The sequence below is a fragment of the Nelumbo nucifera genome, chromosome 6, assembly GCF_055504915.1.
Source record: "Nelumbo nucifera cultivar China Antique chromosome 6, China Antique-T2T, whole genome shotgun sequence".
NCBI lineage: Eukaryota > Viridiplantae > Streptophyta > Magnoliopsida > Proteales > Nelumbonaceae > Nelumbo > Nelumbo nucifera.
In genome coordinates this window covers 62,544,878-62,616,577 of record NC_142654.1, presented here as the reverse complement: position 1 = coordinate 62,616,577, position 71,700 = coordinate 62,544,878, and the positions used below count along the sequence as shown (strand labels likewise).

General features: G+C 41.1%; 3 protein-coding genes and 1 non-coding gene across 7 annotated transcripts; 1 reads left to right on the top strand and 3 right to left on the bottom strand.

Moving 5' to 3' along the window:
* Positions 1–22,858: 22,858 nt before the first annotated feature.
* On the bottom strand, positions 22,859–44,116 carry LTO1 (NAD(P)H dehydrogenase (quinone)s). Of its 3 annotated transcripts, none has more exons than XM_010268629.3 (7): positions 43,952–44,116; positions 43,589–43,850; positions 30,351–30,607; positions 30,144–30,256; positions 27,607–27,754; positions 25,439–25,576; positions 22,859–23,223 (listed from the first exon to the last, which is right to left on the bottom strand). In XM_010268629.3, exons 1-7 carry the CDS (start codon positions 44,099–44,101, stop codon positions 23,143–23,145), a joined length of 1,149 nt encoding a protein of 382 aa, XP_010266931.1. In that variant the 5' UTR covers positions 44,102–44,116; the 3' UTR covers positions 22,859–23,142. The 3 variants fall into 3 exon arrangements, with proteins under 3 accessions (XP_010266931.1, XP_010266932.1, XP_088746399.1); XM_010268630.2 differs by having other exon boundaries at positions 43,589–43,835; positions 43,952–44,112; XM_088890273.1 differs by lacking the exons at positions 22,859–23,223; positions 25,439–25,576 and adding an exon at positions 25,961–26,094 and having other exon boundaries at positions 43,952–44,111.
* On the bottom strand, positions 28,134–28,241 carry LOC148791113 (U6 spliceosomal RNA). Its single transcript, XR_016078008.1, has one exon. It is a non-coding gene; the product is annotated as a U6 spliceosomal RNA (small nuclear RNA).
* LOC148791112 (uncharacterized) lies at positions 39,435–41,223 on the bottom strand. The gene is made up of 2 exons (XM_088890274.1): positions 39,892–41,223; positions 39,435–39,566 (listed from the first exon to the last, which is right to left on the bottom strand). The coding sequence occupies exon 1, from the start codon at positions 41,087–41,089 to the stop codon at positions 39,941–39,943; it is 1,149 nt and encodes a 382-aa protein (XP_088746400.1). The 5' UTR covers positions 41,090–41,223; the 3' UTR covers positions 39,435–39,566; positions 39,892–39,940.
* Positions 44,117–47,302: 3,186 nt separating the features above from the next.
* On the top strand, positions 47,303–52,733 carry LOC104604329 (high mobility group B protein 9-like). Of its 2 annotated transcripts, none has more exons than XM_010268626.3 (6): positions 47,303–48,110; positions 48,274–48,352; positions 48,439–48,604; positions 48,797–48,949; positions 51,872–52,227; positions 52,353–52,733. In XM_010268626.3, exons 1-6 carry the CDS (start codon positions 47,962–47,964, stop codon positions 52,464–52,466), a joined length of 1,017 nt encoding a protein of 338 aa, XP_010266928.1. In that variant the 5' UTR covers positions 47,303–47,961; the 3' UTR covers positions 52,467–52,733. The 2 variants fall into 2 exon arrangements, with proteins under 2 accessions (XP_010266928.1, XP_010266930.1); XM_010268628.3 differs by having other exon boundaries at positions 47,304–48,110; positions 48,800–48,949.
* The last annotated feature ends 18,967 nt before the right edge of the window (positions 52,734–71,700 follow it).

Below are 71,700 nucleotides of genomic sequence, written 5' to 3'. Positions count from 1 at the left end.
TGCCTCAATACATATTATCATATGTTCTTTCCCCCCCTTCCCTTTCCAAAGTAGCCTGTTGTAGCAATTCTAAGAAATGGGAGGCTGTTGCCGAGCCTTAATGATGCCAGAGGATGCTTCATCAGTCATTAATGAATGATTCTTCACCAATCCAAAGCGACGTCAGCAAGCTGGTTTTGTGTATCCAAATGGTGGTGACTAAGCCCAAAACCCCCTTTCAGTTTGAAAATGCTTATCTTCTCTCTCTCTCTCTCTCTCTCTCTCTCTCTGGTTGAATGAAGTTACAGACACCATTTGTCATGTGAGAACAAAACAAACAATTTCAGCCATTTCATCCTTTCCGTTTCTTTCTCACAATCCATCCCGACTAATGACATCGCTTTGCTTCTTTTGATCACTCGTTCAACCCTTCTCTCTCTACGGTGGCAGAGGCCCAATGTTGAGCAAATGCAGTAATATATATTTTGAGTTTCCTGTGATGTGTTTATTATAGCCATGGACCCCTTAACAGTGATTAGACTCTTCTTACGATTGACAACATACGTATGAGGCTGAGCAACCGGAAAACGAAAACAGAAAAGTTAAAAGCTAACTTGTTTGAGGGTCAAAGAGAAAATTATGAAACAACATTCAATTTTTATTTCATGGAGAAATTAGACTGCATTTGCGTGTACTCTTTGAAGACTGACATTGAAAACAACACCCAAGATAATATGTTTAGTTATAGCTGAGTTTTCCAACTCTTCTGGTTTTCAAGTAAAGCTCATGTCACAACAATCCAGAATTAATATTTTAATTATCAAAAATAAGAAACTGAGTTCAAATTCATCTTGATTATATACTTGTAGTTAGGTATTTAAGAAAAAGAGAGAAAAACAGCGGGAATGCCCATGGTGTTGTAGGAATGGATATACTGTGACTATGTAGTTTGTACTGAAGTGATTGTGGGGGTTTTCTGTTAAATATAAAACACGTAATACAACAATAGGATCTACGATTTTATAACCTGGGAGAACAGGGTCAGTTGCTGGTCATTTTCCCACTAGGCTAGCTGTTAGGGAATAGAGATATGGAAAAAAGACTAGAAAAACCAAGATTTTTTTCCTCTGCAGTTTTCCTTTTCATTTTTTATTTGGTTCTTTTTCATTCAATCACAGGGAAAAGATGTTTTTTTTTTCCTTCCCCACTATAGAAGATTGCAATGAGTGGAGACTCTGTTGTGTTAGAGAGAGAGACCCAAACCAATAGGTCTTCGTCGTGTGAATGGAGAGAACTAAAAGACTGAAAGTGCAAATGCATGGGGCACATGTATCGAAAGGGTGTTTGTTAGTTAAAATAGGGTTACTTTAGTAATTTTGTACGTAAAATCATTAATAAAAGGGTAGAATGGGTATTTAGAAAAACTAGTGTATTAATCTAACGTTTTCTGTCCGGAAAGGTGAGGAAAGGAAGGTATTTGTCAATTTTCTAAAAAATTCAGGGGAGGTGCTTGTTGAAATGAAACTATAGGGGAGGTTTTTATGATTGTCAGAAATTTTAAGGGAAGTTTTTATATTACCCTAAAAAATAAATAAATTTATAATATGTTTTTTACAATATTTTGCAACATTTATTTATTTCTAATTTCTAATATAAGTTAATATATTTTTTATTTATATTATTTAAATACTTTTATTTAAAATTTTTAATAACAATTTATTTATAATTGGCCCAAGATAGTCAAATTTGAGCTGAGTTTGGGTTGAGCTCAAGCTCGAATCACCTACACTTCTATCCATAATCGTAGATAGTTGTTGGACGGGTAGTAATCATTATGCTCCTAATGTGCTATTTCCCCATGAATGATAAGAGATGCTCTTAATGTGCTGGTTAGTTGTTGGACAAGTACATTATGCTCCTAATGTACTTGTGATCAATAGATACATGCGCAACTTCCATCTTAAAAAATTTTGCATCTTGTGCGATTCAAACCCAAGCCCATTCGCAACTTAAGATGCTTAGCAATTTAAGCCATTAAACGATCTTTTAATTTATGATAATAAATGAAATACAATTATTGTTATTATCTTTATTGTAAACATATAATCTGAATAAATGTCATATCTTTATATTAAACAATTCCAACATAAAATTAAATAGAATAATATTAAAATTTAATATTTATAAATATAAATAAAACAAATAATCTACCAATTTTATATTTATATCTGATGATGCACAATCTGGCCGGTCTTAGTTGTCAATGATCTTGCCTCTGAACTGAGTAACAGGGACCTGAAACGGAAGGAGAAGAGAAGCTCCGAGGAGAACCCGGCGTAAGGGCTCCGAAGCTCAAGTTAGAATCCTTCAAAGGCAAGATAAACCAGATAGCGCAAAGTTAGCATACCTCGTTCCCAGGGGGTAGGAGCCTTTTATAACCACCTCGCACACTCACTTCCAGGCTTCCGTCAGATCGGGCATGATTACTTCTGAACTCCTGCCAGTTCAGATGTCATTTCCTCTGGCCGGACAGAACCGCCACTGTTCCTTTTGTCGGAGCCGTCTCTGCGGCTAGTGACGACGGTTGCAGGTGGCGGTAGCAGGAAGCCGTTTGAAGTGCGGCTGTCAGGCGTCAGATCCCAAATCAGTCAGGTGCGTCGCCCTTGGATACGGACGTCCTTGGTGTCGGGTACGTTTGGTCAGCCTGGTGTTTCGGAAGCGAAGTGTTGGAGTGGCGAGCGAGGTGTCTTGAGTTCGGTCTGGAGTGTTCCGAGCTGCCATGGGCCAGCTCGGGTCAGCTTTGTGAGGCTTGGGGCCCAGTATAGTTCGTGCTCCTTGCAGGGAGCTCGCTCTTAACAGGGAGCTCGGGCTCCTAGTAGGGAGCTCAGACTCTTGGTAGGGAGCTCGGACTCAATAGAGCGGTCTGGAGTGAGCTTGGACTTGCTTCCGATGTTCGCTTCGGGCACTCTACTGTCCCGAGTTGCTTGCCTTTGCCACGTGTCGGGCGATTGCGAGGTCGGGCCAAATTTCCCTTCATCAATTGCCCCCCACTCCTTGCGACAACGGTCGTCTTGGCGCGGGGAGTTCGTAAGGTAGCAGGAGGGTTTTGGTCCGTGCTGAGGGCACTCGATTTAATTTGACTTTCAAAAAAGGGCACGCGTTTGGGAAACGTGACGGCAGTCGTTCGAGAGTTGGGTTGCAGACGCTTTTATTGCGAGGAGACGTGCGCTGACACCCCGTCAGTTTCGAGAAGGTGCGTGCTGACACCCGTCCTCTGACAGGACGTGCGCGATGTTCCGTCAGTTTCGGAAATACGTGCGGTTTAGCGCGGCTGTGGGCCGTTGGATTGGCTTCGATCTGGGCCGTCGCTTTCCGGCCGCTGTGGATATAAATAGCGCGCGAGGGGGGGGCGTCCTTGCTACTGTTGTACATCTTGAGCTCGCGCCTAAGTTTCAGCTCGCGTCCCAGGTTCCTTGCTTGTTCGAGCTTTCGTGGTCTGCTTCAGTCTTCTTCCCGGGTGAGTGCTTTTGGAATCCCGTTCCGTTTCCCGATGTCTAGTTTGGAGGGTTCAGACTGTTCAACCGGGTCTGATGTAGGTTCTACGAACCAGTTTGCGTCCCCCGGTAGTTCAAGTGAGCCCGATGTATGTCCTGAGGAAGGGGTCGGGCCTACAGCCCAAGGCGCTTCGGGTAGGTCGGCGTCCACCTCCTGTCGTGGCCGGGTTGTAGATCAGTTCGGCCCTTCGACTATGATGCCTGAGGAGCTTCAATCCCTCGTAGACTACTACGACTTGCCCGGGGAGCACGGTTACTTCATCCCTACGGGCAGCTTCCCTTGGGAACATGGTCCTAATGAGATCGTGATTTTCCGGGAACAGCTTGCTGCGGGGCTGCGACTGCCCTTTCATCCTCTTCTCGTCGAGGTTCTAAACCACTTCGATGTGACGGTCGGCTAGCTTCACCCGAACTCAATTAGAAATTTAGTGGGGACGATCTCCTTATTTTGTGACGAGAACTTTCCTTTGGATCTGGAGATTTTCTCCTCTATTTTAATGCTGAAAAAACAAGCGGGTCCCCTTCCTGGGCGTAGGCGGGCATACTACCTGTCTCCTCGCCCGGGCTTCAAGCTCTTACACGGACTCCCCAATAAGGTCCCGGCGTGGAAGCGGGACTATTTCGGGGTGCGAAGTGCGCTGGGGTGGCCGTTTCAGACCGGCTGGGGGATGGCCGCTCCCGATTCCGGCGTCACACTTGATAAGGAGACGGCGAAGGGCCTCTGGCAATGGGCGCGGCTTGAGCTGGATTGTCAATGGTATCTGACGGAGCCCAAGCTTATTCCTGCGGGCCTGAGTTCGGGTAGGTTCTTTCCCTAGTGATCCTGTCTTGCTCTTCTTTTACGTCTTACTGATGCCGAACTCCTTTTCGCAGGTACGATGGACTCTCGAGGGACCCGAGGTGGGCACTTGTTCCAGGGCATGAAGAGGAGAAAATGGGTGGCTAAACGAGCTCGCACCGAGCCATCCCAGGGTGCGGAGCCCGAGGTGCCGGACTATCCGGTAGAGGATCCCGAGATGGTTCCTCCTATGCAGGAGCCGGCGGGGGCTCCTTATGCCGAAACCACACACACGGGGGCTCCCGCCTACTCCGAGTCTGCCCATACGCGAGCTGGGCCGTCGGGCTCGAAGGCCCTGGGGGACTTTAGGAGCGTGCTGTCGCCTGTTCATGCTCTTCAACGGAGTAAGGAGGCGATGTTTCCCGAGGAAGTTGCGGCGTGGACCGAGCTCCCTCTGCACCAAGTGGCCTGTCGTGCTGTTACTCATGCCATGGTGGTAAGTGCTCCCTTCTTTAGAGTTCGGCTTTTATTCCTCTATTCGTTCCTTTGATCCCGTTTCCCTTTGATAGGTGAACTCTTCCATTCACGCCTTGGCAAACCAGGTGGAGAGATGCTCGAGGCAGCGCGAGCTGCCGAGGAGGCTGCTCGTACTGCCGAGGAGAATGCTCGCGCTGCTGAGGCTGCTGTTTGCCGCGCGCGGTCTAGGCAGGTGAGGTCTCAGAGAGATGCCGAGGCCATGGGAGTGGTGGTGAAGTATATGGCGGAATTAAAGCTGGACCTGGAGCACCAGGTCGAGTATCTTCAGGAGGATATCAGGGAGAGGACTCAGATCTTCTCTCAAGGCATCGAGGACGCGAAGAAGAAAGCTGTCAGTGATTACATTGCTTCGCCGGATTTCGATGATCTGATGGTGGACTCCTGCAGGAGGGGTTTCAAGCTAAGCCGGTGGATGATCCGGAATACGTACCCCGACCTCGATACCAGCGCCATATCCACTTCGCACATTACTCAAGAGATGGCTAATGCTACAGATGCCGAACCGGACTCTGAGGGGGAGGCAGGTCCTTCGGGCATTGTTGAAGTGGCTTCTGATAATGATGAAGTGGCCCCTGGCTTGTAATGGCTTCTTTTTTTTTTTTGAATGTACACATCTATCTGAAATGAAATGGCTTTTGTTCAAGTCTGGTTGTCTTCGAGCTGCATTTTTTGCCGAACTGACCATTTCGGTCCTTCAGTTCGTTTTTTGACATGGCTGTTTTTCTGGTCGTCGTCGAGCTGCGTTTTTTGCTGAACTGACCATTTCGGTCCTTCAGTTCGTTTTCTGACATGGTTTTTTTTCTGGTCGTCGTTGAGCTGCGTTTATTGCCGAACTGACCATTTCGGTCCTTCAGTCCGTTTTCTACCTAGGCTTCGGGGTGCTTGCCTTGGTGGTTTATAGGTAGTACCTTCTTAAGTTGACGACGTTCCATGCTCAGGGTACTTGTTTTCCTTCTAGGGTTCTGAGCTCGTATGCTCCCCCATCGAGTGCTTTCATTACTCTGTAGGGTCCTTCCCAGTTTGGTCCAAGTTTCCCTACGTCGGGTTCGGGCACCATGACCTTACGGAGAACAAGGTCGCCGACGCGGAAGTTCCTCTTCTTTACTCGCGCGTTGTAGTACCGAGCTACCTTTTGTTGGTAGGCCGCAGTTCGGATGGGCGCGAGGTCTCTCACTTCGTCCAGTAGGTCGAGGTTGGTGCGTAACTCGCCCTCGTTTGTCTGTTTGTCGTACGCTTCTAGTCGCAACGTAGGCACTTCGATTTCTACCGGGATCACCGCCTCGGTGCCGTAGGTGAGGTTAAAGGGGGTCTCTCCTGTGGCGGTTTTTTCCGTGGTTCGGTGAGCCCATAGAACACTTGGTAGTTCGTCTGCCCACAAACCTTTGGCTCGGTCTAATCGTGTTTTCAGTCCGCGGAGGATGGCTCTGTTCATTACTTCTGTTTGGCCATTTGCCTGCGGGTGTGCGACCGACGTGAAGTTCTGACTAATTCCCATACTTTGGCACCATTCTTGGAACTTGATATCTTCGAACTGTTTGCCATTGTCAGAGATCAGTACCCGAGGTAGCCCGAAGTGACATACAATGTTCTTCCAAAAGAAGTTCTGTATGTTTCGGGCTGTAACTATTGCCAGGGGTTCAGCTTCTATCCACTTTGTGAAGTAATCTACTGCCACCACTAAGAATTTTCTCTCGCCTGTCGCTGGTGGGAATGGTCCCAGGAGGTCGATGCCCCATTGGGCGAAGGGCCATGGGCTGGTGAGGTATTTGAGGTCGGTAGCGGGCTGATGGTGGATGCTGGCATGCTTCTGACACTTGTCGCATTTTCTGACGAGCTCAATTGCCTCTGTCTTCATTGTCGGCCAATAGTATCCTTGTCAAAGTGCCTTTTGGGCGAGGGCTCTGCCCCCCAGGTGTCCACCGCACAAGCCTTCAAGGATGTCGCGGAATACCAGCTCGGCTTCGGCTGGGCGCAAGCATCGCAGGTAGGGGAGCGTGTAGGATCGTCGGTACAACCGTTCGTTTATCATGACGTATTTGGCTACATGGCGCTGCACCCTCTTGGCTGCGTTGCGGTCCGCAGGGAGGGTTCCGTCTAACAGGAAGCTCGCGAGTGGGTCGATCCAGCTCGGCTCTGCTTCGGTGACGGGAGCGACCTCTTCTGCCCCACCGAGAATGCTGGGCCGAGGTAAGTCCTCTACGTACACGGTTCTCCTGGCGTTGTGGCTCGTGCTAGCCAGTCGGGACAGGGCGTCGGCCTCAGCGTTCTCTGACCTCGGGATTTGCTTGATGAAGTGTGACTGGAAGTTGAGCAGAGCCTCCTTTACCTTTGCCAAATATGCAATCATTGTGAGCTCGCGCGATTCGTATTCGCCTGTAACTTGGTTGACCACGAGCTGGGAATCACTGCAGATAACCATGTGCTTTGCTCCGACCTTGTGCGCTAGGTTTAGCCCGGCTATCAGTGCCTCGTATTCCGCCTCGTTGTTGGACGCCGCGAACTCAAAGCGTAGTGCGTATTCCAGTTTTGTTCCGCTCGGGCCGTGTAGCACTATTCCAGCCTCGCTGCCTTGTTGATTCGAGGAGCCATCTACGTGAAGGATCCAGGGCTCCTCATCCCAGTTCGCGCTTGGTCTAACCAGGAGGGGTGCCACATTGGCTGCTACTTCACGGGGTTCGGACTCGTTTAGCTTGGGAGCTCCGAGTTCGCCCGAACTGGGGATCTCGGGCTCGACCGGTTCGGGGGCTTCGAGGCTAAACGTGCATTCTGCGATAAAATCTGCCAAGGCTTGGGCCTTAATGGCAGTTCTTGGCTTGTACTGGAGATCGTACTCGCTGAGTTCGATGGCCCACTTCGTCAGCTGGCCAGAAACCTTGGGTTTGAGTAAAACTTGTCTCAGAGGTTTGTCGGTCAGGACGATGACGGTGTGAGCCTGGAAGTATGGGCGGAGTTTCCGTGCTGCTACCACCAGTGCATACGCTAGCTTTTCTATCTGTGGGTACCTTGTCTCTGCTCCCTACAAGATTTTACTAACATAATATATGGGTCGTTGGACCCGGTCTGCTTCCTTTACTAGTACCGAACTGACCACCTCGTTGCTAGCCGAGAGGTACAATTCTAAGACTTCGCCTTCCTCGGGCCAAGCTAAGGTTGGCACACTGGCGAGGTAGCCTTTTAGCTCGTCAAACGCGAGCTAACAGTCTTCGGTCCATTCGAACCCTTTGCCTTTGATTGCTTTAAGGGTAGGCAGCGATCTGCCGACTTGGACATGAAGCGGCTTAGAGCGGCTATGCGGCCGTTTAGCCTCTGAACTTCCTTTATTTTCCGAGGTGGTCTCATATCTAGGATGGCTTTTATTTTGTCCGGGTTGGCCTCGATACCGCGTCGATTGACAACGTAGCCCAGGAATTTGCCCGAGGTGACGCCAAAGACACATTTGTTGGGGTTCAACTTCATGTTATACTGACACAGGATTTGGAAGACAGAATCTAAGTCTTGTATTAATTCTTGTGAAAACTGTGTTTTGACGACCATGTCGTCTACATAGCACTCTACCTTTTTGCCGATTAGGGGCCGAAACAGCCTATTACAAGTCTTTGAAAGGTCGCCCCGGCGTTTTTTAACCCGAAGGGCATGACCTTGTAACAGTATAGACCGAACTCGGTTATGAAGCTGGTTTTTTCCTCGTCGGATTGGTCCATCCGGATTTGGTTGTAGCCTGAGTAGGCATCCAGGAAGCTTAGCAATTAATGTCCCGAGGTCGCGTCCACTAGGCGGTCGATCCTAGGAAGGGGGGAAATAGTCTTTCGGGCAAGCTCGGTTCAGGTCGGTGTAGTCGACGCACATGCGCCACTTGCCGTTCGCCTTTTTCACCAGCACAGGGTTGGCCACCTAGCTCGGGTAATGGACTTCCCTTATGAAGTCTGCCGCGAGGAGCTTCTCAACTTCCTCGTCGACCGCTTTCCAGCGCTCTGGGGCTAAGTTCCGTTTCTTCTGTCTAACGGGTCTGACTAAAGGGTCAGTGTTAAGTTTGTGAGTTATAAGACCAGGGTCAATACCGGGCATATTGGCAGCGGACCATGCAAAAATATCTAAATTTTGAAGTAAAAAACTTACCAGTTCGGTCCGTAGGGGTTCTTTGACAGAAGCACCAATCTGGACTGCGCGAGCTGGGTCCGTAGGCGAGGTCGGGATCACGACTGTTTCTTCTGTGGGCGAGGCTCGTTCTTCACCTTGCTCCGTGGGCCGCTCCAGATCGAGGTCGCCAGCCGGCTTGGACTTACCCTTTAGGGCGGCAACGTAGCACTTGCGGGACTCGAGCTGGTCGCCCCGCACTACCCCCACACCGAAGTCCGTAGGGAACTTCATGGCCAAATAGTAGGTAGAGACCACCGCCCGCAGGATATGCGTGATTGGCCGCCCTATTATGGCATTGTATGGGGAGGGGGTCGCGACCACCAGGAAGTCGTGGTTGAGTCTGACCGCACAAGGCCACGTGCCGACTTCCACGGGCACTGTTATTTTTCCAAGGGGCCTGACTTCCTCCCCGCTGAAGCCCACCAGGGGAGTGCTTGCAGGTTTTAGTTCGCTCCTTGGCAGCTGTAGCCGATCAAACGCCGATTTGAAGAGGATGTCTGCCGAGCTGCCTGAATGTACGAGCACGCGCCTAACCTCGAAGTCGTTGATCCTTAGTTTAATGACAAGCGCGTCATCGTGAGGGTAGCGAACTCCTCGCGTGTCGTCTTCTGTGAAGAGAATTGGCTCTTCGGTCTTTGGTCTTTTCGGCAGGTTCCGCTCCTCGAGGACTGCTTCGCGAACTGAAGTCCGGGCCACCGCCGATGTGCACCCCGCTACTACCGAACCTCCCACAATTACATGGATGGTTCCCCGAATTGGCCTCTCTGCTGGAGGTTGTCGCTGCACCGGTTCGGCAGGCCTGCTGCTAGTCTCGGGGGCGTCTTTTTCGTGCTCGCCTAACCGATCCGCCTTATTGCTATTATTGTTGTGCTGTACAAAGTTCCTTAAGTATCCGTGACGGATGAGCCCCTCTATTTCATCGCGGAGGTTATTGCACTGCTCGGTACTGTGACCATGGTCCCTATGGAAACTACAATACAAATTCTTGTTTCTTTCATTCGGATTTCCCTTTAGGCGAGGTGGCCATTTCACGTACAGGGCGTCCTTAATCGTCATTAAGATCTCGGTCCGCCTCGTGTTCAGTGGCATGTAATCCGTCCGAACTGGCAGGGGAGCTTGGAATGACTGGTTCAGTTTCGGGTCCCGGGCCGGGTTTTTTCGGTCGGTTGAGTTAGAGGGCTCGCCATCCCTCTTTCTTTTCTCGTTCCCGCCCTCGGTTCGCTGGTTGATTTCCTCCTCCGTTCTCATGAACTTGTCTGCGAGCTTGAGGAACTCGGCCACGGTCGCGGGCTGGTTGGCTACCATGTGCCATTTGAACTCCTTGTGTGTCACCCCTCTTTTTGCTGCGGCGAGCTGCACCGCGGGGTCTAACCGCGGTATCTGTAAGCATGCTTCATTGAATCATTTGATGTAGCCCCGTATGGGTTCTCCTTCCCTTTGGACTACCCCGAAGATGCTTTCCTCTGCTCTGGGGCACCGTTTGCTGGTGACAAAGTGTGCAGTGAAGACCTACACGAACTAAGCCCAACACTTTATCGATCCGGGGGCCAGGTTCCTGTACCAAGTGCGGGCTACCCCCTTGAGAGTGGTGGTGAAAGCCACGCACATGCATGATTCACTAGCTCTGGCGAGGTGCATTTGGGACTGGAAAGCGTCAACGTGGTCGTTGGGGTCGAAGGACCCGTCATACTTGTCTAGAGGCGGGAGCTTGAAATCTCTGGGCAGGGGGACTGCTAGGAGTTCTGACGCGAGGGGGGAAGGAACTGAGAGAATCGGGGCAACTCCTACCTCATCCGAGCTCGTCTCGCCTTTGCCTCTGAGATCTGACAGGACGCGGGTGTTGGTTCGTCGACCTCGACGACGCCTTCGCTGCTGAGTGGGCCGTGTACTGGCGCTGCTGGCCTCTGTGTTGCCGAGCTCAATGGGCCCGGAGTGCTGGTAGTCCGCTGCTGCCAGCGCGCCGAATCGGTTTTCCGCGAGTGGGAACTCCGGTTTGGAGCCCCGAGGTGCTGATCTCGCGGGCGAGGTTCCTGACTCGCCTGCGAGCTGCGAGGTGGGGATGACTTTTCTCTCTCTCCGGCCTGGGGACGAGGCCTGGCTGTTTGGGGGGATCTGGGGCCTGGAGGCCTTTCCTTGGTGGAAGCGTCCATCCTGCGAAGAGGCCTTGATCGGCTTCGGAGCAGGGTGGCGAGGTGGAAGTAATGGTTGGTTCGGTGGCAGTTGGGGGAACTGTTGTTGATAGTGATATTGGGAGAGGTTGTGCAACACTTGGTGCTGGTGAAGCTGGTGTTGCTGGAATTGTTGCATCTGGGCTTGCATTGCCCGCATGCACTGCATTAGGTCGTCCAACCGATTTTGGCTAGCTGCCAGGGGGATGGCGGTTGGTTCAGTGGGGGTAGTTTCGATGGGGAGAGGGAAGGGGATGTTTGTGGCAGGTAGGTTTGTAGGTGCCACTGCTTGTGGCGTATTCAAATTGGGAATTCCGTCCACCGAGAGGGGGATGGTGAACTATCCAACACACACCACGGGAACTTGAGGTTGTTCCCCGGTGGTGTTTGTCTCTGTGCCGCGTCCGGTGTTGCTGGAGGAGGCCATGAGTATTGAGCTTTTCAAAGGAGAAGAAAGGGGTATGAAAGTTTTGGAGGGAGGCCTTTTGAAGCATTCCCATAGACGGCGCCAATTGATGATGCACAATCTGGCCGGTCTTAACTGTCAATGATCTTGCCTCTGAACTGAGTAACAGGGACCTGAAACGGAAGGAGAAGAGAAGCTCCAGGGAGAACCCGACGTAAGGGCTCCGAAGCTCAAGTTAGAATCCTTCAAAGGCAAGATAAACCAAATAGCGCAAAGTTAGCATACCTCGTTCCTTAGGGGTAGGAGCCTTTTATAACCACCTCGCGCACTCACTTCCAGGCTTCCGTCAGATCGGGCATGATTACTTCTGAACTCCTGCTAGTTCGGATGTCATTTCCTCTGGCCGGACAGAACCGCCACTGTTCCTTTTGTCGGAGCCGTCTCTGCGACTAGTGACGACGGTTCCAGGTGGCGGTAGTAGGAAGCCGTTTGAAGTGCGGCTGTCAGGCGTCAGATCCCAAATCAGTCAGGTGCGTCGCCCTTGGATACGGACGTCCTTGGTGTCGGGTACGTTTGGTCAGCCTAGTGTTTCGGAAGCGAAGTGTTGGAGTGGCGAGCGAGGTGTCTTGAGTTCGGTCTGGAGTGTTCCGAGCTGCCATGGGCCAGCTCGGGTCAGCTTTGTGAGGCTTGGGGCCCAGTATAGTTCGTGCTCCTTGCAGGGAGCTCGGGTTCTCAGTAGGGAGCTCGCTCTTAACAGGGAGCTCGGGTTCTCAGTAGGGAGCTCGCTCTTAACAGGGAGCTCGGGTTCTCAGTAGGGAGCTCGCTCTTAACAGGGAGATCGGGCTCCTAGTAGGGAGCTCGGACTCTTGGTAGGGAGCTCAGACTCAGTAGAGCGGTCTGGAGTGAGCTTGGACTTGCTTCCGATGTTCGCTTCAGGCACTCTACTGTCCCGAGTTGCTTGCCTTTGCCACGTGTCGGGCGATTGCGAGGTCAGGCCAAATTTCCCTTCATCAATATCAAAAATTGATTTTTACTCAATAAATTTATACAAATAAAAAGATCAATGATAGAATAATTATTTTAGTACTTAAAATTCATATATTATACAATTTTAATATATTTTTATAAATTATTAATTGATATTTTAATTTACACTAAATAATAGCATATTTACTATTTATAAAAATAAAAAATTTTGTTTAAAAAATATTCAAGCATATAATATTTTATTGAGTCTATTAAATACACTAATTTAAATTTATATAAAAATTATTTATTATTTTAGAAAAATTATTGAAATAAAAGTGTTAAAAATGGAATAATCATTTTAGTAATTAAAAATTATGAATCTGCAATATTATATGCTTTTAAAAATTTTAATATATACATATGAAATATTTTGAGTTAACATTATATATTTTATAAATTATCAATTGATATTTTGATTTACATTTTATAATAGCACATTTATTATTTACAAAAATAAATATATTTTTTATCAAACATTTGAAAATTTAATATTTGGTTGACTTTTTTCTATTACTTGAAAAGTAAAAATATTAAAATGGAAAATAATTAATATAGTAATTAAAATATAATAGCATTTGTTTGTATCTTGGAATTAAATAGAATATAATATAATAATGGTTTTATGCATAGGGTTAATTTATAAAGATCTATATAATATAAGTCTTAGACTCTTGATTGATGGATTATTAACAAAGTTGTATGATATCTATGCATCCTATAATATTAATTGTAATATATTCTTGTATATATACATTTCTTATTTTTTATATCTTATTTGTAGCTATTTTGACCTTAAAGTTAGTGTAGTTGATGTATTTACGAAATTTGTATCTATTTTCTTAGTGTATCCTTGTATTTTCATATCTTTTCCAAAGCGTATCTGTATTTGTATCCGTATCCAAGTTGTCCGATACGATATCCGATACCAATACTTTGATTCTTGTGAATAAGGGCCACATCACTCTCCCACGGTTACCGGGAATCTACACTCCAAAAAAATTAAAAAGGGTAAAATACAAAAACCTCCCCTAAAATTTCTGACAATCATAAAAACCTCCACTATTGTTTCACTTTAGCAAAAACCTCCCCTGAATTTTTAAAGAATTTGACAAAAACCTCCCTTCCATCAATGATCTAGACAAAAAACGTCAACATTTACAAAATTATCCTTAAAGTGTCATTCAATGAATTTGTAAAGTACCATATCTACCCTCAATCGAGCATCTTATTCACATTTACTATTTTTTTATGAGAACAAAAAGAAAGAGAAATCATTAGAAAGAACAATCAACCCTCGTACAGGTTAAAATGGGTGAAGGAACAAGAGAAACGCCTCCCTTCCCCCCAACCCCCCTTCCCAAAAAGAAAAACAAATCAACAAATCAATAGAAATAACAACCTTAAAATAAAGATTTTAGCCTTTTAGAATGACTGAAACTGATGGCGATGGGAATGATGACCAATACGATGAGAACCAAGAGTATAATCAACCCCACACACATCCACTTCCTGCTGCTCTTCTGATAGTTCTTGGCAGTCCTGAGATTACGCATTTCGTCCTTCACACACTCAACAACATTCATGACATCGTGTTGGATGTCGTCCAACTGCTCCCCCTGAGCTTCCACCATCATCGCCATGTTCAAGAACACCTGGTGCAGCTCAAGCCGGCTCTTCTCAATATCACGATATTGGCGTTGATCCGACTACATAGGTATTTTGGGGCCTTCGGCTTGTGGAGGCACTTGCTCTCTTCGTTGGTTTGCTGCAGCCGGCCTAGGATGTCTCTCATGAAACCGGTCTCGTTCAGAACCATCTCGGCCTCCTCCAAGAACTGGGCGAGGTTATGGTCAATTTGATTTTGCGTTGCCGTCGCTGCCATCTCCAAGTTGACATTGCCAGCTTATAGATCTTTCGTGGCTTCTTTCTTCAGATCCACATAGCTGATAAAGGATTTGGTCATCAAACCGTTCATCTTGCTTTATTTTCTCTATCTCAGTTGAAACTTGGAATCAACAGAACTTTGCAAGAAAGACATAACTGAACAAACAAGAGAAACATAACTAAACAAAAAATTATAGATTCATGGGAGATTGAAAGAGGAGGAAGAGATAGACGAGGAAAGAACAGGGAGAAAAGGAAAGAGTTGTGTTCCGTTTGGGGTTGGATAGCTGCCGCCTTCCTCATCTTCAAACGGTGGAGTTCAGGGATAGGAAAGAGGATAAAAGCGGCTGACAAGAGAGGTAAAGATTAAAGAGGATAACAGGTCGATAGGGGTATTTCTGTAAAAATGTATGCAAACTAATTTGCAAAAAGGTAAAATGGGTATTTGAACAAAATTAATGCATGGGCCTAACGTTTTCCGTCTGAGTCATTGACGGTATGGAGGTTTTTGTCAAATTCTTTAAAAATCTAGGGAGGTTTTTGCTAAAGTGAAATTATAGGGGAGGTTTTATGATTGTCAAAAACTTAGGGGAGAATTTTATATTTTACCCAAATTAAAAATTCTTTTAATCCTGCCTTGCCTCCCCGCTTTTATGTCTCTCCCACTTCGTTCTTCTTCAACCCAATATCTCTGTCTATCTCACGTTACCAATGGGCTCAACCCCTTCCTAAAATTTCTCTTAAACAATCTCTCACGTCTAAAATTCCTCCTAAAAAACCTCTTAATCTATATTATAAACCATCTAGAAACCAAAAAAGTGGGTAAGTTAATTAATTTGTGAAATATTTTTTATATTTTCAATAATTACTGATATTATTGAATATAATTTAGTACACATCAACACCTAAACTATAATTTTTTGTAATTTTGGTAAATTGAAAATTTTAACTAATAAGAATTACTTGCTAAAAATTACTGATTTTGGTAATTTCATTTCATATTTAAAAATAATAATTATTGAAATCACTAATTACTAAAAAATTAATAATTATTTAAAATATTAATAAATACAAATTTAATAACTAAAAATTATCAGTGATTTTTATCAATAAGTAGTTGTTGATATTTTCAGTAATTTTTTAGTGGAAAATTAATTTCAATAAATAAATTTATCATTTATATTTTCAGTAATTTTGATATTTACTATAAGTTTGAGCAATAATTAGTGATTTTGTTAATTTAGTAAAACTTAAATTATAAAACTTCCATTTTTTCAAAAAAAATAATTGGAAAATTTTAATAATTTTCATAAGTATTGGACACTACATTTATAATTACCATAAATAATAGAACTATATTTATGGGTTTGCAGGGTGTTATAGGTTTAGGGGATGACCTCCATGGTAGGAATGGCAATGGGCGAGTTTAGGGCGGGGATCATACTTAGAGGTGTAAAACAGGTCGTGTTGTGCAGGCCCGTGGGCCTTCCTAGGCCATGTTGCCCTCCCCAGGAATAATTTGGGGGGTTGGCCCAGCACAGCCCATGGCCCATGGCCCAAGCCCATTACCGTGCCATGCCACAATCCTAGGCTGGGTGGGCTACAGGCCGGGCCTTGGGCGTGGGCTGAACTGGGCTAGACTTTTTTTGACATTTTTTATGTCTTTGCTAAGTAAAACTAAAATGTTTAACTTTTCTTTAGAAACTATTTGAAAAAATAAGAAATCTAACAAAGACTCAAAGTGAATAACAAATTGGAAGAAAAATAAGAATTTTATTTAATTTAAATTTGAATGATATAAAGCATATAATGGTTGGATGAATGAAATATGAAAATTGGAAAATGGAATAAATTAATAAAATATAAAAATACAATATACTTACAAATTGAAAATAAAAAATTATATTATTAAAAAATATCAAATAAATTAAATAAAATTAAAACAAATTTTACAATAATTTGAAAAAATGCTATACAGCTATTGAGTGTACAAAAAATATTGACTTCATCATTTTTTCCTATTGTTATTGACTTTAATCATTGTAGGAATTGAAAATGGTGGAGGATATGGCTATTTATAGGAATTGAAAATAATTTCATTGTCCAAAATACCCTAAAAACTAGTCATTTTTTAGTTGTTGGGAGGGGTATTTTGGTCATTGTAAAGTTATTTATCACTTTACCCAAAATGCTCCCCCAAACTAGCTGTTATATAGCTATTGGGGGCATTTGTGTCATTCTTTTTCCCCTTCAAAACCAAAATACATAAATACCCCTCTATATAGTTGTTGGGGGCATTTATGTAAAAAATCCCCAAAAAGCTAAAACTAGTTGTTGGGGACCCCCCCCAACGACTAGTTCATCGAGTGGGCCGAGTGCAGCCCATAGCTAGTCGTGCCTACTCGTGGACTTGGAACCCTAGGCCCAACACGGTCCGAACCATCGTGCCGAGCCAGTCCAAATTCAGGTCGGGCACACCCAATTTACACCTCTAATCATACTCCCCATCCTGACCTCAAGTTTTAAATTAATCCCTGTCAAAAATTTTAGCCTACATCCCCAATCTTCGATAGAGAGGGCTTCCCCACCAAGGGACCTGAATTCCTAAATTTTTTAATTAAAAGTTTGTTTTTAGAAAAGTATTTATTTAAAATAAAGGAAAATTTAAAATGCAAATGATATTTTAAATATATTTTGATATATACACATATAATAAAAAAATATTATAAATAACATAAGTAATATTATATTTAATATAATATATATAATCAGGATTGGGGTGGGGTGTGGATTTCACTCCCCATCCCCAATCAGGTATTCCTATTAATTTCATCCCCACCATATCCCCGCTAAGGCAATCTCCATCCCATCCCCGCCTAATTGGGGAGGCCAGGTACTTGGTGGGGATGGAGAAAATTGTCATCCCTGCCCCCGGGTTGTGTAGCTCTATAGAACAATAAGTTTTAAGTCCAATTCTGTGCATCACACGGGAGCAAGGTTGTCCACCTCACCATACATCTCCTTGCTCCAATGCTCCTTTCCTAATTTCCTTTTTTTATTTTTTATTTTTTCAATTCCATGTAATTGCCCATTAAACCAATAAGGAAACAACATCGGCTAAATTATCTCTAACAACCAAAAAATAAAGAAAGAGATATTTGCTTTTCTAATGTCAAGCCAAGTGGCACCACTATCCCCCACTTTCTCCTAAATTCTCTCTAATTCCTATTTATCTCCAAAATTATCTCTAATTTAGTAGAGAGCTTCTCTCCTAAATTATATCAATTTTCTATATATCATCTCCCCTACTTTTTACCTATATCTTATTTGAATTAAAATAATTAAGAATTATATAAATATTATAACATAATTATATACAAACAAAAATGTTTATGAAAAAACACAAAAAATAATTACAATAGACTCAATAATATTTTACACTATTAATAATTTTATATTTTTAAAAAATTCATCACAAAATTATTAGCAATACAAATTATAATTTTATAGATTATTCAATTTAAATGTTAATCAAATAATAAAAATTTAACATTAAAAAATAAAATATTATTTAAATATTTCAATAACAAAATATTAAAATATCTAAATAATTATATAACAAAATATTTAATATTACATAATAAATTTAAAATAAATAAAATTAAAAATAACAAAAAATGAATATTTTACATATTATTTATATATTTAAATAACTAAATATTTTAAATAATGAGATATTTAACATAACTAAATTTTAAATATTTAAAATAAATAAATTATGTAATAATAGTATAAATTATAAATTTATTGATTACTAAATTCAATAAATAATTAATATTTTAAAAATAGAAATAATGATATTATTTAAATAACTAAATAATATTGTAAATAACTAATCTCACTTATATCAATTAATAATTCTAGAAAATAACTTTAAAAAAATTAATATTTATCAATAATATTTTACAATCTTAATCTATACTTATTATATATTTATATATTCTAAAATTTATATTTATTGTATTTTGTGATAAATATATTTTCAATAATTATGTATAAATCTATTTTTTTTTGTTATTTAACAGAAAATTTTCAATCATTAGTAAATATTAAACTACTACTATTTAACTTTTTAAATTTAATTTATTGTACTTATAAATTTATGTTTTAGTAATTATTTTTTTATAATTTATTGATTAATATTTATTAGAGATTAAACTATTATTTGATATTACAATATTTATTGGTTTATTTACATATTTTCAATAGTTATTGTATTTATTGCATTCCTATATATTTTCAATGATTATTGGAGATTAAACTATTGCTGTTTATTAGAGACTAGACTATTAATTTAACTGAAATTAGGAGTATTGATGAATATTATTGTTATTTTTGTATTGTAAAAAATTATTATAACTAATATATAAAATATAAATAATTACTAATTATTTAAAAAGATAAAATATAAAACAATTGTTTAATCTTATCTATATATATACTAAAGTAGAGCTTGCCACGTCAGCAGAGCAGCCCTCTCTTTGCACCGATACCCAAACCAAGATTCTAGAGGGGGTGCAAGATTCTCTCTAGAAGCCCATGGACTTGCCACCTAGCATGGCAATCTCCCCTTTTTTCCCCATTAAAATAGGAAGAAAACCCACTAACTTTATTTTGGGAAGAAAACCCCATTAACTTAGGAAATCTTTTCCTATAATCTCTCTCTCTAATTTTTTCCTATAATCTCTCCCGATCCACACAAATGGAAACTTGCCTAAAGCCCATCCATATAGGAACATGGCAGCCTTCTCTTCTTCATTAGAGTCCCATTCCAACTCTCTCTCTCTCTCTCTCTCTCTCTCTCTCTCTCTCTCTTCACTACTTAGATCGGGTGGTTTGATTTTCATTAATCCAACCCAGTTATGCCCATTTACTTTGAATGGTATATTAAAAATTGTTTATAATTAATAATTTCATTTCATTTTATTTTATTAAAACTCATGCCAAAATTAATTAATTATTTTAGGGGTTAATTAAAAATTCCCAAACAATATTACTATTTATAATAATTAATCATTTTTATTTCATTAATATTTTTAGGATTAATTACTAATATTTTCGAAAATTTAATAATAGTTTACCAACATTAATTAATTATTTTCAGGATTAATTACAAAACACCAAAGTTGACTTAAAATATAGTATTTATATGCATGTTTTATTAAGAATTACCAAAATATATTACTCTTTAGTAATTAATATTAGTGCTATATTACCAAAATTAATTAAATATCAATAAAAATTAATTATTCTATTAATATTAAAATTTAAAAATTAATAATAGCTTTCATGAATAATTAAATTAATTGTTTATTACTATTTTAATATTGGGATTAATTAGAAACTCCCAAGATTCAATTAAAAATCTATTATTTATATATTCATCATTAATTCAGAATTACCAACTTTTAATACCAAAATATGTTACTATTTTTAATAATTAATGTTAGTGACATATTACCAACAAATTAATAACCAATAATAAATAACTATTTTATTAAGATTAAAATTTAAAATTTAATAATTATTTACATGAATAATTATATTAATTATTTTATTACTTTTTAAATAATTCATAATATCAATTTTATTAATTAATAATATTACTGAATATTACTATTAACAACATTAATAATTTTTATAAAATAAGAATTATAAGATTGTTAATGCATAATTAAGAATTATTAACAATAACTATATATGTATTCATAATTTTTTAAAATATTAATTATAAATTTTTAAAATCATTATTAACTATTTTCGTGAATAAAAATACCTTAAAATATTATTGTTTTTAGTAATTAATAATATTGTTAATAACTATAAATTAAAATTGGTGCTATTAATTACCAGAGGGGACCCATGAGAAGTATGAGTTTTGTTACAAGAATTTGAAGCAAAAAGAGCTAGGGTTGTAGCTTGAGTTGGGTGGGCCTAACCTGAGCCTGACCCAGCTCAACCAAAGTTTTTCCACAAGTCCGGCTCGAGTTTTTGAACTTTAAGCTGGGTTTAAGCCAAAAAAATTCAAGGCTAAGCTAAACTCAGGATGGGCTTGGGTTGAGCCCTCGAGTAGTTCGAGCTCAATCCAACCCATTTGAGCTCATGCCAACATTTTGTGATAGACTGGGCTACATAGCTCAATACACCCAAGCCCAAGTCTAGCTCAAGATATTAGGTTAAGCTCAAGTTGGTCCTAAATTGGTAAACATGGGCTTAACCTTGGGTTGTTAAACTCAGGCTTGGGTTAGTAAATTACCAGTAATTATTGCCATTCTACTTTTGTCAGTAATTATTGAAAATTACCAATAATTTTTCTCTTACCAACCTAGCCTTAACCTAAGCTTTAACCAACATCTTGGGTTGGCCTTAAGATTGAATGTGTTGAGATTTGTTGCCCAATTTCTGGGTAGAATATATTAATAATATGTAGATATGTATATCACAAAATGTTGCACAGGCTCAAATTGATCGAATTGGACTAAGGCTACCCATGCCCTCAACCTGAATTTAAGTTAGACTTCAGTTTGTTAGCCCAAGTCCACCTTGAAGTTTGAAAACTCAAGCTCAACCTTTGCAAAATCTTTGATTGAATTGGATCGAACCCGAGTTAGGCTTACGCAATCTGCACCTTAACTCCTTTTTGCCTCAAGTTATTTTAACAAAGCCCGTACGTCACACAAACCCCGACTAGGGGTGTTCACGGGTCGGGTTGGGTCGGTTTATTGGGGTTTTCCCAACCGACCCGACCCGGTCGGGTTACCTGAGGTGGAAACCGAAATCGATCCACTGATAAGCCAAACCGACCTAGTCGGTTTGAGTCGGTTTCGGTTTTGCTCCTGTACAAAAGGACACCTAATTGAATTCTAATTGTAATTGCCTAATGGGTTGCCTATTTGGTGTAAAAGATTATAGAAAGTTAGAAATTATGATAGATTGCCTATTCTAATTGTAATTGCCTAATGGGCCTTCTAATTCTGGTAGAAGACTAGTTATAGTTAAGTAGGAAACTATTCAAACTAGGTACTACCGAACTAGTCTTTTACTAGTTCAGTTCGGGTCGGATTAGTTTCGGTTTTCACACAAGAAAACCAAAACCGACCCGATATATCGATTTATATATTTGCCCAACCCAAAACCAACCGGTACTGATGAAAACCCGACCGACTCAGGTTAGATCGGTCCGGGTTGATCGGTTTGGTCGGATTGGACATTATTATGAACAGCCCTAACCCCCAATAATATGTTTATATTATTTAGCTTTCCCTTAACAAATGCACGGGCCACTGCTAATGTTGCACATACAATCAACTCTAGACAGGAGCCTTTTGCTGCTCCTACCCTGTGAATCGTGCGCTACATAACCTACAATATAATCAAATTCATACTCTGGCGTACGAAACACTAACTAGTGTGTTCACTCGTCAATTGGTTAGTTATCCCGCAAATACTGAGTGGCATTTCCGAATAATCTATCCAAGACGTGTGTGGCCTGAACTCATGGGAATGAAATTGGAGGACACCGAGTCTATGTTTTATTGTTTAGTTTGATAAAAAAGACAGCGTTAAGTTCTGACAAATTTTTGTAAAATTCCTCAAAAACTTCCACTCAAACTTTCCATTTCTCACTTATTTCTGACAAACCAAGCACAGCCTAAATCCTCTGCGTTTCAGACATCACAATCTGATCGTGTATGTATAGTGCTGTGAGAATGTTTGATGGTTTTATTTTATTATTTGATTATTTTATCCATTTAAGTTCAAGAGCGCAAATACAAATGGAGCCTGTGCATGAATCATGCATATTTGTAGTTGCACTCTTCCCAAATGGAACCTTAAATAAGTAAGCCATCCAGTTCAGCGCTTCAGCGGTTTTCAAATAGCCCCTTGCATGAGTCTAGTCTGGATGTGCTATACACAGCTTCCAAGTTCCAACATGATCTATAGCTTCACACGGCACATCCAAAGTAATAACCCCATCAATAACATCATAAAGTGCGAAACATATTTGACCATAGATCATGTTGGAAGCTGAATGGGTAGCAGATCCGGTCGGCGGTCGCCCCTTGCACATCCTGTTTGTAGCGGATCCAGACTGAATTTAATATGATATTTAAATGCAACCGATATTTAAACCATACCACTTTGATTATGTTCAAGGAACATGCTTATAACCTTGTTTCCTTGAGAACATATTGAATGAGAAAACATTTGGAAAATGGATTTATAGAAAGGAGCTATTCTTCACTTTACTTTCATTTTTTCTTTTTATTCCGTATAAATTGAGGGAGGGGGTGTGCTACTGCTTTAAAAAACGGAACCAAATGAGTTGGAGACCAAATCATGCACAGTGAACATGAGTGTCCAGTACAGATGGGCCCACATGAGACCCACACCTTACGAGTATGGAACACCGGTGTGTTCAGTCGTGATAGGTAGCCCAGCCCAGTGTACATAACTCTCTCTCCAACCAATCTGGTCTCCAAAAAACCATCCCAAATTTTTTGACCTACTTAAAAACAGAGAACAAATACAACACAATGCCTTAATAAGCTGCACTAGCTGTAGCTGTACGCCTGTACATTCAGTTTAATACAACAGCAATGCGGGATCTTACGTGGCAGGATCAAAATCTTCAGGAATAAATCCAGAGGCTCGTGCAAGCTCTTGAAAATCTTGCTCTCCACTCAAAACCTGCAATAAATACACGGTCAATGCTTGAAACTGAAGCACCATTTAATAATGAACTCAACTACTTTTCTGATTTAGTGCATAAATTTTGTGTATTCTAGGCTCTAAACACCCAAACAAGGTAGATGATTGTAGAGAGTGCTACGTGAAGAATGAGCAATTAATTATCCCATTTTATACTTTACGAGTTAATGCCATTCTTATATGCCTCAACCAACAGGCATATAGAGGACTGAGGACCAATGAAAAAACACTTGGAGACAAGGTCAGGCTTATCTTTCCATGGGTCCATCTTGTCTACAAGTAGAAGAAAATTAAGAGTTGCATATAAAAGTCACAAACTCATTTACTAGATTTACTTAAAGCAACAGAAATAAGCAATGTCACGTTGCACAGTGCCACAAAAGACAAGGTGGGGCCTTAAGAGATAAGAGGAAACGAACATCCATTTTCCTCTTAAAGTTGTAAGATTCTTCTTAAGAGATAGAGTTAAGGGGAAACAAACAGCCTCAAGTATGACATGTTTCTTGATGGGTTCCACTATTGTCAAAGTCTTAGCACTTATGAGATGGTTCACAATTTGAATTATGAGTTCCCACAGTTTCAGTTCAGAATTTTACTTCTGAGTTCTGAATACTCGAATGAACCCTGTTCTACCATTCTGCTCTATCAAAGTGCCATAACCATAGCTAGATTATGGACCCTAAAATCATTTTTCACTACACTTTCAATCTTACTTTTAAATCTTCTTTAAAAAGACATTATATTTATCATTTGAATATTACAATTTGACCCATTAATCTTATGATTTATACAATTCACACTATTCCAATCAATGTGATCGAAACCTAGCTCCCTTTGTCGTTCTTCTGTCTCTTTTAGTTCTTTTCAAAAGGCCGTTATTTTAAAACCCTTGCTACAATAAGATTTATAATGTTATTTAGGCTCAGTTTGGAAGGAGTACAAATACAAATATCTAGAGTGCAAAACCTTGTATTTTGTATTATTTTGTATGTATTTGCACTGTACATATTTGTATTTGTACTCCTTCTAAACTGAGCCTTAGAGTCAGTTCGGGAATAGTACAAATACAAATATGTATAGTGCAAAACCTTGTTTACCATATTTTTAAACCTTGTATTTTGCATTGTACATATTTGTATTTGTACTCTTCTCAAACTGAACCTTAAGACCTATTTAGAAACCTTAAGTAGGTTAAGAACCATTATACATGAATAACTTTCAAGTCAAACTCCGTCATATAATCTTATGTTTCTTATGTACAAGTGGTAAATCTTAGTTATATTAAGTACATATATATGGTGGGTATAGATTAAAAATGGTGGAAATCATTTTATATGTAGGTAATTAGTATACACTTATTTTTCGACAATTTTCTAAAAACAAAAATAACATCACAATTTACACTATGATTCACAATTTACAATTTTCAGAATATTGCTAATGTCCTATCACCTATGATTGTAAATTCCTCTAAAAACAATTGTTTCTCCTCAATCATAAATTCCTGTTCCTTGCCACCCTCTCTTAATGTGATTTAATTTAGCAGTTTGCACAAGAACCAAAGATGGATATTCTATATTAGAATACTTTTGCTATTAACTAATGAAGTAACCTGATCTACTTGTTGCTAATCATAATTGTCATAATAAAATTTGAATCAAATCTACTAGATATAAAATCAACTGATTCACTTGATCAATTTAGGGAATTCCCTTTCCTCAGGCAATATGTTAGTAATTTTAGAATTTAATGTGCGGTTATAGATCAAAAAGCTTCTGATCATCCAACCTCATTAGTTAAAATTTTCCCACAATTTTATAGTGGGCCAGTCGGCGTTGGATATATGATGCATGTATAGATTTTGCACTTGGAGGTAAAGCAGTATGGAAAACTTAAAACCCAAGGCATCTTTCATCCACACCTAAGTTGTGCTTGCGTTCTCAAGAAATAGGTGGTTCCAAAACACAATAGCAGTACATGTGCTTTTAATGCTCCCACCTTGATTGGTTTTAAGAGTGCAACCATAACCACCATACATTTATGAAGCAAACCCCAGGGTAAACAAGAAAGGGCCCACTATAACAAAAATCTCTTCTGGGGTTGTATTCAAATCTGTAATTTGGACTGATAACAACAGAACACCAAGTACAAGAATGGTGATTATAACCAGTCCAAGAAAAAAGAGCTTTCTTACCTGACCATTTATCACCCAAGTCGGGAAGCCATCAATTCCAGCATCCGAACATGCCTTGGCTATTTTGGTTCCTGTCCTATATCCATCTGGGAAGCATTCGACATAGTCCAAGAGCTTTGCTGCTTCACGCCCAAACATCTGTATTGACAGCACAAAGGGTCCAAAGCAGATGAGCCAAAAACTGAATAGAAGAAAATTCCTCTTGGACTGGGTATTGAAAAAGTTAACTTGTGTGGATTTCTCTTACACTTGAAATGAAATTAGCATGTACATCACCTCAACACCCCCCCCCCCTGCTTCTGGTCACCTTCTCTGGCAATTCCAAGTGTAAATGATGTACATGTTAATTTCATTTCAACAGCTATTCAAAATCTGTATTGTCAGCCTTTCATTTCCTTTTGATCTCTCAATCTCTGGGTTCTCTCAATATCTAAATTGTTTTTCATAGTGAAATAAGAAGAGTAAACCTTTTATAGATGTTCTAAAATCTCATTTCATTTAGGGCAACACCATAAAAGAAACTTCAGTAAAGATTTAATGGGTGTCTTGCAAATCTGATGGGTTCTTCTAAGTCTAGTTTGTAGCCATGTATCGTCATGTTGTTTTCTTCTCTTCTTCCACAAAAGCACTCTTTCTGAGTTCAATTAACTGTCCAGCTGCATCAAGCAGAACTAGCATTTGTAAATGAGCAGAATTGCAACATCTGGCCATTGTTCTCACAGGCTAGCATCAACTATCAAAATCCGATAATGGAATGCTGTAATCAAAATCTTAGAAAACAAAGGAAAGAGTAATGAAGAAAGAAATTAATCTCTCTTTGCTATGCTAACTGAGATATCATTTTTTCTCTAGCAGATACTGTTCTGGTTAAAATTGGACTTTATGGTCAGTTTTCTTGTTAGATCAATGTCTCTTTTTTTTTAATAAATTAGATCAATGTCTCTTATTACAAGCCCTTCCCGACATCTGTAACTTATATGTGATTCAGCATTATACCCCATCCGTCAGTCACTGATTTTGAGAGATAGGAAGGAAGAAATATCATTTCAGTGTGATTTGTCAGTGGCTCAGAGAAAACAGGAAAAAGAATGAAAAAGGAACTAAGATTAAATTACTAAAACCCACATTCGTTAAGTTTCTATAACGTCTCAAGTAGGGATAGTCTTTTTCCAAGTAAATTTAGGAGTGATGCTAACCCCACTGACATTGTCACAGTGGGGATGTTATTATTCCCAAAACACATAGTGTTATATATTATATATGCTGAACATATTATACCTCCTATTTAATGTTTAAGGATCTTAGTTACTCATATTTGTTTTCCATTTACATTTTCATCCTTAGTTATATATTGTATTTTATATAACATGTGTTTCTTATTTACAGCTTTGAAGACCCAAGAAGGTCCAAACTAGTAAACCCCTTGAACTGCAGGAAAATGCTATAAACCTTCGTGACAAATTTTAAACATAAACAACAAAAGAGATTGAACTCATCATGGAAGGAGGTCCAGTGGCCCACCCCACCAGGAAAAGGCTGGGCTGAGACCAGGTTTCAGGTCCAGGCATGGTTTGGGCCAGTCTCCAACTGAGTTATGGCCCTTGTAGTCCCAATGAAACCTGGCCCAGCCCAGCCTGGCTAATGACAAGGGAAAAAAAGGGGCATTACCAATGTTGGTTCTGGCTATTTAAATAGGCCATTACCAATGTTGGCCCTGGCTATTTGAGGTCCTAAAAGAGGTGCACTGATTATGAACCTAACCTTTTGCATTTTCTTGCACAAAGTGGCCATTCTCAAACTTGAACCCTACATTTCAGCCCAAGTTTTTATCACTGCACCAAACAATGGCCCTTTCCTATCCTGGTTAATGATCAGCCTTGATTTGAAGCAAGTCATGAAAAACACTGAACAACCACATTTATCAATGAAAATGTTTTTGAATGACACTAGGAGACATTTCAAATTATGATTGATTTGGTGCCTGTATTGCCTCTTTCTGTTAAGGTGTACCCTTTTAGCCTAAGCAAGCCAAGCTTTATATCAGAAAGACTTTGGAATTCTGTGGAACAGTTTAGCTGCATCCAGAAGCTATTCTAAAGCATTAGCATCTATCTACAGCTGTTCAGTATTGGAGTGGGATATTGTGGGATATAAAGAAGAGAATGTACCTGTTTCTGTTCTAGACAATGAGAACACCAGAAAGCTCCATACATTTTAGCTCCTATGGAGTTTAGATGCTTTGCAAGAGCAAGAGACAGAGGACTTGATTCTGTTGTTATCTCAATTGTAAACGGTTGCAGCTCAATTTCAGCAAAGCTGTTAAAAGAGAAATAAGAAATACGATGAGAACAAATAATTCATTCATAACAGAAATAAGTATTGCAACTTTACAATTTTTTCTCACAATGAATATAATGACTTGCTGTGTAATAACCAAAGTGAAGTCTCTCAATTAAAGAATCAACTTCAACTTGGCCGGCAAGCTCATGCCTGGTGTGATTTTATCCTAATATGTAGAATGAAAAAGCCAACATGCAACTTGGTCTGACATGAGGTGATCAAGCGGTCAAGCCAAGTATTTTTACAATGCAACTTATTTTAGGCTGAATATATTGGCTTGGATTATAATATCACTTTAGGTAGAAGAAGAAAAAAAGATCACAGAACCAGTAAATCAAAACTTTTTTTGATCAATAAAAATTTGGACCATTTCTCAATTTGTGTGTGTCATCCATTCGCAGGGCAGGGGCCATGCTAATCTTCTCTGTATCGTTCCAATTTTATCGGATGTCTCCGAAGAGACACCAGTAAATCAAAACATTAACTACTTGTACTCTCACATATGAATCTATAATATAGAAATATAACATATATAACAAAGCTACGGTTGCTTCATAATGCTCAAAGCCTCAACCAAGCCTGACCACACCTTTAGCCAATGTTGTATTTTTCCAACTCAAAGCAACATAAGGACAGAAAATTTCAACTTCAAGAGCAATTCATGTTCAACACCTTTGTCCAGTCACAAACTAGCGTGAAACAGGCCATTCTTCAACATACAGTCACAACCTAATCTCAATCTTCTGAATTCTAGAATGCATTAGATAAAGTAACCAGCCTGCATGATACTTGAAGATTTTTTGGAGAGGTAAAGTTCAAGGACCTAGAACTTCCCCTATATTTTATTTTTTGGCAGATTCTTCCCCAAGATATTACCCAATAATCACATAATACTATGTTATCATTCCATCTAAGAAGATCCCGTGCCTTTGTTAGATATGTCTAAAACCCTAAAATGCCTTTTTTTTGTTTATAGGACTATTCTACCTTTTTTAACATTATTAAGAAAGATATTCTAGTCATGATCATAGGAGGCCAGTTTAATGCTCCAGATCTTAGATTTTATTTGATGCATCACTTTATGTGGCCTAGATTTTTGTACAAATTTTCTTGCATTACTTGAATGGATTAGATTAGATGAAATCTTGGTCTTCATCCACTGATCTTAGAAGACCACTTTGAAGGCCAAGATCATTGGGTTGATTGGTACATTCAGATAAGCTAGATTAGATAAAATCATAGTATGAATGGTTGAGATTAGTTGACCGATCATAAGAGACCATTTTGTCTTTATCTATCAAAAAAAAGAGGTCATTTTGATGTCTGGATTTTAAGTGTTATTTGGCACCATACCAAGGTTCAAAGTATTGATACAATATGCCCCATATTGTATCTCAGGGTCACCAGTACGCTATTTTAGGGGAGTTACGAGATTTCAGCCTTTTTATATGTTAGAGGGCGATGTGATAAGACCCTGTCAAAAGATAATACAAAAAAAAAAAAGATTATTAGAAAAAGAGTTTTGATCAATACAATCTCTCAATAGGCAAACTTTGCACATTGAGATTATCGAATACTTAGAACCATGTTTGGTGCATTGCCTTCCATGGCCTAGAAATGTCACTTATCCAAAAAAAAAAAAAATATGTTTTTTTTTATTAGCAACAAGTATGCAATTTTTTAATTGTCCACTCACTATTAACGCCATAAGTGGTGGTGGGTATGAAATCTTGGGGGGAAATCTGCCATGAAATAAAAAATAGGTTTCTCCAATAGGTTTCTGCATGGAGACATACTTGTACAATTATTCACTGTAACAGTTAACTTTGAAGGAGACAGAAATAGCACAAAAAATGGCCAGAAACTGCCTATACAATCCTAAGGGCTTATTGCAAATATATGCATTGGCAAAGTTCCAGATAAGCCATGGTATTCTATAGGAAACAAAAGAATTATATAAAAGTTTCATTCAAGAATTCCATAGTGAAGGGAAGCTGCATTCAATAGTTCCACAGTTTACAGCAAATAATATATTATTTTTTTATAGTGCTTACTACAAATAATATGAATCAAGCAAGGCCAAAGATCTTTTACCTACGTATAGAATAAATAGAATATTAACAATGAGACTACTATATAACATTTGCTTTTTCTTTCAAGTAGGAGCACAAGTCATCCTATGTCTTTGTTACAGTTGCACAATAGTAGCTCATACAATTAAATGGAATGTGCAAGTACCATTTGCAGAAGCAAGAAAGAAAACCTTTAGTTTTGTCATGAAATAATGACGTCATTCAAAGCATAACACTAAAAGAATTAAAAGAATGTCAGAAATTCTAATCTGCATCACAATCAAGTAACTCACCTCGTAGAAACAGGTTTAGAAGTGTTATACGAAACATTTAAAGAAGCAACCACTATGCTAACTATTAATAACTGCAGACCCGCCGTTTTTTGTATCTCTTGCAACCCAAATTCCTATGCCATACACAAAACCAGCAATTGATTACTTATTGAAAACTAAATCAAAGAAATGAGTAGTTACTACGAAAACAAATTACCCAAACCACACCTTTAAAACAATAAAAAATAAGCTAAAAGACAGCAAAGCTGATACTAAACAGTATAAGCATGATGCTCCTGCAAACTTTGTGCTTAAAAGATACAAAAAATAAGAACTAGCTGCTGCCATTGAAGTGGTGGTCCCAAGTAAAATCAAGCGGCCATTAGTTTCACCGAGTCCAAAAAGAAATTTCTTTCCAGCCAGATGTAGACCAAGTGCTGCAACCAAACCATATGCAACCATACCAAATAATGGAAGAGGAACACCTGGCAAATGCAAAATAAATATCGGTGAGATCCTCTTTCAAACAATTCACCCTCAATATAGTTCATATATGATTCTCTTGTTAGAAAAGGTGACCCTGTAACATAACTGGCTAAGAACTCAAGCAATAAAGTTTATGGCTAGTGAAAATATCCACAATAGAGAGAGAGGAGGAAATAGATATACTAGAAAAGATCCAGAGGTCATGTAAAATGATGACCTAGTTACAAATATTGTGCAAGAATATTTTCTTTTTCCTTCTTTAATGAAATTCTCACCATTTATCGAAAAAGAATATTCCCTAAAGGTGTGGCTCTCTTGCTTCACTCAGGATCTGCTACTCACCACATTGTGTGTAAAAACTATGTAACCAATCATGACTTCATGAGTGAAGACGCCAGTGTTCCATACACATGGGACCCACACTCATGTGTATGGAAACACTGTGTTCACTTGTGATAGGTTATGTAGCCTTTTACGCACAGTGTGGCGAGCAGCAGGCTCTTGACTCAGCTACACAAAGCCAGTGATAGAGCCAACTCAGGAATCTTGGAGTCAACTTGGGGAGTCATGTTACAACAGTAATTTCTTTTAAATTATAATAATGTAATTATATTTTGTATTGGCAACAAATTTTTATCCAAACACATATAATTATAATCCAATAATACTAACATAAAATAGGTCTGCATAATATATGAATGATTATTAATTCATCTAAAGTTTGTATAGAAAAGCGTGCATCTTAAAAGTAATGACATCGAAATCATGATATAATCATGAAACTCAGCCTGGAGTTGGAAAAGTCAAGTAACTGAGACTGGAGTCAAAGTCATTGCAATCAATCACTTGGAGGAGCCATGTTCATTTGGAGTCACTACCGTGACTTGGCTCCCTGTGTCTTGTGATGAAGTCAACTCGATGAAGTCATGGAGTCAATTTGGGAGTCAAAAACTTGTGCCAAAACCAGCCTACCTGGTACAGACAAAATGAATGTGGTTTACCCTTTAGTTGATAAGTAATCATCCATTCAGATGCTTCCAAGAAATGGGCTAACTCTATACTATTTTATCCTTGAGAAGTGAGTTGCACGTCACAAACCTCATAAATATAGCCCAAAGGACAGTAACTTCCTTCATATGGTTTGGCTAAAGATTTTTATACTAACTGCCAACCTGAAATAACCTTCATCCAAACTTGGGACCATAGCATATATACTTGTAATTAACAACTGCACAAGTGATAAAGAGATACTTGGTGCAAGTAGAAGTCTCTAAAAGAGCCAAGGGAAGGCCAAAACTAAAAGAAATATTGACTGAAGTAATAAGAAACAATCTAAGGAGTTACAATTTGACAAAAGTTATGGTCCTTGTTAGAGTGCAATGGAGAGGCTAGAGCTAGATTCATATAGCTGACACTAAATCATCAAGTTGAACACTTCCCCGAGTTTATTTGATACCTAGACTCCTCAAAGAACAACAAACACAGATCAAGAGAGAGAAGTACAAACAGCCGAAAACTGACTAGTAACATAAAATATAGAACTGCAAGGAGTGTAATGGAGAGGCAAGAACCATATGTAGATACAGGGACAGTGAGGGTTAATTTTGTAAATTTACTCCTTGCTGTACATATTTATCTATTTTATCACTGTGTATTATACATCTTGTATACTGGGGACAGATTTGTCCTTTTACTCTTCATTAATATAAATATCTTTCTCTTGGTGTGGTCACTTCACTTGGACACACCACAAAACTGTTCAGTTTCTCTATTTCGAACTGCATTGACACCATAAAGCCAATTCCAAATAATTAAGTCAATGCTTTGCTGAGTTTAGTTGATACCAACTCTCCTCAAAGAACAAGAAGCACAGAAATCTGACTAGTAACATGAAAACCGGAACCGCAAGGAGTAATTTATAACCCACATCTGGGTCCTGGTGCAACAAACATTAAAGACTTTAGACCTATTAGTTTGCTGAACAGCTTCTACAAAATATTGGCAAAGGTTCTTGCAGAAAGATTTAAAAAAGTTCTTAATGTAGTGATTGCTAAGAATCAATTTGCATTTGTTCCGGACAGACAAATGCTAGATAGCATCTTGGTGGCAAATGAGCTAACAGACTTGATGAGGGCGGATTTGGCCCTCCAATGACATTGTGACACCTAGCACCTTATGCCAACTAAGTGCAGCCTCTTGACAACTAGGCAGCTCGCTACAGGCAGCTCGCCACAGGCAGCTCACCCTCATGTAGCCTGGCACCTCAGAACAACTAGGTGACACCCGGGACCACTTTGGCAGCAACTTGCCTTTGCTAAGTTGATGGTGTCCCACTAGGCGTAGCCTGGCACAGGCGTGGCCCTGGCACGGGCTGGCAGCCTGGCCCTGACGTGACCCGGACCTGGCACGAGCTAGCAGCCTGGCCCTGGCGTGACCTGGCCCTGGCACGAGCTGGCAGCCTGGCCCTGGCACGAGCTAGCAGCTTGGCCCTGGCGCGACCTGGCCCTGGCACGAGCTGGCGGCCTGGCCCAAGCGCGACCTGGCAGCCTGGCCCAGGCACCAACCTGGCGGCCTGACACAGGCGCCAACCTGACAACCCCAAGCAGCTCACCACCGTACCCCGCATTTTACGGGATTGTGACTTGTAACGGCTATATTAGCTCACCCACTCCCTGAGTCAGGCGGAAATGGGCAACCTTACCAGTTGGTGGCTTTATCCCCACCTAACACGAAAGCAGGTCCCATCATAGTGGGAATCCAGGAACTGCTCTACCTAACCCACGAGGACTCCAATATATAAAGACCTCACCCCCCAGGGGCAAAGATATGCAAGAAAGGAGGGGTAACCTTTGCTCTCTAGCTCTTTCATTCTCTAATATCATTCTCAGCTCTTCACCAAGTGCTAACTTAGGCATCGGAGTGACCTCACCGGGTTAGCCACCTCGGGTCCTCTGACATTTGGTTCCTTGCAGGCCTCTAAAAGAGCAACAAAACTCATCAAGGCAGTTCGCCACCAGGCAGCTCGCCACCAGGCAGTTTGCCACCAGGGAGCTCCAATGACATTGTGACACCTAGCACCTTATGCCAACTAAGTGCAGCCTCTTGACAACTAGGCAATTCGCCACCAGGGAGCTCCACTTCAGCCTCTGAGTCACAAGCCACTTGGGAGCAGACAAGATAACGAGGTACTCAGCCAAAAAATTGACACATCACGAAAAAATGATACGTGACCAAAAACGTCACATCAATTGGCGCCGTCTGTGGGAACATGCTACAAAAAGCCAAGTTCTCATCCTACAAAAGCTAAGTTCTTATCTTACAAAAAGCTAAATCCTCTTCTCCTAGAAAGCTAAGTCCTCACCTTTTTAGAAACTGAAGCTCTCGCTTTATAGTTTCCATTTTTTATGAACTCAAAGACTATGCAGGGAGCTAACAGACTAAGCAGCTCTACCAACTTTGCTTTCAATTGGTCTGTGCTGGGCCTAGGGCCCGACAGCCTGGTGCGGCCTGGCAACCTACGTGCGGCCTAGCGCGACCTGGCGCGGCCTACGCGCGGCCTAGCAACCTGGCAGCCTGGCACATGCGCCGACCTGATGCGGACTAGCGCGGGCGCCGACCTGGCAGCATGGCTCAAGCGCGAACTAACGAACTGATAAAAGACTTCCTCACCCCCAAAAGACCAAAGGCAAAGCTAACAATTGACCTCGGCACCTGCATAAGATCCATTCGCCTCTACGGCATGGGCAAAGTTTCGGAGTGGACTATGAGTCGCTTCCAAAGCCTAAGGGTTGTACTACTGCTTAAGACCCATTCGCCTCTTTGGCATGGGCAAAGTTCAGGAGTGGACTACGAGTCGCTCCCCAAAGCCTTAGGGCCACACTGCTGCTTAAGACCTTGTCGCCACTACGGCATGGGCAACACTGCTGCTTAAGACCCAGTCGCCTCTACGGCATGGGGCAAAGTTCCGGAGTGGACTATGAGTCGCTCCCAAAGCCTAAGGGCTGTACTACTGCTTAAGACCCATTCACCTCTTCGGCATGGGCAAAGTTCTGGAGTGGACTATGAGTCGCTCCCAAAGCCTAAGGATTGTACTACTGCTTAAGACCCATTCGCCTCTTCGGCATGAGCAAAGTTCAGGAGTGGACTACGAGTCACTCCCCGAAGCCTAAGGGCCACACTGCTGCTTAAGATCCAGTCGCCTCTACGACATGGGCAAAGTCCAGGAGTGGACTACGAGTCGCTCCCCGAAGCCTAAGGGCCACACTGCTGCTTAAGATCCAGTCGCCTCTACGGCATGGGCAAAGTCCAGGAGTGGACTACGAGTCGCTCCCCAAAGCCTAAGGGCCACACTGTTGCTTAAGACCCAATCGCCTCTACGGCATGGGCAACACTACTGCTTAAGACCCAGTCGCCTCTACGGCATGGGCAACACTGCTGCTTAAGACCCAGTAGCCTCTACAGCATGGGCAACACTACTGCTTAAGACCCATTCGAGTCTTTGGCATGGGCGAAGTCCAGGAGTGGACCATAAGTCGCTCCCAAGGCCTAAGGGCCAGTACTGCACAAGACCCAGCCGCCTCGTCGGCATGGGAAAAATCAACAAAAGTGGACTATAAGTTGCCCCCAGAGCCTAAGTGCTACAGTACTGAACTGGTAGAGACCCCGACGCCTCACAGGCATCTCGGCACCTGGGCAACTCGTCAGCACCTCACAGGCAGCCCGACACCTCACAGGCAACTCGGCACCTGGTCAGCCCAGCACCTCATAGGCAGCTCGTCAACACCTCACGAGCAGCCCGTCACCTCACAGACAGCTCGGCACCTGGTCAGCCTAGCACCTCACAGGCAGCCCGACACCTCACAGGCAGCTCGGCACCTGGTCAATACTGGTCAAGACCTAGTTGCCTCTTCGGCATGGGCAAAGTTCAGGAGTGGACTATAAGTCGCTCCCAAAGCCTAAGGGCCACAATACTGCATAAGACCCAATCGCCTCTTCGGCATGGGCAAAGTCCAGGAATGGACCACAAGTCACTCCCAGAGCCTAAGGGCTATAGTACCGAACTGGAAGAGACCTCAGCACCTTACGAGCAGCTCGCTTCCAAGCAGATCTACTCCCTTCACCGAGTTACTTTCAGCTCAGGAGTGGAGGGCAAATGATGAAGGTGGATTTGGCCCTCCAATGACATTGTGACACCTGGCACCTTATGCCAACTAAGTGCAGCCTCTTGACAACTAGGCAGTTCGCCACCAAGGAGCTCCACTTCAGCCTCTGAGTCACAGGCCACTTGGGAGCAGACGAGATAACGAGGTACTCAGCCAAAAAATTGACACATCACGAAAAAATGATATGTAACCAGAAACGGTTACATCAAGACTCAAGGAAAAGGGAAGGTAATCTGGGGCTGATTTGTAAGTTGGACCTTGAGAAGGCTTATGATAATGTCAACTGGAAATGTTTGGATTTTGTCTTGGAAATGATGAACTTTGGCCAGAAATGGAGGAATTGGATTAAAGTGTGTGTTCCTTCCCCTAAATTTGCAATTCTTGTGAATGGAGAGCCAGCTGATTTCTTCAAAAGTTCCAAAGGCCTAAGACAAGGAGACCCCCTGTCCCCACTGCTCTTCATTTATGTTATGGAGATTTTATCTTTGTTAGTGAACTGAGTTGGGGAAGAGGGGTTGTGGAAAGGATTTGAGGCAAATTCGGGAGGAGAAAAGGTGCAAATGCTTCAATTTGTGGATGACACTCTTTATTTTATTGATGCTGATGTAGAACAATTGCGGGTCTTACAAGGGGTGTTGAGCTGGTTTGAAATTGTGTCAAGATTGAGAGTAAATTGGTCAACGAGTAAAATAATACCAGTTGGGAGGGAGGCTCTAGCAGAAGTTCTTGTCTGTCAGACTGGATTTTTGCCCACTATGTATCTAGGCCTCCTATTGGGGGCTAAGTGCACTTCCTCCATAGTTTGGGACCTGGTGGTGGAGAGGTTGGAAAGAAAATTAGCCTCTTGGAAAGCTAAATACTTGTCTTTGGGGGGCAGAATTACCCTTCTCAAGAGCTCCCTATTCAACTTACCTTCCTATTTTCTTTCTTTATTTCCAATCCCAACAAAAGTGGCTCAAAGGTTAAAAAAGCTCCAGAGGGATTTTCTATGGAAAGGCTGGGAGGAGAAGAAGAAAAATCACTTAGTATTGGGATCAGGTGTGCACTCCAAAAGAAAAAGGAGGATTGGGGGTGAAGAAGTTGAAAACTTTTAACATGGCCCTGTTGGGGAAATGGGTATGGAGATTCGGTATGGAAAGAGACAGCTGGTGGAGGAAAATTTTAGCAGCTAAATATGAAACCAACAGTGGGGACTGGCTAACCATTTCTAATCTCCCATCTCTAGGATGTTCTCTGTAGAAGAAAATTATGGAATCCTTTCCTATGCTAAATAGTGGACTTTCCTTTAAACTGGGGTCTAGTCATCACCTGAAATTTTACAAAGATAATTGGTGTAATACCAGATCTTTAGAGGAACTATTCCCACAGTTGTTCCAGATTGCAGAGAATCAAGAGGCATTAATTGTTGATTGTTATGAGCTGAGAGAAAATATGGTTTCCTAGAATCCTGTTTTCAGAAGGGCTTTTCAAGATTGGGAAGTGGATCAAGTGATGGATCTGTTTGCTCTGCTCTCAAATCAGATGTTAAAAGTGCAGGAAGAAGACTCCTGGGTGTGGAAGTGGTCGGCTGATGGTTTATTCTCAGTGAAGTCCTTTGCCAAAAAATTGTCAGAGGGGAATAATGAGAATTTCCCGGCTGAAAAAGTTTGGAGCCAGATTCCCCCTCATAAAATAAATGCACTACTTTGGGCTGTGGCCTTGGACGGAAACCTCATAGTAGACGATCAAGACTACAATTAGCCTTAAACCCTAATAGATTTCAGATTAGGAAAAGTAGAAGAAAAGAAGAGAAAGGAAGAAAAGAGAGGAGAAGAACTGAAGAAAACAAAGGTTGAAAGAAGGGACAGATTTAGAATTATTTGCCGCCGCCACTCTCTTAGTATTTATAGGTTATTATGTTCAGTACATAGGGAAAAGGACAGATCTGCCCTTAGTACTTACATGACAAATAAAGCAAATAAATAACTGAAATAACAAACTAACCACCAACTGACACTACCATAACTGAAACAAATAATTACACATATGTCCTACGAGCACAGTGGGAACCATAGTTGTGGGGCCCACATCAGTGTTCTCTACACTCCCCCTCAAGTTGGGAATGATAGGTCTGCCTCTAACTTCTTCCTTGGTACTGCCTTGGTGAGGATATCTGCGCCTGCATGTTGGATGTGATATACGGGAGACACTTCTTGTGATGAGACCCTCTCTCGCACAAAATGTCGATCAACTTCAATGTGTTTAGTTCTATCATGCTGCACCAGATTGTGGGCTATATTAATAGCCGCCTGATTATCACAATACAGCATCAAGGGCTTCTCATAATCAACACCCAACTCTTCAAGTAATGATCTCAGCCATAGGATTTCAGCCACTCTATTATCCATTGACCTGTACTTAGCTTCAGCACTAGAGCGGGAAACAACACTCTGCTTCTTACTCCAAGAGACAAGATTACCTCCCACAAGAGCACAATATCCAGAGGTAGACCTCATGTCGTCATCACTCCCAACCCAATCAGCATCTGTATAGACCTCCACCTTCATGTGATTATTGTTCTTGAACAGTATACCTCTACCCGGGCATCTCTTCAAGTATGCTAATATTCTCTCTACCGCAAGAAGATGAGTAGTTCTAGGGGAATGCATGTATTGGCTGACAATACTAACTGCATAACTGATATCTGGGCGAGTGAGGCAGAGATATAGGAGCTTTCCAACCAACCATTGGAACATAACTTTGTCTTCAAGAGACTCCCCGCCCTCTGCACTAATCTTGTGATTCTGTTCAATGGTGTATCAGCAGGCTTAACACCTAACTTTCTAGTTTCCGCCAACAGATCTAGAACATATTTTCTCTGAGAGATAAAGATCCCTTGTTTAGATCTAGCAACCTCAATACCCAAAAAGTACCGTAATGTACCAAGATCTTTCACCTCAAACTCTTGATGAATGAGCTGTTTGAGGGACTCAATCTCACTACTATTATTTCTTGTCACTACAATATCATCCACATACACAGCAAGCAGGGTCAAAGAGGAGTCCACCCTCTTAATGAACAATGTATGATCTGACTGGGCCTATACATAACTGAATTTTCCAAGGGCTAATCTGAATCTATCAAACCAGGCTCTAGGTGACTACTTCAAACCATACAATGCCTTGTTCAGTCGGCAAACCTTCTTACTTGTCTTTGTATCATAGAATCCAGGAGGCAACTGCATTTAGACCTCTTCCTGTAAGTCTCCATTCAGAAAAGAATTTTTAACATCCATCTGAAACAGGGGCCAAGAATGACTTGTTGCAAGGGATAACAGAACTCAGATGGTGGTCATCTTGGCTACTGGGGCAAAGGTCTCCAAGTAGTCTATACCAGAAGTCTAGGTGAACCCCTTTGCAACCAACCGGGATTTGTACCTTTCAATGGAGCCATCAGCATTATGCTTCACAGTAAATACCCATCTACATCCAACCGATTTCTTTCCTTTGGGTAGGTCCACTAGCGCCCAAGTATTATTTTTCAACAGGGCATCCATTTCAACTTGCATTGCATCTTTCCACTCTGGAACTGATAAGGCTTCTTGCACTGTTCTTGGAATAGGGACATTGGCAATGGAAGTGAAATAGGACCAGTAAGATAAATGACCTAATCGGTTATGCCAAAGCATAACCGGACTCACAAACTGAGAAACAAAGGACTTCTTATCCACTGGCTCTTCCCAACGAGAACTCTCTCCGAGCAGATCGATCTCATTCGTCTCACGGCCAATCCCAATCACCTTCCTCGTCTCCAAGTCCTGAAAAACACATCGGTCAGGGAAAAAGGTTACTGAACAGTTCATATGTTTGGTAATACTACTGATTGAAAGCAGGTTATATCAAGCTTAGGAACATGCAAGACCGAAGGTAAAGAGATAGTATCCGATAACTTGATGTCACCCTTGCTAGAAATGGAAACAAGAAAGCCATCAGCAATGGATACTCTATCTCTACCGGAGGACAAGTGATAAGTAGTGAACAATGATGGCAAGCTAGTCATATGGTCGGATGCACCTGAATCTATTACCCAACAGTGTTTAGTGCTACCTAGAGCTTAAGCATGGTAAGCTGAGGCTCGAGTACCTGAATGTGCAAAGGCAGATGTGGCAGGGGCCGTTGGTGACTGAGATGGCTAAGCTGAACTCCCAACTTCCTTTTCCAACTGTATTAGGGCAGCCCGAACTGCAGCTAAGGTCTCTAGGGGTGTGCCTTTTGTGCCTGACAAGGATGCTGAATCAATATTCACAGCCACATGAGCATTACCCTTCTTATTTCTCAGTTTTGATGGGACCAAATGAGGATGCAGCTTCCAACAAGTATATTTTGTGTGCTTGGATTTCTTGCAATGTTCACGTACCAGGTCCCGTTTATCTTCCTTCTTCTTGTCCCTTTCTGAATCACCCCCTGACTTAGGTTTAACAGCTGTCAGGGCTGGGGAAAGAGGCTGCTTCCAACAAGTATATTTTGTGTGCTTGGATTTCTTGCAATGTTCACATACCAAGTCCCGTTTATCTTCCTTCTTCTTGTCCCTTTCTGAATCACCCCCTGACTTAGGTTTAACAGCTGTCAGGGCTGGGAAAAGAGGCTGATGTTGCATCATGACTTTCTGTCTAGTCTCTTCACTATGCACCAGGGAGTATGCTTGAGAGAGGGTCACACTATCTCTGGTTAGTATCTGTTGCCGCACACTATCATATTCTGAATTTAGGCCAGCCAGAAATTCAAACACCCTATTTGTCTCGACTTGCTTTCTGTGAGTCTGTGCATCTCTGTGACTCTCCCACTCAAGAGTCTCTAGGTGATCAATCTCATGCCACAGGAATTTCAAGGTAGAGAAGTAGACAGAAACTGGTTTGTCTCCTTGTTTAAGACTATTCACTTCACACTTCAGTTCATAGGCTCTGGCAACATTAAGGGGTTGGGAATAGGTTTCTTTCATAACATCCCATATCTCCTTGGCTGTCTTGGCCCACAAGTAATTTCGGCTGATATGTGGCTTTCGGCTGATATGTGGCTGCATAGAATTACACAGCCATGCCATAACCAAGTAGTTCTCTTGAACCCACTTGGTGTACATCGTGTCCTCCTTGGAAGGTTCTTTCACATCTCCCAAGAGGTATCCCAGTTTTCCCCTTCCCCCAATAGCCATCGTGGCTGATTGGGCCCATTCCAAGTAGTTTGACCCATCAAATCTCACAGTTGTAATCTGAAACCCAGTTTCAGATATACTACCATAATTGTTGTTCCCAAAACTACCTTCTCCCTGATTTTTAAACTCCATCTTTGGTCAAGAATCAGTAGGTATGAACTGTTAGGGTCACTACAATAGAAAACAGCACTTGGACAGTCGATCGCAATCAGAAATCAGTATGGAATCAATGCAGAGCTGATCTAAAACCAATCTGTAATCACGGTATATGCACGAAACTAGTGCAGGTCTGATCTGAAACCAATCGGCAACCACAGTATATGCATGAAACTAGTATAAATCTGATCTGAAACCAATCGACAATCACAGTACCAAGCAGTCCGTACAAGTTTTCACCCCCTAAAAGAGCTCAAAACCAAAAAATAGGTCTAAAACCAGCTTAGAGAGCAATCTGAGATGCTGGAACAGAATTAGGGTTTCAATCGTAGGTCTGAAATAAGTGCTCAGCTGCACTTTCCAAACAGTTCGTGCAGTTAGGTTTTGTCATAGGGTCAATGTGAAACCCTAAAACTGATCACCTCTAGGAGAAAACCCTAAAACAAGCACTTTCCAAGAGGATAATAAGAGTTCGGCCCAACAGAAAGGTTTGCCGCAAGGTTAATATCAAACCCTAGAGTAGTGAGAAAACCCTAAAACAGTTTGGCCGCTCCTTCTAGATAGATCCAACCTATCTTGACTGATAGCAGTCTCTAGAAAATAAATAAGACTTACCCAGAGATGTTGTTCGCTACTTTCCAAGGTTGTTGCTCCTTCTCTGATTCTTCCTAATTACCAACACTCTGCAAGCCGTGGCAAGTCTTCAACAGCTGTGAACCTCTTCTGGTAACCTCCAAGAATCAGCCAACGTATAATTTTTCATAAACTTCCAGCTCTAGATGGTTCTCATGTGGTCAGCTGGACTAGACTCACATGAGAAACCCTAGATAGATAGGCTTTGATACCAAGTAGACGATCAAGACTACAATCAGCCTTGAACCCTAATAGATTTCAGATTAGGAAAAAAGAAGAAAAGAGAGGAGAAGAACTGAAGAAAACAAAGGTTGAAAGAAGGGACAGATTCAGAATTATCTGTTGCCACCACTCTCTTGGTATTTATAGGTTATGTTCAGTACATAGGGAAAATGACAGATCTGCCCTTAGTACTTACATGACAAATAAAGCAAATAAATAACTGAAATAACAAACTGACCACCAACTGACACTACCATAACTGAAACAAATAATTACACATATTGTCCTACGAGCACAGTGGGAACCACAGCTGTGGGGCCCACATCAGTGTTCTCTACACTCACTAAGCTGAATCTGGTTAGAAGGGGAATGCAAATTCAAAATTTGGGTTGTGTGCTTTGTGGCCAAAATGAAGAAGACAGCAGCTTATACATTGTCATGTCTCAACAGCCTTGTGGGATCATTTTCTTTCTTCTGTGGGACTTTCCTGGGTCATGCCAAGTAAAGTGATGGATCTCTTAAGAAACTGGGAACTTCAAGGCCTCTCCAAGTTGGCAAAAAGTGTGTGGTTGGCTATTCCTGCAGCAGTGATCAGCACCATCTAGGCAAAGAGAAACAGAAGAGTTTTCAAAACAAATCTAAAGAAGTAGACAGTCTTGTATCTTGTAGTGTGGGGAAATTAGTGTCTTGGACTTCAGCTGTGAAAGGGTTCCAATCCAGGGCTCTTAGTGCGCAGCTGAGGTCTAGAAGTTTGTTTGAGCTGTAATCTAGTTTTGGGCTTGGTTCTCTGTATTCTAGCTCCGGTTTTGGAGCTCCTCTGTAATTTCTGTTTGTCTTAATAAATTACCTTACCTTTTTTCAAAAAAAAAAAAATACAACTCCATCCCCAGCTGGAGAATCTTTAGCTTATTGGCAAATATAGGCACCTATCTGAACTAACTGTTCAACCTAGATACCAGAGCCTTGGATTCTCTAATTAAGTGTCAAAGGAACCAATTGCCATTTGAAGATTCTTACAGTTATACGGCCACCATTTGACAATCAAACACCTCATAAATGTCACACCAACCAAATGACTAGGCCAATTTCAGACCCGTAGAATAACAGCCACCCGACTATGCAGGAAAAAAATGTGAATTCCCACCATGCATGACCAAAATGCCTTTGTTATAGTGTCTACTGAGACTGGTCAAATGAAACCATCTAATCAAAGAACAAATTCATGTTCAACTCAAGAGATTACAAGCTGACATTAAGCAATTGTAGTATCATATACCTCTGGAAGAAATAGACAATGTGAAGACCAGATATTGCTAAATACTCAGCTCGTTCATATCAAATTTGTAAAAAAATAAAACCCATAGTCTAATGATTCTCCAACAATCTAAAAAACAAAGTAATAGTCCAAGTGCTCCGAAAAGTAATTGGCACATGTTTTATGGTCTTGGTCTGCATCTGTTTTCTTTGTAATTGGGATAATACGGGGAAAAAAAGATCATGGCATGGAAAAATCATGATTCGTGCTTCTTGATGTTAATTTACTTCCTGGCTATAGTTATCAGACATCCAAATCAACAGAAAAGCAAAATATATAATTAAAAGAAAAGGATTAGAGCAAACCAGAAACAACGGCGTAATCACTGTTAAGAACGTCAGTGCAAGTGCCTCCACTAAGAGGACAGGAGATATCAGAATTGGTGAGCTTCATATAAGTCAAGTATCCAGTTTCCAGAAAACCTAAGGCTCCGAGCCCTGCACACCAATTGTATGTAGAAATATTCCGAGGTGGAGGCTTGGATGTCTCTGCTTCCGTTTCTGTATTTTCTCTCAACCCGGAGCAGCATTTCACGGGCAGCATCGTCGCCCTCTGCACCCAACCAATCTTCAAGGGTTCAATTAAACAAAGGAAATCAAAACGAGAGAGGCAGATAGGTAAATAAATGAACAGGGAAAAGAGAGCGGGGAGAAAGATGTATTGGATACCTTGAACGGGTTTGTCCAAGTGGAGCTGCGAGGAAGATATAGACAACGAGAGCGATGGAGTAATGTAGGAGCAGAGGTGCTGACGAAGCTCGCCATTACCACCGTCATTTTCTTCCACTTCCGTCTCCAAGGAACTTCGGGTTTTTTCATTGAATATCAACGTGGAAGGAAATTTATACTTCAGGGTAAATTATAGTCTACCACCATGTTGTTTTGGATGGTAACACTAAACCCCCCAAATTTTCAATTTGCGACACGATTACCCACCGCCACCATGAACGTTCACATTCAAGTACTTTGCCCTTGCTATTAGTATTCCGTTATACTCGTGTTATCATTGTATATTCGTACGCATGTTTAAACATTTATAATCCCTCAAAGGCTCACACCACTATGTGATTTAAAAAAAAAATAACACAATGTAACAAAATAAAATAAAATACAACAAAAAACTAAAATGTATAAATATATATATAAGAATGAATGTAGTGTGAAACTTTTTTTAAATAAAATTATCCGCTATTTTTTTGTTTGAGAAAGGGTATAATAGTCATTTTATTATATTTTTAATGTCAATTTTAATGGTTACTATAATGGCCATATTTGTGTACTTAATCCATCTCTAATTCGGGCTTTATATGAAGGTCGGGCTTGGGCTCAAGACTTGGGCCCGATGGTTGGGGGCTCGGGCTCAGGCATGTGCATATTTTGTTAATGTAGAGGCAAAGTCTAGCCCAACTTAACCTGTGAACAAGTCTAACGGGGAACAAGAAAGGGCACTAATTTCCAATTTTCATGGTCTGATCGTCTAGTTTGGACCGAATCTTAAAAAAATGATTTGAAATATAAACTCAAGCCCATACTCCCTTATAGGAATGGCAACAAGATGGTGGCGAGGACAAAGAGCCACTCCCCATCCCTATCCCTGTCTTTGTCAGCCGGGATAAGGCTATCCTATCTCTGTCCCCACCATGGGATCCCCATTTCCCATGATCTTTTTTCATTTTCATTTTATACATATATACATACATACATATATTCATATTATTAATCATTCTATATTTTTATACAATTCATCATGAAATTATGTAGTATGTATTTGGTATAACTTCTTTTATTAAATAAACTTTTTGTACTTTATTAGTCTTTAAAACCAAGAAAAGTATTTGATAAAACGTTTATTGACAACTAGTGGTGATTTTAAAACCAAGAAAAGTACTTGATAAAGCGTTTATTGACAACTAGTCACCACTAGGTGCCATTAGGCACCACACCAGCGGTTGAGTGAATAAACACTCAACCTTTGGGGGGAAGTGTTAAAATGAAGCTTCCCCCAGCGTTTGGTGCATATATAAATCAAAACCCACTTTTGTGAGTACCAATGTGTACGGATGAACATGATAAGAAAAATATTGATTTGGTTATGACATGGCGGTGTTTTGATAAACGTCTATCATGAAATGTCTACGGAACAAAATATATGCTTAGTAACAATATAAATTATAATTTTACAAATTATTCAATTCAAATAATAAAAATTTAACATAAAAATAAAATATTATTTAAATATATCAATAACTAAATATCTTAAATAAGAAAACATTAAAAATAGATAAATAATTATATAACAAAATATTTAATATTACATAAAAACTTAAAACAATTTGAATTCAAGTAATGAAAATTTTAAATATTATTTAAGTAACAAAATATTTAACATAATTAACTTTCAAATAGTTAAAATAAAGAAATTATGTAATAAATTTTAAAAAATTCATAAAAGTAGAAAAGTAATTATAATATATTTCATAAAAATAATTAATTTAGCATAAATTATGAGTGTTTAAGGATTGGTTCAGTTTGGTTGCATGTTGTTTCGCCAACCAAATCGACTTGGTCAAGTTGGGAGTTTGTCACATGAAATTGACTAACCATTAGTGAAAATCTGCTAACTTAGGTTGTATTGGTTTGGGTCTATTTTCGGTTTGGTTTGTTTGTTCAAAAGATTTAAACTTAAAAGTTGAATTTAAATTTAATAAATTACAACGGTATTATTAAAAAATTAAATTTATGATATACAATATTTTAGACTAAGAAATATGAGATTTTTTTCCACTTTTCTGTATTAAAAAAATTATATTTAAAAAATAAAATATTAATATATATCTATAGTCAAGTTGGTTCAATTTTTTCAGTTTACAAATGACAAAACCGGAAATGACCTAACTTGGTCAGGTGGAAAATTGTTGAACCAAAGCCGATCGAAACTACTAGAAAACCAACCAACTAAGGTTGAGTTTGATAGAATTGGTTATTAAGAGTTAAAATATAAAACAACTATATACTTTTATGTATTTCCATTGTTTAACTTTCACTTAAAAAAGCCTATGCATCGAACGGGTCCTCGCTAGGACATACATACGTACATGTAAATATATATTAGCGGGGATTGGGGTCCCTACGGGGTGGGGAATGCTCTCCCCATCTTCCACTCTATCCCCGCCATATCTGTCAGGATTGGGGAAATGAGGAAAACTGCCATCCCTACTCCCTTCTTTGGTAGAGATGCAAATGGATTAGATTCAAATAAGGGTATATTCGAATCTGCTCCGAAACACTATAAGTTTGATTCGAAGATCTGATCAGATCTCATAAGTAATCAAAATGTTGGATATTTGAATTAATCTTTAAAACATTAATAAATTATTAAAAGGAAAAGAAAATATAACTATTTAAATAAAGAAACACAAAAAATATAAATATTTATTCAACTATGTTCATCAATATATGTACATGCTTTTTTATAAAAAAAATACAAAAATCTAATATAAATAACATATATATTGGATCGAATAAGAGGGCGATCCGAATAGAGTCCGATTTTAATCGGATCCGATCCAGACAACGCAGGATCGGACTTCGGATCCCGATCCGATCCATCTACACTTGACTGGTTCGTTTGATTGGACTCGGGGGCAAACCTCAAAAATCAGCTACGCTGGTTGGAGTAGCCCCGCATTAAAGCTGTGATCTGTGAATCGCACCGCTCGATGTGTTACTGTGCCCCCACGTTGATTTGGATAAAGTGATGTAAAGTGGGAACCACAGCGACGCATCGAAGGTCATAATTTCACGGTTTTAGGTCAGGATTTCTCCAAAAGGGCGTAGTAGCTGATTTCTCCACCTTGAGCACTCGGTCCACTATCCGATTAACAAATAGCAAACCAACTCGACCATAGGAATTATCCACGTGGCACAGAACCTGTGGATTCGATCGAGTCGACTGAACCTTCTGAGTTCTCACCTGGAAATAATTTTCCGATAAAATATCTTAATTCCATTTCCCGATTACACCGCATCACCACATCGTATTATTCCAAGAAGAGAAGATATGCTCCGAATCCCGAGAAGAAGACGGTTTCGGTCGAAACGCAAGACGGTCGTCGTTGGAGACTCGCGCCTGTTCGATCACTGGTCCATTCATCACGTCAGTAAGTTTTTACTAGCAAACGTACGGCCTTGATACGATGAGATACGTTTGGAGAGAGAAGGAGAAAAAGAGATATCTGTCAGGTGGGCAGAGAGACGCAAAGTCTGAGGAGCCGAACCCGAAAAGAAGAAAGGAGAAGGGTTCCAGAAGTCATTATGAATTCCGCCGAGATAATTAAATCAACTCTCAGACTTTGTTCGGTCAGTCTCTCTCAGACACACACCATTGCCTTGCTCTGTGACGGTGCAATCGTTCATCCGCTGCCATTAATAAGATTGCCCCGGAAAAGCTACTATTATGTTACATTTATGTGCCACGTGTCAAATTCGGACTCCTCAAACCTACAGCTTGCTTTTTCTACCTTGATTTTATTTAAAACCCCATAATTATAATACAGATATTTCCTTTCATTTTCTGCTTACTTCTTTTTCTCTATTGCCTTTCTTTTCATCTGTTTCCTTTGTTCTTTTTCCTGATTTTTTTTTTCCGTTCCGGCCATTGGTGGGTCGCCGGTGAGACTATGTTGTCGACGGAAATGAAACCGGTGAAGGGGGTAGAAGATAAACGTTATCCTTCACCACTCTCCTCTCACGAGGATGTTGTCAAGAATCCGACAGTCTTTTGGGATACCCTCCGGCGCTTTCATTCTAACTTGGGTACCAAGTTCATGTATGTTTGTTCTCCGATTTTTCTTTCCAGTTGAAATTATTGTTTGTTTATCTGTTTCGATTTATGCATGAAAGCAATGTAGAAGGACGCTCAGCTCATTTGGCTTATGGGGATTTATCATTTATGTAAAAAATTTAAGCTTTTCCTTTCTGGTTGCTTCAAGGGTTCCGACCATTGGAGGGAAAGAGCTGGATTTGCATCTCTTGTATGTAGAAGTTACCAAGAGAGGTGGTTTTCAAAAGGTTGTGTGGTTTGAACTCTTGCAGACGCTCTAATGGAGGTTGGAAGAGGATGGTATTGATTTTACTCCTTTGTATTACATGATTAGGTTGTGAGAGAAAAGAAATGGAGGGATGTTAGTGCTGCTTTCAACTTCTCTCCCACCACGACGAGCGCTTCTTTTGTGCTGAGAAAGCATTACTCCAGCCTTCTCCACTACTACGAACAAGTCTATTTCTTTAAGTTACAGGGTCCCTTGCTCGCTCCTCCATCGGGTACGCTTTCCTCTCCCTCCCTTGGTTGTTCTCTGATTCTCTCTTTCTGGGTCTTAACTTTTTTCTTTACACATGATCTCTAGATCTTCTTTGTCGTTCTTTCTTTATCTTTATTATCTTCTGTTGCCTTTTTTCTGATTTTGTTTGCCTTTTCTCTTGTTTTGCTGTTTGGTTTTATCTATCTTGTTGCAGCAGTGGCATTGCCTGCGAAGAGCTCGCCAAGTTCAAGTAGATCTGTACTACCTGATTTCATGGAATCTGGTTCTGAATCGATACGGCCGCAACAACAACAACAACAGATGTCACGGAGGACGATAGCGAGTTCTCACCATCTTCACGTTGGAGGTAAATGCTTTTCTTTTCTTTCTCTCTGTTGTTTTTCTTCTTGTAGAATACGATAAACCAGGTTCTATAATTGTATGGTTGCAGGTCGTTATGAGAAAGAAAACCATTGTATTAGAATTTTCTACTACTTTTTAGTCTTTTTTTACTGTTTTAGCTGGATTCCTTAGCCTGCATTTTCCACCCAGATCGCTACAAACTAGTCGTGATCCAGTGATCGCGTTACGCCCTACGTGTTTATCATTCATTGGCTAGAAAATAAGAAAAAATTAAGTCACCATTTTAGCTGTCTGAAATTTCGAAATAGTGAGTGAAAAATGTGTAGACTGTATTATCCTGTGAGGGCGCGTTCATTGGTCACACTCTTTTGACAGGGCGAGAGGTACTCCACCTGCCTACTTTTTAACCACGTGGACAGCTGATGTGTCAATCCAGTAGGCAAACATCTTATAGTGGATTGAATCAACTGAACAGGTAAGCTAGAAAAGTAGAAAACAAGTAGCTGAAGAAGAACTCTTAATGCCACGCTGTCATCAGCTACAAGCCAAAATTGAAATATCTGCCCTTTTTTCCCTTTTAGAAGCAATTTCGTCTATTCTTTTTTAGCTTTTAAACTAGAAAATAGATTTAAAAAATCCAACTCCAAAGGATGGAACGTTTATCTATTCCTTTTAAGTAGAATAGATATCGTCTGTATATGTGAGGCTATGCTTTGAAGCTTATCCAAAGTAAAGGTCAACAAATGTTGTAAAATATCACATAGGATTAGATAGAGGCACATCCACCCATTGTCCCCATCCACTAATATTTATTAATGGGTGCCATATCACTGTTATATGGTGGTATTAGTTGTTCTTTTCCAATTAAGCAAGGGGAATTTAAAAAGAAATATATACTAGAAGAATGAAGATAACTCTTTTTTGGGTCTGGAATGGGTTACCTCTTGTGCATATTTAAAGGTGAAAAGCTGACATGGAGATGAATATTCAACAACCTCATTCCACATTTGCCATGTCATTCGGCCATGTGGCTCGAAAGGCATATGATGCGAAGGAGGGGGCCACATGATCCAATAAGATTCCCTTGTAAGTTGCAAAGGTGTTGAGTTTGTTTCTAAAAATTAATGATGTTTCAGGAACAAGCAGCCAGCTCTAAAATCATTCTAATTCTAATCTTTTATTTATCATCTGGGTGGTTTAAATAAATCTGAAAGAATGCAAATAGAGAAGCTACTTAATATCAAATAATACTTAAACTTGATAATCTTGATGTGTACTTGATCCTTTCCTAGGACACAGAAAAATTTAATGAACAGTTGATTTTCTGTGGACATTATTATTAATGATTCTAGTAAATAACCACTTGCTTTGCACGTGGACTGCATTTGTTGAAGGATAACCATTGGGAGATTCTTGATAACAGACAGGTCATCCTTTTTCTGCTTCATTGAACACTCCTCTTTTTCTCTTAGCCATGGGGAACACTGGTTGGTCAGTCTGACCTGTCCATTACACGCCACCTTTTGTTGGAAAACCTCTTTTGCCATGCAGGAGGATTGTGTGATACACTGCTTTCATCCACATTCTTTTGAAATTGTGCACAGTTTGGTGATGGTCATCATCCGATTTACTTAATCCTTGCTTTCTGAACATCATTAACATATAGTATGTCACATGTATCTACATTATGTGTGGTGTGTCATGCTAGGTTAAGCCACAACTAGCAGTTAGCCTTGTCTGATGTATGTGGAGAAAATCAGAAAGGCAATTAAAACCTTAAGGATAGTGTTTGGAAACTTAGGCTTTGCATGAATTTAAGACCTTTGCATGTTTTTGCTTTACTAGTTGAAATATGTTACCCTTTGAGTTGGCCATAGAGATGGCACCTTTGTTTTTGTTTTATTGTACTTTTTAAATTTCAAGTGATGCAAACTTTGATATTTCTGTAGAGATTATCACTAGTGGATACAAGAAGAAAGCTGAATTTTGTTGCAAAAGTTATGAACAGATGATGACTGTTTTTTGAGGTTTCAAGCTGTTGGTGGGGAAGGTGCCAGCTGGTTCAGCTGGTAAAGTCAGTTGATATAGTTCTTACTAATCTTGGGTCAAATTCCTCCTGCACCCACACCCCACTCCTAGGTTTTTCTTACACCAAAAAAAAAACTTAAATAAAGGCTTTCAGTTAAGAAACCTTCTTTAGCCATGTGAGAGTTTAATGGGTTGTATGGAAAAACTCTTGTTTTCTCTAGATGACTGGGTTTATTTGCTAGATAATTTACTTAGTAAACCACTAAACCCTATACAGACAAAACAAAAACTTGTAAGTTATACTTACAATTGATTGATACTCGTCAACAAAAAACTTGTAATTGACTGACTCGTACATCAGAAAATGCATATACTGAGGTTTTTGGAGACTGATTTCCTTGTTGCTAAAGTGGTTATATGGAAAATAGGAAGAGTTATTGGTTTAAAAGATTTGGCAAAAGGGAATACCGATCAAAAAAAGATTTGGAAAAAGGGAAGGTTATAGATGTACGAATATGAGGTGAGCATGTAGCCTTGGGTTCTAGAAAAGTTAGTTCATGAGTATCAGCTGTGTTAGAAACAAACTTTTTGTGTTTGTTGTCTGGCATGTGCATTTTCTGTTGTATGTGTATGAATCATGCTTGTGTACTTTTATAAAGGAAAAAATCTTAAAACACCATGTGAAGTCCATTTGGCTGACTATGGTCATCCCCAAGTTGGGCTTGACTGAATTAATTTGTTATAGAATAAATTTAACTACTAATCTTGCACCGGTTTCCGTGAATTTGATTAACTTGGCTTCTAGTTGAGCTAACTTGTTCATAGGTACATGCATCAACTGTTAAATTTACACATTGACATTCTCTTCTCACTATGTTCATATTTTTTTTTTCACCAGAGCCATCTCATTGTTCTGTGGTTGGAGTAATTGATGGGAAGTTTGATTATGGTTACTTGGTTACTGTGAAAATGGGTTCGGATATCCTACATGGGGTGCTTTACCACCCCCCATCTTCATCTCCTTCTTCGATCCAACCTATGAATGCTATTGTCCCTTGTGGCTCCCCCCCTCGCCGGAGGAAGAGACGCAGGAGGGGTGGAGACCCTAGCCACCCGAAACCCAACAGAAGTGGTTACAACTTCTTTTTTGCTGAGAAGCATTCCATGCTCAAAGCCCTCTACCCAACCAAGGAAAGAGAATTCACTAAAATGATTGGAGAATCTTGGAGCAAACTCAGTGAAGAAGAAAGGATGGTAGGATATAGTTTCTTTAAGAGTTCTCATTTTATTTCATTTCTTATTCTGTTGTTAGATGTGTTTAATGAAATATGCTGACAATGATGTATTCTTTTTTTTCTCTTTCTTCCCCCATTTTATAGGTTTATCAGAACATTGGATTGAAAGATAAGGAGAGATACAGGAGGGAACTGAAGGAATACAAGGAGAGGTTGAAGCAATTGCAGCCTACTGAGGTCAAAAGAACTGACCTCTGAGGGAAGCCGGAAGGAAGACTAACACAACCACAAAATTAACTGATGCAAGCCCTTTGTGCTTCTAAGGATTCTATACAAAATATATACAGAAATCACTTTGGCAAAACTTGATAGATGTTCCAAGTCCCCTCTTAGAGTAGAGATCCTGGATAAAGAACAATATTTACCATATATCTAGTTTCACTCACTCCACCCAAGTGGCTGTTTGTAGTTTATTGACCAAGGGTAAAAATAATGGAGTGTCTATAATCACTGATTGTTATTCAACATTGCGGGTAGATGTAAAGTCGGTTCGTTTTCTTATAAACCGTTCCCCCTTGATAATGAGATCATAATACGCACAATGAGGTTCCAAATGTTCTTCTCTACTTGGTTATTCTTAGTTTGTAGATCAATATAGAAAAGTGGTTTATTTAATTAGTTGACGATTGCAACCTTATGCCCTATGTGAATGGCAGTAGAGGTGCTCATGAGTCCTGACAGACCGAATTGAACCGAGAAAAACTGAACAAAAACTTTGCTTAATCGAGATGGTGTTTGGAAGCGTGGGCGTTTTTGCCACCGATTTTCAAAAAAATGCCCATGCTTGTTAGACTTCTTTTTCACAAAAAAATGCCTTGATTTTATTTGGGAGTGTTTTTGCCACTTTGGCAGTGAGTAACAATATGCTTCTTTTGGTAAGGTGATTTTCATCACCGTTTTTCATGTATATGCACACATTACGTTAAGATCTGTTGACTAGGATAATTCTGATTTACATTCTTGGTAGAAGCTAGCCATCTTAGATAACCCTCATCTAGATAATGTGTATCCTCCTTGATCTTATCTCTTGTAAATCCTAATGTAACTCGATCACTATTATTATAAATAGAGTGTCACTTGACCTTAATCATCAAGGTTAGTCGAATTATTTTCATTGGCTCTCTTACTATTTTAGTCTATTTTTATTATTATTATTTTTTTGCTTTCTATTTGCTATTTCAACTTGGTATTAGAGCCATGTCAGCAGAAACAAGAATTCACAGTAGCACTCCTGTACCCTCCAAAAGTGGCTCGACAACAAGTAGTTCCATCCCTTCGGTCCACAATGTCACTCACTATCTACCTATCAAATTCGGAAGCGACAATTATTTGTGATGGCACACTTAGTTCCTTCTTATTCTACGACGCCATCTCTTGGAGTTTGTGGAAGGGAAGAAGAAGCCCCGTCTAAAGTTATTCCAAATCCAGACGGTATGGGAATGCCTGTCAACCTAGAATTCGAAAAATGGATAGATATAGACCAATTCGTGTTGAGTTGGTTGATCTTCTCTCTCATAGAGGGAGTTATGACACAAGTGGTAGGTTTATCAATAGCATCAGAGGTATGGACTTCCCTTTCTCATAGTTATTTTACCCACTCTCATTCCAGGTTATTGTAGTTGCGGCGACAACTACAAAATCTCAAAAAAGGATCTCTCTATTTTTGCATATATTCAACATGCTAAGTCCATTGCTGATAACCTATTTACAGTTTTTGAATCAGCTCTCAAATCAGAATTGGTATTTTATATTCTTTCCAGTCTAGGGAGTGAGTATGAATCTGTAGTCACAACATTTACTAATTGACCAGACGTACCAGATCTTGGCATTGTAGACATCATGGGAGTTTTTCTAAATCATGAAAGTTGGCTTGAAGATTTAGCACCCACCTCTGATTCTCGAAATGCAAATCTAGCCGATGTTCCTCCCAAGAAAGGTAACCCTCATAAGCCTCCTCAACAATTCTCTCCGAACTTCAGTAATAATAGAGGTAGGGGACGTGGACGTGGATCTCCACAGTACAATCACCAATCATTCCAAAATCAGCCCCAACAATTCTCTGGAGGCCGTGGAGGTAAGAGTAATATTATCTGCCAAATTTATAATAAATTTGGACATAGTGCTCTGCAATGTCGCAAAGTGAAATATGCGTTTGGTTTTGCTACTGATAACACATACAATGGGCCATCTGCTTTTCATGGAGGCGTCAATACCCCTCAGTATTAGAACTCATACAGTGACAATAATTTTGATCCCAAATGGTACTCGGATTCAGGAGCTACTCACCACATGACTCTAGACTTAGATAACCTACAAAATTGCACTGAATATACTGAGCCAAATCAGGTTAAGGTTGGAAATGGTCAAGGTTTGAACATTCATCATACTGGATCTTCTTCTATGATGTTTAATCAACATGCATTTTCTTTGAAAGATATCTGCCATGTTCCCTCTATTTGCAAAAATTTGTTGTCTATTAGTCGATTTACAAAAGACAATGATTTATTTTTTGAGTTTCATCGTGACTACTGCCTTGTGAAGGATTATTTAGGGAGAATCCTGCTTCGACAGGTCAGTAGAGATGGCTTATACAATTTCTCTGCTTTAGCCACAATTGTTCCAGAAGCTCTCATTGGAGAACGAACGTCAATTCATGGGTGGCATCTCCGCTTTGGTCATGCAACTATGCGCATCGTACGACAAGTTATTTCCAAATTTGGTCTTCCATTTAATAGGTCTACTACTAGTTAGTCAGTTTGTGAGTCATGTCAAATGGGTAAGAGTCATAGGTTGTCTTTGAACTCTTCTATTTCTTAGTCCAAGTGTCCTTTAGATTTAATTTCTTCTAGAAGTTCTCATTGGAGAACGAACGTCAATTCATGGGTGGCATCTCTGCTTTGGTCATGCAACTATGCGCATCGTACAACAAGTTATTTCCAAATTTGGTCTTCCATTTAATAGGTCTACTACTAGTCAGTCAGTTTGTGAGTCATGTCAAATGGATAAGAGTCATAGGTTGTCTTTGAACTCTTCTATTTCTTAGTCCAAGTGTCCTGTTAAATCAAATAGTGGATTTTCTTATTATGTCATTTTTATGGATGATTTTTTGAAATTTTCTTGGATCTACCTTATGTCTTGAAAATCAGATGTATTTGATTTATTTCTTAAGTTCAAGAGACATGTAGAAATTCTTTTTGATGCAAAGATAAAAGTTTTTCAATCTGATTAGGGTGGCGAATATCGTCACCTATCCCAGTATCTTGACTCTCAATGAATCACACATCAATTGTCATGTCCTCACACGCATGAGCAAAATGGCTCTTTTGAACGGAAGCACCCGCATGTGGTTGAATCTGCCTTGTCTTTACTGGCTACTTCCAATCTCCCCTTTTCCTTCTGAGCCGATGCAGTTGAAACTGTTGTTTTCTTAATCAATCGTTTGCCAACTGCGGTTCTCAACGGTATGTCACCTTATGAGAAGCTTTTTCAGACTACCCCTAATTATTCTTTGATTTGTTATTTTAGGTGTGTTTGCTATCATTTTTTGTGGCCGTACAACAAGAACAAACTTCAGTTTCGATCTCTCAAATGTATCTTCATTGGCTACAGTACCTCTCACAAAGGATACCGACGTCTTCATGGTCCTCCAGGGCGTTTGTTTATTGCTTGCCATGTTGTGTTTGATGAATGCGCGTTTATGGGAATTGATGAACCAACTTCTTGCGCCTCCATTGTTCCCTCGGGTATTTTCATCTTTGCACCCGTCCCCCAGAATTCAGAACTACCATGTACATCGCCATCATTACAACAACACCCCTCTATGATTCCTCCTGAGTCCAACTCTAATTCAGCTACAGCCTCTCCAATCTCAGCATCTCCAAATCAGATTTCTTCTGATTGACCACAAAAGTACCGCAACATTCAAGAATTGTTGGATAATACAGATTTGGTTCCACAACTTGTACGCTCTCACTCCATGTGTACCAGGTCTGTGGATGGTACCCTTCCACGATCTCAGTTTGCCACAAGGTATCCCTTTCCTTTGGCTTTTCTTACTCTTCTCTCTAAAGAAGAACATGAACCCAAAAATTTCATCAAATCGCCAAATCAAAAAATTGGCAGTTGGCTATACAAAAATAATATCAGGCCCTCATTAAAAATGATACTTGGTGCTTAGTTCCGTATGATCCTTCCATGAACATTGTCGAAACTAAGTGGATCTATAAGATAAAGAAAAAGGCTGATGGTACCATTGATCGCTACAAAGCCAGGCTGGTTGCCCAAGGCATTCACCAGGTTTTGGGACTTGATTACTTTGACACCTTTAGCCTGGTTGTCGAACCAGTCACCGTACGAACGGTTCTCTCTATTGCTATTTCTCACAACTGACTAGTGCATCAGTTGGATATAAATAATGCTTTCCTCCATGGCTTACTTGATGAAGACATTTATGTACATCAACCCAAAAAATTCGTCGATCCCAAACACCCAACTCATGTTTGCAAACTTCGAAAGGCACTTTACAGGCTTAGACAAGCTCCTCGAGCTTGATACTCTCATTTTAGCTCTATCCTCAAACAAATAGGCTTTTGTAACTCTACATCTGATCCATCTCTATTTATCTTCACCTCCAACCAAACCGTGCTGATGCTTTTGGTGTATGTCAACGATATCATTCTCACTAGGAATTGATCCGCGTCTATCAATGGCTTTTTTTAATCCCTATCTTCGGTATTTCCACTAAAGGATTTAGGCTCTCTTCACTATTTTTTGGGCATCGAGGTCAGCTGCTCTTCTGGCAGTTTGTACCTCTCTCAGCAGCGATACATTTTGGACTTGTTACACGGGACGAATCTAGAAGGAGCCAAACCAGAAAGCTCCCCCATGGCTACCTCTAGTCGACTCTCTAAGGATTCTAAAAACCCCTTGCCTAATTCCACGGAGTACCGCGGTATTGTTGGAGCTCTCCAGTATGTCACCACTACTCGATCGGATATCAACTTTGCTGTTAATAATGTATGCCAATTTCTTCATTCTCCCACTGATGAGCATTGAACAACAGTTAAGAGAATTCTTCGTTACCTCAAAGCTACTGTCTCTCATGGCCTCACCTTTCAGTGTTCCACATCTCGCCAATTAGTTGCTTACACTAATGCTGACTAGGCTAGCTGTTCGGATGACCGGTAGTCAACTGGTGGGTATACTATATATCTTGGCTCCACTCTCATTACTTGGAGTTCCAAGAAACAACAAACAATAGCTAGCTCCAACACTAAATTTGAGTTTAAAGCTCTTGCAAATACTATGATAGAATTACTTTGGGTTCAGTCTCTCCTCAAAGATATTGGTTATTCGGCTCCTCCACCAATCCTTTTGTGTGACAATATGGGAGCTACTCACTTGGCTGCAAACCCTATCTTTCATGCCCGAACCAAACATGTGGAGGTGGATTTTCATTTTCTTCGAGATCTCATCACTCAGAAGAAGCTTCAAATTCGGTACATTCTCACTGCAGATCAACTAGCTGATGTCTTCACAAAACCACTCTCTTCATCAAGATTTGCTCACCTTCGATCCAAGCTTTACGTAGCCCTGTTCAGCTTGCGGGGGGATGTTAACGTAGAGTTCCATGGGCCTATGCATGGCCCATGCACGATCTCTATGGACACTAAGGAGAGACCGGATCTGCTCCTCACACAGGGTGCCTCACACGCGCCTCACACACATATCCTACCATGCATTGGGAACATCTCCTGTACTTATAAGTTATTATTCACGGGAGATGTTCCCAATGCACGGTGGATGCATGTGCATGTAAGGTGCCCCTGTGTGAGGAGCAGATCCCGTTCCCACTAAGGACTCTAGGCCCATCACTCTTAAGAGACCAAATCTTGTGGACTCTTCCGGTTACCCTATTTAGGATTAACTAGGATAATTCTGATCTACATTCAAGATAGAAGCTATCCTAGATAACCCTCATCTAACCTAGATAATGTACATCCTCCTTGATCTTAAAACAGATATAACTATGTTGTTCTTCACCATTAAAGTTCAATCCTAGCATTCGATGCTTACTACATAGTCTTAACATGTCTACCTATTTGTTTTCTTTTCTTGGCTGAAATTGGCATTCTGAACACTGATGCTGTTAACTTTTCTCATTAAGGTCCATTTCTTGGTCTGATTATGATGCTTTATGAGAATGCTTCCCTTACTAACCTAAACCAAATAATTATTGCCTCAGAAAGAGAATCATGAGGGAGACAAAGCTAAAGCATAGAAAACAGTCGAGAAAAGAACTAATTCTTCCATGTGAAGTAGATCATTTTTTCTGGGTTGTTCAATGAAGTAGATCCTTTCCATGCTCGTTACAGAAGTCGAGTCAACTCGATAACAGCCGAAGTTGTTCAATGAAGTCCCTGTAAACTAATTCTGGATTCAACAATCATAGGTTCAGTCGAAGTTGTTCAATGAAGTCCATGTAAACTAATTCATAGAAAAATCTTTTTCAGCCGAAGTTGTTCATAAGGAAAAAGAAACGAGTTTACAGAGGCTGCCTGTGAGAAAACAAGTTTACAATATATTCAATACCATTTCACACAGAGAAACGAGTTTACACGGTGGAAAAAAAAAGTCTAGAAACAAATATCTTCCGGCGACGACCAACCTCTTCCGGCGACGGTAGTGACGAAGAAACGAGCAGAGGTTACATAGGCTGTCTGTGAGAGAAGAGAACTTTCAGCGGCAAGAAGAAAGAGTTCTATAGAAGCACTGGATTCCACTAGGATACACGTATTTGCCATCCAAATTTGACGTTTCATGTATCAGTGGGGTCCTGATTTACGAGGCATGCACGTGGTTCAAGCGTGAACCAAACAAGATTTCTAAGAAGAAAAGTAAAAACATTCTGAGGTTGAAGAAACCTTCCTCTTCCACTACTATTATCATGTCTCTTGAAAAAAGCATTTCTAAGAAGAAAAGTAAAAACATTCTGAGGTTGAAGAGATCTCCGTGTAATGGATGCAGTGCTCACCTTGATTATGGCCATGAACGGGTCTAGCACATCAGGGGTGCAGGTTCTAACTTCACCGATGAACATCAATGGAAATGTCCACGAAGTAAGAAATGTCACCATTAATTTTTTGTTTTCTATATAGCTATGTCAGATAGAGAGCATTTGTGAAGATAACGGGAGTACTGGCGTTTTCAAAACGTTTGAGAATATAATACTCAAAACTGTTTATATTCCAAGCTTCTTTTCCATTCACGCTCCTTTGCCTTAGAATTATTTTTTTCGCTGGTATGCTATTGAACTATATGTGCATATTGCAAAGATCTTTTTTTTTTTTTTTCTCAAAAAGCCATTGATCACATCTGATTTCTCCTTCTATCCTATCAATGGTCAAGCTCTATTTATTCTTCTTTTTATTTTTGCAGGCATTTCATATTTGCTCTCATCAATGTTTTTTTCTATAAACTGGTCCCGGGATTACGAGATTAAGAAGGGAAATTTCTCTGTGAAGTTGATTTGTTGGAGCATAGCCACAGTCTCTGTTGTTATTCCAGTGTGGTTCTACGGCTCTCCTTCATTTCCTTTCTATAATGTTTTAATTAGTGCCATCAGTTTCAATTGGTCTTCATTGATTTTCTTTGTTGTTTCTCATCTTACGTCAACCTCTATCCTCCTCCTCATCTTTCTTTTCTTGTAGATTAAAAAAAATGATTTTAATTTCTTTCCTTTCTCTATATTTGTATTTAGTTGGAGATCAAATGTCAATAGCTAACCCCTCGAGATTTATCATATAAGGTGAGGATGAAGCTTCATTGATTGTTGGGTATAGCAGAGGATCAATTGAGGTTTTCGAAAGATTTTAGTTATATATGAACAATCTCATTATTGCAAAACGAAGGGAACCATGTACAAATAGATGGTTAATGAAGGGAACCGCGTATAAATTTGTGGCTAATGAAGGGAAGAATGCCCTTATGCATTTATTTGAAGACGTTTGCATTCTTAAATGAACTAAACTAAAAAAGAAGCAAACTATGAAGAAAACCTTCATAGAGAAGCTTGGACATACAAAGGCGAAAGATCACTCGTCAGGGTAAAAGATGTCAACTACATGGCGTAAACGGCAATCTGCAAAAACTGTCAGAAGAAGCATGGGTTTTCCAAGGCCATGTCAACTACATGGCATAAACGGCAATCTGCAAAAACTGTCAAGAAGAAGCATGGGTTTTCCAAGGCCATGTCAACTACATGACATAAACGGCAATCTGCAAAAACTGTCAAGAAGAAGCATGGGTTTTCTATGTATTTTTTTTTGTACTTTAAAAATACAAAACACTAATCATTGTTTATCTTGATTAGATTCATAAAGATGCTTAGAGAGACCTTTGGATTTTTTAAGGCCTCTTATTTTAATGCATGTTATTATTACATTTAAAAAAGACATTTAAGAGAGAGAGACCTTTAAGTTTTTTAAGGCCTCTTATTTTAATGCATGTTCTTATTACATTTCAGAGAGAGAGAGAGAGAGAATAGACGGGTAAATAAATTTTTAGTAAAAGTATTCAAATTTATTATTAATTATTAGAAAATTAAGAACGAACCGGTTAGAGGTCTGGTTCTCAAGTCGAATGGTCCAACCATTTGAACCGAATAGACAAACCGTTTTGACAAAAATAAAAAATAAAAAATGACCAAAATCGTTGGAAGGTCCAAACGTTTTGACTGCCTGGGTCAGCGGTTTGTTGACCAAATCAATAGTTTTTGGCGAAATAACGGTTTTGGGATAAAATAGAACAGACCATCGGTTTTTCTAGTCTAGTTCGGTTTTGAAAACCATGATATAAATCAAATAATATAAATAGGTTGAGGTTAAACAATAAAAAAATTATTAATTTAAAAATCCACTAAAATTTCACTAAAAATAAATATTAAAAATGTGTTTCAATTCCACTTAAAAACCCAAGTTAAAAAATGCTAATAAAAATAAGAAATTTAAAATATAAAAATATTAATTGATAGTTTTAATAATATTATAAGATAACTTATGAGTTGAGACCTTAACAAATGCTAATAAAAAATATTAATTGATAGTTTTAAAATACCAACAATTAATTAAAAATCCAAAAAATTATGAAAAATCTAAACGTAATTAAAATACTAAAAATAATTAAACAATATTTCATATTAATAAGGGTATTTATTGAAAATAATTAAAAAGTACAATTAATAGTATTTTATTATTAAAAATAACAAAAATTATTAAAAAAATACCCGAGACAGAAATTATTGAAAATTAGCTATGGTATTTATTTAGTTATTTAATTTATTTTTATTGAAGGCAAATGCAAATTAATTTTGTAGTGTTTAATATGCAAAATAAATGATGAAAATACTGAAAATTATTGAAAAATACTCATATGAAAAAAATAAATAATAATGAAATAACACCAAAAATTAATTAAAAATCCAAAAATTCTGAAAAACCTAAAGCTTAAATAAAATACTAAAAATAATTAAAAATTAAATTAATTTTATTTTATTGCAAAAAATACTAAATAATAATGAAAAATAATGCATTTTAATTATTAATAGTAATATAATTAACAATAATTATTTTTAAATTATAATTAACAATAATTATAATTTAAGCTATAAATAGTAGAAAACTAAATTTAATTACTGATGAGGGGTGATTTGGTTCAACCTAATAAGTAAAGGACACGTGGATGAGGCCTGCAAGCCAGACAATAAATCAACATATGGTGCTACGTCAGCAGATCACGGGACCTTGGGTGCTTGGTCACTTCGGAGCCAGAGTACCTCGTTACCCACATACACCAAGGTGCCACATGATCGAACCTGGAAGCTCGCTAGTTGTCTCTAAACTTCTCGGGATTATGCCACGTAATTGTAGGCCTTATCCTCATCCCGCCCAAATCGGAGGGCAACGATAAGCCTCATTAACTGGTATGTTACCCTCCTTCCAAAGCGGAATGAATCCCTACGTCACAGGTCGAGGATTCTAGAGCGTTTTGCGAGACCCATGGCATCCCAGTTATATAAGGGCATTAACCCCCAAGACTTAGGTATGCGCGGTTACTTGCTCACTAACTTACATGCATTCAAGCTTTCAGCTCACAACCAGAATACCAACTTAAGCATCGGAGAGACCTCGCTAGGTTAGCCACCCTGGGTTCTCTGATCCTTTGTCTTGTAGCTTGGTCCAACTCGCTACGCGACTAGTGTCCAGGTAATCTTCCAGCTAGGAGCTTCCAGATCGCACACCATCAATTGTCACCGTTTGTGGGAACTGATCAAAAGGTCAACCTTACACCTCATCCATCACCTTACTTTCTCTCAATGGCATCTTCAAGCAATACTGGCAAGGGCATCGACATGAGCGTCACTAGGTGGCAGGACCACCCAACATCACTCCCTCAAGGGTCTTCAGTGACTATCGGGAAGTTCACTACCCCCCTCGCTGCCCTAGGAGTCCCTACCATGTCGATGTAGCAGACGAGTTAGCAGATAAACGTCCCACTGCCCCAATTAAACACCACTTTCTTGGAACCCTCAGTAATTCCTCCTGGGATCGGGCGTCACTAGTTCGATGATTTAGTTCAAAGTGTCAGATCCATGCAGATTGAGATGTAGTTGATGCATTAGTTCCAACAATACTACTTCTATCAATACTAGCAGTAGTAGTACCTGCAACAATTTCCACCACTGTAGCAGAACCAGCAACCAGGTTAGTACCAAAATCAAATCCAGAACTAGCAGCCTCATCAAAGTGTTTGCTGATCCCCCCCATCAGGGTGAGAGAAACTCATAGGTTCTGGTCCCTCCTAGGGGCCGGACCCCACCTCAGGGTAGGAATGACGGCCAGCACACCCCCCTAGTTTCTCAAAGGGGGAACCTAAAAGATAGGCCCAAGGTCAGCCAGCATGAAAGGAGAAATTAGCAACAACACTCACGGCCTGAGAATCGTGAGTCACGGCTTGACGATCGTCAACTTGGGGCCCGAGGTGCGGGCTTGAGACGAGACCCCCCCAGTCACGGTGACGTCGTAAGACTCGTTGGTCTTCTGCCAGGAACAACCTGCTAGCAAGGAGTAGCCGCATGCTAGAACGAAGCAAGGAAAGGGAGGAAGTGAGCTCGATAACTGTACAGTCAGTTCCTACCTTGTTGAGTTGGCCCTCCCCTGTCATCCAAGCTACTAGCAACCCCGATGCCGAAGGACTTCAAGGTACCTCCGTTGGAAAAGTACGAAGGAAGTTTCGACCCCAACGACTATGTAGACGTGTTCCACTCTCATATGCATCTTGCTGGAGGAGACGAAGCATGCATGTGTGTGGCTTTCTCCACCACTTTCAAAAGAATAGCTCGGACTTGGTACAGGAACATCGCGTTGGGCTCGATCAAAAGTTGGGCACAGTTTGTGGATATATTCACGGCCCACTTCATCACTAGTAAGAAGTGCCCGAAGTCATAAAAGAGCCTTTTGAACGTGGTGTAGAGGGAAAACAAGTCGATTTGGAGCTACATCAAGCGTTTCAATGAAACATGCTTGTAGATACAGGATCTTGACCCAGCGGTGCACCTCATCGCAGCGCAGAAGGGAGTTACGTGCAAGGAGTTCAGATGGTACGTTGGAGTAAATCGCCCGAAGATCATCACGGAGTTCCTGGCATAGGCAAAGAGGTTCATAAGCACAGAAGAAGAGCTCGGACAAAAATTGGAAAGCCAACGGGGAGAGAAGAGGAAAAGAGAAGAAGAAGGGACAAGCAACGACAAGCACAAAAGAAAGAAGAGCAAGTCACCTCGCTCAAGAAGTAAGTCCCCCTTCCGAGTTATAGGTCAGGTCAACGATCCAGGACCCCTCCTGTAGAGAGAACAACCTATACCCCCTCAATGCGAAGTGAGGAGAAATCCTGATGGCAATAATGGACTCCTCCTTCATCAAGTGGCCACTCAGGCTACGGGGAGACCCAACAACCAAGAACCCGAATTTCTATTGTCATTTTCATCGGGACCATGGTCACAGTACAAAAAACTGTTAGAATCTCTGCGATGAGATTAAAGAGCTCATCCGCCGTGGGTACCTGAAGAAGTACATCTTGCATTAGGAGAAAGAACAGGGGGGATCGACAAGGAGACCAGAGGAGAGACGCTTTGGAGCCATGTAGACAGAATGAACAGCCACCTCCGCAACTACCTGAAGAGAGACCAATCCTTGGTGTAATCAACATGATCACCGGCGGATCCATTGTAGTGGGGTGCACCACAACAACAAGGAAGACCTCAGTCAGAGATCTGGAGCATGAAGCAGAAAATCCACCGAAGCGACCTCGGGTGGAAGAGCCCATTTATTTCACCGAGGACGATGCACGTGGGATACAGTATCCTCACGACGATGCTCTCGTTGTGAAGCTCGTCGTATATGATTTTGAAGTGAAATGGATTTTGGTGGACTTAGGAAGTTCGGCCGATATCCTATTCAAAGAGACCTTCGACAAGCTACAATTGAAGCTGAACGACTTGAAACCAGCAGATACACCCTTGGTGGGGTTTAGCGGCGAAGAAGTCAGACCCCTTGGCTGGGTCACAATACCAGTAGAGGTAGGGATGTGGCCAGACATAGTGCGATTCAAGCATACTTTCATAGTGGTCGCGACTCCATCCACCTACAATGCGATCGTAGGTTGACCCATCCAACACATCTTACGTGCGATAGTAGGCGATCAACTCGAGTCTTGCAAGTGCTACGTGGCTGCACTGAAAGGTAAGGCGAAGTTGGCAGATGATGTCGAGATAGAGCAACTAGCAAACTACACTGAGGAGCGAGCTGCCCCGTTGGAGGAGACAGTCCATATACTGATTTCCAAAACCGAGTTGACTGAACGAACAACCACCTCCGCAACTACCTGAAGAGAGACCGATCCTTGGTGTAATCAACATGATCACCGGCGGATCCATTGTAGTGGGGTGCACCATAGTAGCAAGGAAGACCTCGGTCAGAGATCTGGAGCATGAAGCAGAAAACCCACCGAAGCGACCTCGGGTGGAAGAGCCCATTTATTTCATTGAGGACGATGCACGTGGGATACAGTATCCTCATGATGATGCTCTCGTTGTGAATCTCATTGTATATGATTTTGAAGTGAAACAGATTTTGGTGGACTTAGGAAGTTCGACCGACATCCTATTCAAAGAGACCTTCGACAAGCTACAATTGAAGCTGAGCGACTTGAAACCAGCAGATACACCCTTGGTGGGGTTTAGCGGCGAAGAAGTCAGACCCCTTGGCTGGGTCACGATACCAGTAGAGGCAGAGATGTGGCCAAACATAGTGCGATTCAAGCATACTTTCATAGTGGTCGCAACTCCATCCACCTACAATGCGATCATAGGTCGACCCATCCAACACATCTTATGTGCGATAGTATCAACATACTACTTGGTGACAAAGTTCCCGATAGATTACGGAGTAGGGGTTGTACGAGGCAATCAACTCAAGTCTTGCAAGTGCTATGTGGCTGCACTGAAAGGTAAGGCGAAGTTGGCAGATGATGTCGAGCTAGAGCAACTAGAAAACTACACCGAGGAGCGAGCTGCCCCGTTGGAGGAGACAGTCCATATACCGATTTCCAAAACCGAGCCGACCAAGACACTCCAGATTGGTGCTCTGATAAACGAACTGCTCCGAACACAACTAAAGTTTTTAACTTAATAATTTAGATGTTTTTGCTTGGCCCACGGCAGAAATGCTCGACATCAACCCGAGTGTTATTACTCACAAGTTAAATGTGGACCCTTTAGTCAGGCCAATTAGACAATGAAAATGCAACCTCGCCCCGAAATGGGGGAGGATTGTCGATGAGGAAGTTGGGAAACTCCTCGCTACAGATTTTGTTAGGGAGGTCCATTACCTGAGTTGGGTGGGCAACCCCGTACTGGTGAAGAAGGCCAACGGAAAGTGGCGCATGTGCATCGGCTACACTGACCTGAATAGAGCCTGCCCGAAGGACTGCTTCCCCCTTCCCAGAATAGACGGCCTGGTAGACGCGACTTCGGGGCACGAGTTGCTGAGCTTTATGGACGCCTACTCTGGCTACAACCAGATTAGGATGGACATAGCTGACCAGGTAAAGGCCGTTTTTGTAATTGAACTAGGGCTATACTGTTACAAAGGCATGCCTTTTGGCTTAAAAAACGTTGGAGCAACTTTCTAGCAACTTGTAAACAAATTTTTTGAACCGTTGATGAGCAATAAAATTGAATGTTATGGTAACGACATGGTCGTTAAGACCCAATACTCAAAGTCTTTAGTTGATTTAAATTCTGAGAAAATTCAACATGAAGCTCAACCCAAACAAGTGTGTCTTTGGGGTCACGTCGGGCAAATTCCTCAGTTACATAGTGAACTGACATGGCATCGAAGCGTACCCTGATAAAATTAAGGCCATATTAGATATGAGACTGCAACAGAAGATAAAGGAGGTCCAAAGACTTACAGGCCGGGTAGCCGCCCTAAACCGGTTTATGTGTAAGTTGGCGGGTTGGTGCCTACCTTTCTTTAAGGCAATAAAAAAGAACGAAGACTTTGTATGGACCGAGGAGTGCCAGCTCGGGTTTGATGAGTTGAAAAAGTACCTAAGTACCGCACTGGTTTTGACCTGACTTGAGGAAGGTGATAAACTGAAGTTGTACCTCTCTTCAAGTGACGAGGTGGTAAGCTCGGTATTAATTAGAGAAGTAGACTGGGTCCAACGGCCTGTTTACTACGTAAACAAAGTTTTGCAGGACGTGGAGACTGGGTATCCTGAGATTGAAAAATTAGCATACGCGCTAGTGGTAGCAGCTCGGAAACTACGTCCGTATTTCTAAGCCCATACAATTGTCGTCCTCACCAATAGACATCTAAGGCACATCTTGCTTAAGCTTGAGGTGCCGGGTAGGTTGACAAAGTGGTTCATCGAGCTGAGCGAATACGACATTTGGTTTGAGCCACATCTAGCGATCAAAGCCCAAGTCTTGGCGGACTTCGTAGAAGAATGTACGTTCAGCATGCCAGCCCCTAGGCTGATTGTGCCTGCTAATGTGTCGAAGGCATCAACCAGCGCGACACCAATCCTAGTCAGGGAAAGATCAACTTGGGATGAGGAGCCCTAGATCCTCCACGTAAACGGCTCGTCTAACTAGCGACGAAGTGGTGCTGGACTAATACTGTACAGCCTGAGTGAGGTGAAGCTGTAATATGCTCTCCAGTTCAGATTCGAGGCATCGAACAATGAAGTGGAGTACGAGGTACTGATTGTTGGGCTAAGTTTAGCAAATGAAATGGGTGTAAAACACCTTATCATGTGCAGCGACTCTCAGTTGGTAATAAACCAAGTCAACGTCGACTATGAAGCTCGTGATTCAACCATGACAGCTTACCTCGCCAAGGTCAGGGAAATCATATCGTGCTTTAATTCATGGTTCATTAGGCAGATACCGAGGTATGAAATGCTGAGGCCGACACCCTATTACAATTAGCAAGCACTAGTGACAACACAATGCGAGCTGTATACATAGAAGACTTGCCTCAGTCCAACATCCTCGTGAGGGGGGGTGGCAGAAGAGGTCGCTCAGGTGTTGCAAGCAGAACCGAGCTGGATTGACCCACTTATTGATTATCTATTCCACGGGACCCTACCAGCAGAATGCAATGCAACTCGGAGGGTGGAGCGTGAGTCAGCTTGGTACGTCCTTATCGGTGGACGGTTGTACATGAGGTCCTTTATGCTTCCCTACCTACATTGCTTGCAACCTTGAGAAGCTGAATTAGTACTTCACGACATCCATGAAGAACTATGCGGAGGAAACTTGGGAGGAAGAGTACTTGCCCAAAAAGCACTTAGATTGGGCTACTATTGGCCCACCATGAAGGCAGATGCACTTGGGCTCATCAAGAAATGTGACAAATGTCAGAGGCATGCCAACATACTCCATCAACCTACTGCCGATTTGAAGTACTTGAGCATTCCGTGGCCCTTCGCACAATGGGGGATTGACATCCTCGGACCATTTCCGCTGGCAACCGGGTAGAGGAAATACTTGGTTGTAGCGGTGGACTACTTCACAAAGTGGGTGGAGGTTGAGCCGTTGGTAAATATTACAGATTAGAACGTTCATAACTTCTTTTGGAAGAACATTGTGTGCCATTTCGGACTATCCAAGGTGCTGATCTCGGACAACGGGAAGCAGTTCGAAGACATTAAGTTCTAGAATTGGAGTGCCGAGATGGGGATTCAGCAAAAACTTCACTTCGGTGGTACACCCGCAGGCGAATAGACATGCCAAAGTGATGAACAGGGCTGTCCTCCATGGACTGAAAGCTCGCTTAGCACGAGCTAAAGGGTTGTGGGTTGACGAGCTGCCCAATGTCCTTTGGGCCTATAGGACGACCATCAAGACTGCAACCGGTGAAACCCCCTTCAACCTGACGTACGGAACGGAGGTTGGGATTCTGACATAGATCGAAGTACTAATGTTGCGGCTCGAAGCATATGACGAAGAGGCAAACAACGATGAGCTCCAGACCAACTTGGACCTCATCAAAGAAGTATGCGACCTGGCCTATATCTGAACTGTGGCCTACGTCAGGTAGCTCAGTACTATAATGCCTAGGCTAGAAGGCGATAGTTTCGAGTTGGTGACTTGGTGCTCCGCGAGGTAATGATACTTGAGCCTAGCATGGGTAAGCTCGGACCAAACTGGGAGGGTCCATATTGGGTGAGACGAGTGTTCGGAGAGGGCATATATGAGCTCGAGACTATGGAAGGGAAACAAGTTCCTCGAGCTTGGAATGTTGATAACTTGAGAAGGTACTATCTAGGAACTCGCGACTCCAATACGACTAAAAAATTTTCTAAGTCCATAAGACCACCGAGCTGGAGAGAGGACTGTGAGTCATTACCAGAGCCTAAGGTCTATGGTGTCGAGCTGCCCTCGGCACAATATAAGTCCCAGTCACCTCTTTAGCATGGGCAGATAAGTCTCAGTTGCCTCTTCGGCTTGGGCAGATAAGTCCTAGTCACCTCATCGACATAGGCGTGCTAAGACCCAGTCGCCTCTTTAGCATGGGCAGCCTAAGACCTAGTCGCTTCGGCATAGGCAACCTAAGCCCTAGTTACTTTGGCGTAGGAAACCAAGAACCCAATCGTTTCGGCATGGGCAAACAAGTAGCTCGTAAGCAGACAAGTCAGGCATATACCTATAGTGTCTGTTCACTTCGGCGTACATTCAGATCAGGTTATCCCTACTCGGACCTAGCACGTCAGCTCGACACTTTGGGAGTGATCCATACTTAGAAAAGTTTTAAATTTTGCACAACAAAGGCTTTCGAAACTATTGCATTGTTTTTATAAAAAAAAAGAGAAAAGAAGAGTTACATTTACTCAACCGAGCTCAGAGGCTCAGGACATCATATATGTACCAAGGGTCCAAGAAAAAGAGGCAGATAAACATCATTCGATGTGTGGCTCATTGTCCCCAACAGTAACTCCGACATGTAGGTCAGTTACCATACAGTCCTCGGCAGCAACGTCTCTGTCTCCCTTCTCCACTGTCTCTTCACCAAGGAGGTCATCGTCACTCTCTTCCTCGGAGTCTGGGTCCTTAGTAGCCTCCCCGACCATCTCCTCGGTGACTCTGGACATGGTGATAGCGCTGAGGTCGAGCTTGGGGAACTCACACCATGTCATCCACCTGCTGAGCTTGAAGCCCTTGCGATGGGCCGTTGTGCCGGTCTCGATCAGTAATTTGCATTGCTCTTCTGAAGACTTATACTCCTCGATGTTCTGAACCTTGGCGTCCTTGATCGTGTCGTCAAAGATCTCTGTGCGCTCCTTCATGAGCTCCTTGAGGTTATCCTTCTCCCTCTAGAGAGCCTCCCTTTCCTCCTTGAGCTTCTTCTTCTCCTCCCTTAGCAACACTATCAACTCCTTTTGAGCTCGCACATCCTTCTCCAGCTTATGAATTTCACCACGAGCTAGATCCAATTCGCGCTGAATACTCCTGGAGGATTCTTCGGCCTGCAAGAACTGCTTCAGGTGCACCTCGGATTGGCAAGCTAGAGTGTGAATTGCAGAGCTCACCTATCAAGGAAGAGACAAAATCTATGTACCAAGAAAGAGTGATAGGGAGCTTGTCCAAAGATCAGATGCGTACCACCATACAATGAGTAGCCGCTCTGGTCTCGATCTGAGCCACTGGTAGATTGACCCATTGCACAACCTCCTCAGTGAAGACCGCATCCTTACTCTTGAGGAGATTGAGCTTTGGGGTCAAAATTCTCCAAGCCGCATGGGAGGACTCATCCCCCGAAGGGGTGGCCGCCTGAGTGGACTGGGGCTCGGACACTGGAGCCTTCTTGGGTAGGTGCTTGGTGGTGGTGGTGTTGACGTTGGATGTGGTGGTGGCCTCATGGGGATGGGCCCTCTTGGAGACCTTCCTCTTCTTCCCCCTCTTCATGCTTCCGAAGAGCTCGATAGAAGGGATATCGGCCATGGGTCCTACAAAAGGTAACGAACAGATTAGTTGCAAGATTAAGACAAGTTGTGAAAAAGAAAACAAGTGAGTGCACCAAGATGGCGATCTACCAGGAAGACTCAACCTGTCTTGTACGAGCTTCTCTTTGGACACGAAGTTTTGAACTTCAACCCAAGCTTCACCCAAGAACGGACTTCCTTCTGTGTCTCTTTGTCCAACCCGATGGTAGGGTCCTGAATGGCAGGCCTCTAGTGAGTTGGAAATGACCACCCTGCTGTATTATGAACCACGAAGTAGCACTTCTTCCCGGCCAGGACTTTGTTGGGGAGGTCGTGCAAAATCTTATAACCAGAACGGGGAGACATATAGTAACTTCACCTATGCTCCAGGAGGACATAAGCGGAGTTCTTTTTGATGGAGTAGATCAATGAAAAAATGTCAAGGGTCAAAGGCCGGTTATAATCGTGGAAAAGGGAGATGGTACCTATAATGTTGCGGATTGAGTTGGGGTGGAGCTGATCTATGGCAATGTCAAAAAATTTGACGACCTCGATGCTAAAGGGGTGAAGTGGGAAATGCAGCCCAACTACGAGCAGCTCCTCGAACACCACGATCTCATTGTGACCGTGGTTCCCAGGAAACCTTCCTAAGGGGATACTATACACAAGGTTGTCAGGCAGGTTGCACCGAGCTACCAGAGACAAGAGTCTGTCAACCATCATTATGGAAGGACTGAAGCTATCTGGTCCCCGAGCCCAACGTGAAGTGGAGGCCCCTTGCTAGAAGCCTCGCGCTCCTGCCGAGGTGAGTCCGCCTCGGACGGGTTGGAGTTTGAACCCCGCACTGAGGCATTCACCTTGGCAGGATGAGACTCTGTGGCCTGTG

What these genes read in the sequence shown, in the direction of transcription:
- LTO1 (XM_010268629.3), bottom strand. Translation starts at nt 44,101, where the DNA reads ATGAAAAAACCCGAAGTTCCTTGGAGACGGAAGTGGAAGAAAATGACG. An exon ending in CTTGGACAAACCCGTTCAAG is followed by an intron (nt 43,851 to 43,951) that starts GTATCCAATACA and finishes GAACCCTTGAAG; the next exon opens with ATTGGTTGGGTGCAGAGGGC. An exon ending in TCTAAACCTGTTTCTACGAG is followed by an intron (nt 27,755 to 30,143) that starts GTGAGTTACTTG and finishes CTCTTTTAACAG; the next exon opens with CTTTGCTGAAATTGAGCTGC.
- LOC104604329 (XM_010268626.3), top strand. Translation starts at nt 47,962, where the DNA reads ATGTTGTCGACGGAAATGAAACCGGTGAAGGGGGTAGAAGATAAACGT. An exon ending in AGAGAGGTGGTTTTCAAAAG is followed by an intron (nt 48,353 to 48,438) that starts GTTGTGTGGTTT and finishes TTACATGATTAG; the next exon opens with GTTGTGAGAGAAAAGAAATG. An exon ending in TCAGTGAAGAAGAAAGGATG is followed by an intron (nt 52,228 to 52,352) that starts GTAGGATATAGT and finishes CCCATTTTATAG; the next exon opens with GTTTATCAGAACATTGGATT.
- LOC148791112 (XM_088890274.1), bottom strand. Translation starts at nt 41,089, where the DNA reads ATGGAGTTTAAAAATCAGGGAGAAGGTAGTTTTGGGAACAACAATTAT.